Source organism: Rhinolophus hipposideros, assembly GCF_964194185.1.
Source record: "Rhinolophus hipposideros genome assembly, chromosome: 21".
In the NCBI taxonomy this organism is placed as follows: Eukaryota; Metazoa; Chordata; class Mammalia; order Chiroptera; family Rhinolophidae; genus Rhinolophus; species Rhinolophus hipposideros.
The window spans coordinates 49,983,647-50,054,966 of record NC_138067.1 but is presented as its reverse complement, the minus strand read 5'-3'; the positions used below and the strand labels follow the sequence as shown (position 1 = coordinate 50,054,966).

The window sequence follows — 71,320 nt, the reverse complement described above, 5'->3', positions numbered from 1 at the left end:
CTTCGACCACACTCTGGGTCGCCCACCCCTCCGCGGACCTTGTGCTGACTTACGTGGGACCCCAACATGCTGGCAACTATAGCTGCCGCTACCGTTCCTGGTGGCCCAAGCCCTTTGTGTCCGAGCTCAGCAACCCAGTGGAGCTCCAGGTGGCAGGTGAAGTTCCTCTTGGTTCTGAGGGCTGGGTTCCTCCCCCTGCTTTTGCCCATACTGACCTCCACTGGGAGTGCCCTTTCCTGCACCTATTCTCAGCACATTGGTTAGTATGCCCAGTCTCTGCCAGGTCCATGAAGAATTGCAGGCAGGGAAACACATGCATAGGACCCGAGGCAGAGTGGCTTGGTCAGCTGGAGCACCCAGGGAGGCCTGGATGTGGGGATTTTGGCTGGCAGCTGACTGAGCCACTTCCTTCCTGTGGGGCCTCAGCGAGGTCTGCCCTGATTGTGCACAGGACGCCTCCTTCCCCTACCATTTCTCTTTTGTTGAATTCGGCTAGGAGGTTGATGGAGCTGCAGACCCAGGCTGCGGAGGGTATCCTGGAGAAGTACTTCCTCATCTGGCTCTGATCCTTTTTGCTGCAGCCAGAGGCTGGACTCCCCCCTGGGGGCGGGAGGCAGGAAGGCTCTCCCTAATTCCTCCTAGGAACCAATAAATGTCATGAGAGACTTTAAAACGTTTCTTTTGCTGATGGCAGTCCTGCTACAGGGGCTGGATGCCCAGGGCTGAGGGAAGTGGGCTCGGATAGTGTCCTTGAAGGTGCATGGGCTCTGGTTTGAGTCCTGAGGGTAGAGGGGCTGAGGACTGGCTCCTGGGCCCACATTTTTGAAGACCCCCTTCTTCTGCCTTTTTCCATCAAGCGGCCTCCTGCTCCCCAGGCACTTATGCCTGGCCCCATCAGATAATGTGTAGGTAGCTTGATGCTCCAGACACACTCACCCCGCACTTTGACCAAATTGATCCCCACACCGGGAGGCAGTTCAGAGGCTGCATTTTGTAGTCTGTCCTCCTGGTCTGAGTGGCCAACAGGTGGTGGTGCTGGACTGTGTCTCCAGCCAAAGGCCAGATCTCCACCATCGAAGCTTGAAGCTGTGGGTGGGGTGAGACTCATTCCTGCTCTTCCCTGCTGTCCCTCATTTCTGAGTCCTCGTTGCCCCACAGACACCCTTCTGGACCATTGCCCATCCCCTTCCTGGAGCTTGGCCCGCCAGGTCTTGGCTAATCATATACAACTAATATGCTAACTACATATAACCAATTCTTGATAAGCTGTGTTTTTCAAGGAATTTGCCTGTTTCATCTCTGTGGTCTGATTTCCGTATTCCTGTAGTTTTTAAAACCTGCAGGGTGTATAGTGATGTCACATCTTTCATGCCTGATGTGTCCCTTCGACTCCACCCCTTCTCCCTTTCTGGCAATCTTTTCAAAAAACAAACTTGGCTTTGCTCATTTTTTTCCTGTCTTTTCTATTTTGTGGTTCTCTGCTTCTTTTTTACGTGCAAATTAATTTTTTTTTTGTTTTTACTTCAGGTGGAAAGTTATATCACTGATTTTGAGAGGCAGATATCAGTAACAGCTTAATATTAGGTTGTTAAAATAGATTTGTATTTGTTTAAATAATAGGAAATTCTTTGTGGATAAAAAAGGTCAAATGGTGGCATGAAATTGCCACTATTTGACCTTTTTTATGGAAGTGCCACTATTTGACCTTTTTTAAAAACACAAATAATTTCCTATGATTTAACCAAATACAAGCCTATTCTTTAAAAATCAACTTTATTAAGGTTTAATTTATACACAATAAGATACATACCTTTCAAGTGTTTAATGGAGTTTGCCACGTCTACACCCATGTAACCATGACCATAATCAAGATGTGTATATTGTGTGTGTGTACAAGTCTACGAGTTTAAATGCATACACTGTTAACGTCTGAAATTACTTCAGCTTCACGCCTACCTTGTATATCCTTCAACTTTTCCATGTCCCTGTTTTAGGTGTGTCTCTTCTGAAGAACACCAGAGGCGGGGGGTGGGAGAAATGGGTGAACTTTTTTTTTCAGTTTAAATAAACTGAATTAAAAAAAAAATCAAAGTCAAAATCAAAACCACAATAACTCTCCAGTAGATAGGAACTGACCCCAACAATAAACTTTGATAATAAAGACAAAAACAAACAAACAAGATAGATACCACTTCGCTTCCTCTAGGTTGTAGAACAAAAAAGACAAACAATAACAAGTGTTGGTGAGGATGTGGAGAAGCTGAACCCCACATACACTGCTGATGGGGATGTAAAACAGGGCAGCTGCTTTGGAAAATAGTTTGGCAATTCTTCAAAATGTTAAATGTAGAGTTATCATATGACCTAGCAATTCTCTCATAGGTACGTAGCCAAGAGCAATGAAAACCTACAGCCACAGAGAAACCTGTTTACTATCCTTCATACTGTGAACAGCAACACTATTCACAGTAGCCAAAAAGTGGAAACAACCCAAGTGTCCATCAATAGACAAACAGATAAGTAAAATGTGGTGTATCTATTCAGCCATGAAAAGGAATGAAGTACTGATATATGCTACAACATGGATGAACCTTGAAAATATGCTGAGTAAAATAAGCAAGTCACCAAAGGACACATATTGTATGACTCCACTTACAGTGAAGTGTCCAGAATAGATAAATCCATGGAGACAGGAAGTAGATTTGTGGTTGCCTAGGGCTGGGGGAAGGGGACAATGAGAGTGACTGCTAAGGGACAGAGGGCTTCTTTTCCCGATGATAAAAACTTTTTCAAATTGATTTAGAAAACAAAACAGGGCCAGCCCGGTGGCTCAGGTGGTTAGAGCTCCGTGCTCCTAACTCCGAAGGCTGCCGGTTCGATCCCACATGGGCCAGTGGGCTCTCAACCACAAGGTTGCTGGTTTGATTCCTCGAATTTCGCAAGGGATGGTGGGCTGTGCCCCCTGCAATGAACAATGGCAACTGGACCTAGAGCTGAGCTGCGCCCTCCACAACTAAGACTGAAAGGACAACTTGACTTGGAAAAAAGGCCTGGAAGTACACACTGTTCCCCAATAAAGTCCTACTCCCCTTCCCCAATAAAATCTTTAAAAAACAAAACAAACAAAAACATATGCCTGGATTTGAAAGAAGTCCCATTTGCTATGTTTGTCTTACTTGGTGTATTGAGTATAGTAATGCTTTTTGATACTGCTGAGGTATTTGGATGTGCTCCCAAATCTGAAAGCTTCCAGTTGCTGGCAGTGTAAACTTGGCCAGTCACTTACCTTCTCCTGCCCCTCATCCCTGCCTCTATAAAATGGGGACAGTCATCTTGCTCAGTGTTGTGTGGGGATTAATGGGATGTATGATATTGGGCAGACTGACCAGCACATGTAGGCCCTTCAAAAAGATTTTCCTTTGACCTTCTCCCGTCTTAGACAGACATGAACATGAATTTCACGACAAAGTGGGTGCTGGAGATACTCAGATTGTCAACGGGACTGGCAGTCAGCTCTTTGGTGACAGAGACTGGGAGAGTCGAGGCAGAGACAGGTAGAGACAGGTGTGCAAGTCAGAGGCAGGGCCAGGTCCTGGGTCAGCTGCTGCACAAAGCAGGTCACTGAGGTTCAGGGAAGTCACTTATCAGAGGCCCCTCTGCAGCCTGACTGTAGGCCCCCGTCTTTTCCACTCCCTGCAGCCTGCTGAACGCCTGTGGGATCATTTCACTGGGGATGTATGTCTCTCATCTCTGAGTTTTTCCCTGTGTCTGTCAACTTTCTCTCCATCTGTCAGTCTCAGTTGCAGTGTGTGGCAGTCTGCCTGTGTCTGGGTGTATGTGGGGCTCTCGGAGATACTGACACAAGATCTCTGTTTCCCTAAATCTCAGTCTTCCTGTTCTGAACCTGTCTCCTTGGTTGATCTTATGTATCTGTTTACTTGTGACACAGAGGGAACAAATCCTAGAGACAGTGCAGATGACCAGTACACAACAATATGGTGGGTCAAATGGTTCACACATGATGAGATCATCACAGAAACAGAAGAAAACAGATGGAAACCCTGAGAGTCAGGAACAAAAGCTGTGACATCTAGTGCCAGACGTAGACCCAGAAAGGGACAGGGACACAGAACTGTGAGAGAAGGCCAGAATGTGTTGACAAGAGGCTGGCAGTCCAAGTCCATGGCACCAGGGGACCACAGAAAAGGCAGACTCAATACAGCAGTATTTCACTGAGGCCACTGCGTGCCAGGCCCTCTGAATGCCAGCCCCCTGGGAGAATCGGACTGTTGTTACCTTGCCTCCCCACGGCTGGCGGGGAGGCAACCTGAAAACACATACAAGGACACCGCAGAGTGGAGCATGGCAACTGCCCGGGAGAGCACCAGTCACAAGACATTCATTCAACAGACGTGGGTCAGGGCCTGCTGTGTCCCCTATTAATAAGTTGTGGGTCTGTGCTGTAGGTACTGAGGATAAGACATGGCCCCTGCTGACGGAAGCTCTCAGCATCCTCGGAAAATAGACTCCGCCCTTGCGAGGAGCGAGTACAACATGGCAGGAGGTTCAGGACAGGTCAGAAGCAGGTGTTCTGGAAGTGAAGAGGGCAAGTTGAGGTTGGCTTGAGGAGGTGGGGGAGACATTGCTGGGGAAGATGATATCTGAAACATCTTGGAGGAGAGAGGACAGGAGGGTTCCAGGCACAGGTCAGAGGGCATGTAGGTGAGATAAAATAAGGCTTCTTCTGGAACCACAAGCAGTCCCAGGTGACAGGGGATGAGGCTGGGGCCAGGTCCTGCACGATCATGCAGGGTAGGTGAGGGAGTTTGAGGTTCATCCTACAGGGCAGTACTTGAAATCATTTTCACATCACTGCACTCACAGGAAGAGGACAGTATTCAGACACATATATGGGGGTAACTGGGGAGGTTGCTGGGGCCCAAAGCGACATATATTGGAAAACCTGTAACCCATTCAGGAAGCTTTGCTGTAGGTGATGCATTGGAGAGCTTCCCACCACGGAGGACACAATCAGATCCACGTGTAGAAACAGCCCCCACTGGAGGCTAGTGTGAGATAGAAGGTGGGGTAAGTGAGAGGGCAGGAAGGGGTCTGAAAGGAGGCCCCTGCTAAAATCCAGATGACAGGTGACAGGGGCTCACATAAGGTGATGATGGAGAAGGAAACAGATTAGAGATGAGTTTTGGGTAAAAACAACAGCACCGATAACTGGTGGGATATGGAAGGAGGGGGAGGCAGAAAGACTTGGCATCCCTTAAGTGTCAAGCAGGATCCTGGGTGAAGACAGGGACTGAGAGAGATGGAGCATTGAGAGGGGGCTCACTAGCTGGCCTTGGAGTTGGACGTAAATAGTGGACTGAAATAGTTGTGGGAAGGCATGGAGGTGGCGTGGGCATGCGTCCCTCCTGCCCGAAGCAGGAGAGGAATGGTCAACCAGAACAGCCCCGCTGAACGGGAGGCAGGAGCCCTGCGGAGAGCATCCTGGGTGGGTCCGGACAGAAGTTTCACCCCCACCACCCTGGCCCTGAGGACCAAGCCACAGCCTCAGCTCCGCTGTCCTCTGAGGCGGACTAGTGAGGGGGTGGGGGAAGGCAGCAGGACCCTTCCGAAAGCTTCTCCAGCTGGAGAACAGCTTTGCGTTCATCTGGGTCCCCAAATGCAGAGTTGCCCCCCGACAGCGCCAGAGTCTGCCCTTAAGAACTTTATCATTTTGGGGACTCACTGAATTCTTCTTGGCTCCTCGCTTCGCGGCTGAGCCCAGGTGCAGTGGGTCAGTGCAGCACTATGACGTGGACCCACAGGTGCACTGTGAGGGATGAGCTGTGGCTGAAGGCCTTCCCACAGTTGCCGCACTTGTAGGGCTTCTCCCCGGTGTGGACCCTCTGGTGCTCCGTGAGCGAGAAGCTCTGTGCAAAGGCCTTCGAACAACCGTGGCAGCAGTAGGGCCTCTCACCGAGTGGGATCTCTCAGTTGCCGGATCAGGGCTGAGCAGTCGCTGAAGGCTCTCCTGCAGTCCCCGCACTTGTAGCTTCTCCCCGGTGTGCACGCGCTGGTGCTGCGTCAGGTGGGTGACCCAGCTGAAGGCCTGGCCACAGCCCTTACACGCATGGGGCTTCGCCCCGGGGTGCACGACCTGGTGCTGCCCCAGGTGCGTGCTGCGGCGAAGGCTTTCCCGCACTGGCTGCAGGTGTAGGGCGTCTTCCGAGGGTGGCTCTTCCGGGGTGCCTCCCAGGCCCAGGCGCTCTGGACTGTGTCCCCACAGTCCCCGCGAGTGGTGGGTGCTCGCCCTGAGGGCATGCAGGGAAGCCCCAGCTCATCACCGGCCAGCACACCGGACTTCTCCTCACAAGGTGTTAACTCTTGCGAGGTGAAGTCTGGCCACACGGTGGGGTTGTCCTCCAAGGCACCAGACTCACAGCCCATCGGGTCCACGGGGGCGTCCTTGTGAGGCCCTGACCTGTTCCTGGAATCTGACGCTCGGGTGACGGACTTTGTCCCGACCTCCCCTGAGAGTCCTGCGTGCCTCTCTGTGCTGCCTTAGGGTTCATAGTCTTCACCAAAGGAACATCCTGGGGAAATGACCCCCACGAGGGTTTCAGTCGCCCCATCTGACTCTTCCGAATCACTCTGCTTGCAGATTGCCTCTGAGAGTTCAGCTCCTGGCTCCCATCCTGAAACAATTGGAACCACAGCGTCAATGCTCCTCCCACACCAGCCTCCCTCATTCCACCTGGGGCCTGGCCTCACTCATTTTTTTTTTTTTTTTAACCTTGTGGTTGAGAGCCCGCACTCCAACCAACTGAGCCATCTGGGAGCTCAGCGGCAGCTCAGCTCAAGGTGCCGGGTTCAATCTTAGTTGCAGGGGGTGCTGCCCACCATCCCTTGCGGGAGTCGAACCAGCAGCCTTGTGGTTGAGAGCCCACTGGCCCATGTGGAAATCGAACCGGCAGACTTCGGAGTTAGGAGCACGGAGCTCTAACCGCCTGAGCCACTGGGCTGGCCATGGCCTCACTCTTAAGGGGACATGGGGGCCACTCCTGACATATGTCCCCGTTTCCAAAGGGAAGTGTCTCATTTGGTGTCTTGGATGATAAAAGGCACTGGGCTGTCCTCTCATACCATCAATACTGATACTCCCCTTACAACTCCCAACTCTCCATTCTTTAAGGCTCCTGATCTTGGCTCAAGTGTCACAAAGAAAATCCTGAGGTTGCACTGATTTGAAAGAGAGCAAGAAAGAAATCCAAAAAGACATAGGCATCCCTATGTCCATTGCAGCATTATTTTCAATAGGCAAGATATAGAAGCAACCTAAGTGTCCATCGATAGACGATTGGGTAAACAAGATGTGATACATATATACAATAGACTATTACTCAGCCATAAAAAAGAATGACATCTTACCACTTGCAACAAAGCATCATGGATGGACCTGGAGGGTATTATGCTCGATGAAATAAGTGAGACAGCAAAAGACAAATATCATATGATCTCACTTATATGTGGAATCTAAAGAACAGAATAAATGAACAAACAAAATAAACTCATAGATACAGAGAACAAATTGATGGTTGCCAGATGGGCGGGGGGTTTGGGGGCTGGGTGACAAAGAGGAAGGGATTAAGATGTACGAATTGTCAGTTACAAAATAGTCACAGGATGTAAAGTACAGCATAGTGAATATAGTTAGTAATATTTTAATAACTATGGATGGCGCCAGGTGGATACTAAGCTGACTGGGGTAATCACTGCATAAATTATACAAATGTCTAATCACCATGTTGCACACCTGAAACTAATATTGTATGTTAACTGTAATTGAAAAATAATAAAAAACATGGGCCGGCCCAGTGGCTCAAGTGGTTGGAGCACCATGCTCCTAACGCGGAGGTAGCCGGTTCGATTCCCACATGGGCCATGGAGCTGTGTCTTATACAACTAGACTGAGAAATAATGGAAATAATGACTTGAACCATAGTGTGTGTGTGTGTGGGGGGGGGGAAGCAGAAGGGGAAAAAAAAAACGAAAAAAAAAACAGCAACAAAAAAAAGAGAGCGAAAGTGAGAGAGAGTGACAAGCCGAGTGTGCGAGGGGTGTGTCCTTGCCACCGCTGTGTGCATGCCCCTGAGGCCAGAGTGCCCCTCACACCCAGCTTGCCTCTGGGCCTGGATGGGTCTGGGGTTGCTCGGTAAATACTGGCTGGATGGAGGATGAGTCCAGATGCTGGTGAGTGAAATTTTCTAAAGCTACCCTGAAGCCCAAGTGGACAAGTGCTACTGTGGGTGAGTGGGGGAGGCACCGCCTGGCCTCCATGAGCCCTGGGAGGCCTAAGGTGCAGTCTTCATTCAGTGCTGTGATGGAAGAGCATGACAAAGGGCAGCTGGAGACTGGGTTGTGTACTCAGCAGGGACATGCCTGCACTGACCCACACTTGTTGGGTGCACAGGGCACTGTTTCCAGACAGACTCCAGGAAGGAGGGGGCACACAGAGCAACTATGGCTCAGGTCCACAGCTTGCCAGCTCCAGCACCTGGGGCAATCTGGCTCTCAGTTTCCCCATTTGTAATAGAAGGAGAATACACTGTTGGCCTCCCAGGGCTGCTGGCCGTCAATAAGCTCTTGTCAAGGATGGGCTCCAAGTACAGTGGGTAACTTCTGTTGCCTCATTTCAGCTTCGATCTGCCCTCAGATGGAGGTACTGCAATGATTGCATTTCAGATGGGGAAACTGAGGCCTAGGTGAGGGGAGGTCTTGAGGAGCTGGTACAAGATCATATAATTAGGGGCGAGCCCGATGGCTCAGGCTGTTAGAGCTCCATGCTCCTAACTCCGAAGGCTACGGTTCAATTCCTACAAGGGCCAGTGGGCTCTCAATCACAAGGTTGCCAGTTCGATTCCTCGAGTCCTGTAAGGGATGGTGGGCAGTGCCCCCTGCAACTAAAATTGAACCCGGCACCTTGAGCTGAGCTGCTGCTGAGCTCCCGGATGGCTCAGTTGGTTGGAGCACGTCCTCTCAACCACAAGGTTGCCAGTTTCGACTCCCGCAAGGGATGGTGGGCTGCGTCCCCTGCAACTAGCAATGGCAACTGGACCTGGAGCTGAGCTGCGCCCTCCACAACTAAGATTGAAAGGACAACAACTTGACTTGGAAAAAAGTCCTGGAAGTACACACTGTTCCCCAGTAAAAGTCCTGTTCCCCTTCCCCAATAAAATCTTTTTTTTTTTTAAAAAAAGATCATATAATTAGTTCTGAGAGGTTGAGAAACTAGATCGCACAGTCAACTAATGGCCAAGCTGGGACTGCCGCCCCAGAACCTCTTCCTTCTTGCTGCCCACAGACGTCCCCTTAGTTCCCCTAAGCTCCCCAGCCACATGCTAGGTCCTGCCTCACCCTTTCTTCCACTGTTCCAGAAACACATGCTCTTCTCAGAATGTACCCGTCCATGTCACGCCATGGGGCCTTTGTCCCCCCACTGCTCCCTCTGTCTGGACTGCTGGCTCTCTCGTCCCTTCATGATCGTTTTGCCATTTATCTGAAGATGTTCTTGACCCTGTGGGATGGGGCCACGCCCTCCTTCCTCTCGCTGTCCTTGTGACATCTGCCCAGGCACAGCCGATGGGGCCAGAAGGGGGCACCTGACCAACTTCTTCTGGAAATACCTGTTTCTCAGGGAACTGAACAAACTGCTAATAGATGTGGTCGCTGTGTGTTTTGTCTGTGCCAGGCTCCGTCTCACGTGCTACCTTGTTGACACCTCTCCAAGACATGGAGGTAAGTATTATGACTGCAATCACCATTTTACTGACTGGAAACTGAGGCACAAGAAAGTCACATGGTCAGGAAGAATCAGAGCAGCAGCTGGGTCTAGCAAGCCTCCGTGAGTCTTCTGAATCCAAACTCCATGTTTTTCCTGCCCATGACACACCTCCTGCTGGATGCCTTGCACATCCACTCCCCCCATCTGCTATCATCAGGCCGGCTGGGCTCTTCTGGGAGAAGCCTTCTGGTCCTGCTCTGGACTGTCCCAGGGATGGGTCCTCCCTGTGTTTCACAGGACCTGCCTGTGAGGGTCTCCAAGAGTGAAGGTGCCCACTCTGGTTGGGGGCAGGGGGCTCAGAGGGGGGACATGAGGGACACCTGGTGTTTCTGTCTGTCCCCCCAGTACCCCCCGCCATCCAGCCCCTCATCTGGTACCAGCAGCCTGGGCTTCCTTTGGGGAGCCACCCGTGCTCAGGACAGTTTGTGGAAGCTGGTCAGCCAAAGACAAGCACAACACCCCAACCAGTTCATCGAGCCTTGGCCTTTCTCTGTTCTCCCCCTGGGGTTTCTACATTGGTGACACATCAGCCTGGGGATACTGGGCTAGCTTAGTCTCCCTTGGGGAGAGAAGCGACTTAAGAATAACACTACTATAGGAAAACCCAACTGAGAAAGAGAATGAGAGTCCTGATGACGTCGATTGACTTCCGGATACAGTGTGAAGCCTCCCTGCTTCCCTTCAGTCACTCTGAGTGGGGTCCTGGGTCATTAGCCGTCAAAACAGAGCTGCTTAGCACAGTGTGAGAGCTGGGAGGTGCCAACATGAGAACAAGTCCGTGAGAGGACCCAGCGCGCCCCTGCCCTCACCATCCCCCTGCACTGCTCCCCTTACCTCTCCTGTCTGGTGTCTGGGTGAGCTCCGCCACCAGGACGGCAGCTTCCTCACCGCTTTGCGGGCGCTGGGCGCCCACCCAGGCCTGGATCTCCGGGGGCAGCGTGCCCAGAAACAGCTCCAGCACCAGCAGCTCCAGCATTTGCTCTTTGGAGCACACCTCGGGCCGCAGCCACTGGCGGCACAGCTCGTGCAGTTGGGCCAGAGCCTCGTGCGGACCCGCTGCCTCTTGATAGCAGAACCCCCGGAAGCGCAGGCGTGCAGTCTCGGTGCGGGCCGCGTTGTCAGGGCTATACTCCTGGACCGGGGAGAGGCCGGCCTCATCCTTCACCTTCACACGTAGGAAGCCGTCCTGTTCCCAGGGCAGCAGGCTCAGGGGAATGGCCGTAGAGGAGGAGCACTCCAGTGAGACAGAGCCTGGCTAGAGCCTCGGATCTGGGTCTGAAGGAGGATCAGAACTTGGTCATCGCGTGGAACCTGGCGCTTATGAGATGTGACTCACTCTCACAGAGATATGCCCTCAAAATAATCAGAACAGCGTGTGCTGCTGAGCACCTTTCTCAACGAGCAGGTAGCAACTCATCTGAAACTCACAACAAACCCTGGAGGTGGGAACTTCCTTTTCAATTTATGGATATGAAAACAGACACAGGAGGAAAACCTTGCATAAAGTTACCCAGATATTAAAGGGATGGGCGGTGGCTGAGTTGACAAAGCCAGGTAGGCTGTCCCCATGGCTGGTCTGCTGAAGGTGCACCCTCCCTCACGGAGCCCCGTCTCTCCTGTCACACACTCCCAGGGAGCCACATGGTCATTCCCTCGGTGTATTTGCTAATTATTTTGCACCTTCTGAGACAGGTAGTAGATAATTGACTTTCAGACTTTCTTTTCTTCTATACAGTTGACCCTTGAACAACACAGGTTTGAACTGTGTGGGTCCACTTACTCGTATATGTAGACATTTGTCAATAAATATGTGAAGTGTGGTATTGCATCTTCATTATCATTTAGTTCAAAATATTTTCGAATTTTTCTTGTGGTTTCTTCCTGACTGTGGGTTATTTAGAATTCTGCCGCTTCATTATCAAACAATTGGGGATCTTCTAGTTTTCTTTTTATTACTGATTTCCAGATCAAGTCTGTTGTACTCAGGAAATGTGCTTAGGTCAATTTCAATCCTTTGCAATGTACTGAGATTTGATTTGTGACCCACTATATGGTTAATTTTCATCAATGTTCCACATACACTTAAAAATAATGCAAAACCTCCTTAGATGAGTGGCAAAACATAAAATAGATAAACTGGACTTCATCAAAATTAAAAATTTGTGATTTGAAGGCTACCATAAAGAAAGTGAAATGGCAACCCACAGAATGGGAGAAATATTTCCAAATCATATATGTTATTTCTATTTTTCCTGCCAAATGTGATAAGGGAACTGTATCTAGAACAGCTCTATGATAAAAAGACAAATAATCCAATTAAAGAATGAGTAAAGGATTGACGATACATTTCTTCAAAGAAGATAAACAAATGGCCAACAAACTCATGAAAAGATGCTACCAGAGAAATGCAAATTAAAACCATAATGAGATGTCACTTTACACCTGCAAGGATGGCTAGCATCAAAAAGACAGATAACAAGTTGGCGCAGATGTGGAACCCTCATAATGGTGTTAGGTAGAAGTTAGAAAATGTAGGAGAAAGAGGAGGGGTGGGAGGGGGGGGTCTAGGGTGCCTACAGAAAAAGCTCCTAAGTAGCTTTGATTAACTGCCTCCAGCAAGTTTTTTTTTTTTTAAGATTTTATTGGGGAAGGGGAACAGGACTTTATTGGGGAACAGTGTGTACTTCCAGGCCTTTTTTTTTTCCCAAGTCAAGTTGTCCTTTCAATCTTAGTTGTGGAGGGTGCCGTTCAGCTTCAAGTTGTTGAACTTTAAGTCTTAATTGTGGAAGACGCAGCTCAGCTGCTACTAAGCACCTACTAAGTAGGTACTAAGGTTACCTACTAAGAAACCTACTAATCAATTTGCTGACCTTTGATTCTTCACTGCATTGGCAAGAAGAACCAAGACTCCCGTAACATTTTGGTGCCATGACTCGGATCCCACCTGTTAGGCCATACCCTGTTTCCCTGAAAATAAGACCTAGCCGGACAATCAGCTCTAATGCGTCTTTTGGAGCAAAAATTAATATAAGACCTGGTCTTATATTAAAATATATGAACTTATATAAATTTATATAGTAAAATAAGACGAGGTCTTATATTAATTTTTGTTCCAAAAGACGCATTAGAGCTGATTGTCCGGCTAGGTCTTATTTTCAGGGAAACACGGTATTTAGGCCAGGAGCAGAATCCTTATCTTCCAAGTCATCTTGTCTTGCTTTGTACTTTGCACCTGTCAGCTTGTATTTGCCTGAGGCCTGGAGAAGCTGCCTGGAATCTAGGAACCATCTTATCCTAAAAGCCATTTTGTCTTGCTTTGTACTTTGTACCTGCTGGCTTGTGTTTGTCTCCTAGGGGCTTATGATCAGCGGGTGGTCCAGACGGTGGCCTGGGGCCAGGGTGTGGAACTGAGGGCTTGGTCATGCCCCCAAACCCTTTGTTGCGAGAGAGACAACACAATAAAAAGCTCCTGAAGCATTGAAGGGGGAACAGCCTCGTTTACCCACTCCTGTAAATCGCCATACCCCTTTTTGCTCAGGGAGGTTAAGGTCTTTTCTAGCCTGACTTCCCACAGCTCAAACATGCCAAATAAATTTTAATAGACCAATTTTGGTCTCCCGTGACTCATTCCTCCGGCCATGCCTAACACCGCCTATCATCTCCAGCTCATTGGCATGTAGTGAGTATGGATCAGCAAGGTTTTCTTGTCTTTCCCACCTTCAGGGTTAAAAAGAGATGCCACATTGTAGGGGAGCGGTATTCAAACATGCTAGGTCTGTTTGGAGGCAGAAACAATGATACAATCTAAAATGATTGCTCAGGTTTCTACTGTGCCCCAAAGACAGAAGAGGCACTTCCTCCTTTCAGTCTAAGATCTTGGGTGTCCCTATGAGAGTGGGGGCCTCCCAGAGGTTTCTGGGGTCAATCCCTAAGACGCTCAAGGGCTTCACAGGGAACTCCTGTCACCATAATGTAAATCTGGATCACCTGGAGATGTGCAAAATAAAGGGTGGACAGCCAGGGGAGAAACCGAGGCACGTAGAGTTGGGGATAACCAAAGGTGTAACAACCTTTTGGAGCCCCACTCACAATTAGCAAACTTTTTTTTTTCTTTTCTCCTTCCCTCCTCCCCCCAACTCCGAGTCAAGCCATTGCTCTCAGTTTAGTTGTGGAGGACACAGCTCACTGGCCCATGTTGGTATTATGAGCACTGGGCTATACCCAGCTGAGCCAGTTGGTTGCCAGCCATTGGCCAACCGCTCACGGCAGCTCACAGCAGCCCAGCTCCAGGTCCAGTGTTGTTCTCAATCTAGCTGTAGAGGGCGCAGCTCACTGACCCACGTGGGAATCGAATCAGCGACCTTGGTGTTAGGAGTAGAGCGCTCCACCTGAGCCACCTGGCCACCCCAAACAGCACACTTTTGACCCACCACACGGATTTCTTAGTCTTTTCTGCCTCTAAACCTGGGCAAGAGAGAAATAAGTTTAAATGATCGGGCTGTTGTAAGCTTGCAGCATTTCCCTCCGCCTCAGGCACTGAATGCCCTTTGTAGAAGCTGCAAGGAGGGGCAATGTGCTATTTGGTGAATAACTTGCTCTCTCCCTCTGGATAAATAGCCAAATCTCAGGAGGCACAGGCGGGCTCACCCTAGAGCACACCCAAGCCCCTTCTTGGGCATGAACTTTTTATTTCCTCCTAAATTCTGAGGGTCCCAAGGAGACTTGCAGCCAGAGGAGCAGTGGGCAGCAGTTGCTCAGCCTGGGTTTACACCCTGATCCTGTCTCCATGGTCCCCCTTTTCTTTCTCTGACTTCCAGGTGAGTGAGCAACAGCCCAGTCTAGGCTCTCTTCTGTTACTTTCTCCACCCTAAATCTTTCCTTTGTTTCACTGTCCCCAGAGGCAATCACACTCACCCCTGCACCACATCCCAGATTTAGGTTTGGTTCTCTGGAGGAGGCAAGAGTTTAACCTTCAGCGGAGATTCTCAGCCTTTTCAGGCCTCTTTCAGCTATGCCTTGTGACGAGGAGGTCAAAAACGAACAAACAAACAAACAAACAAACAAACAAACAATTCCGTGCCTCAATTCAGCTTAGGCAAGCTACCTAACAATGGAAGATAAGCAGGTCAGAGCAAAAGTGCCGTGGGAAATTTTCTGCCACCCGCACATATCTTCCATTAAAAACATGTACCCAGTCAAGCTTACCCCAAAACTGGATATCCTGTTGCTGCAGCAAAGATAAGCAGAACATCCCCTTAAGGAAATCTTACCCCTGGGAACATCCCCTTAAGGAAAACTTACCCCTGGGAACATCCCCTTAAGGAAATCTACCCCTGAGAACATCCCCTTAGAAAAAAAAAACAGCACCCCTTTTTGTCTCCAAGACACATAAAAAGGGACGGGAAACAGTGCTCGGGGCTCTCACTCACTGCTGTGTCAGTGGAGGCTTGAGCCCAGATTCGGATCTGTAATAAAGGCCTTGTTAATTTGTCCAATTCGGCTCCGTGGTCATATCTTGGGGACTCGCTCCGTAACATGCCTGTTCGCTCAAATTTGCCTCACTCACAAATCTTCAATCCCTTTCCTGACTACTCTATTTATATCTCTACCATCCCCATGTCTATCTTGATACAGAGTAATTGCGGTGTTTGTTGTCAAGCAGAGTAGCAATCTAATCCCTTAAAGCCATGCTGTTTTTGGTCATTATTGCCCAATAGGGGGTAACACTAATACCAACAGACAGGAAGGAGGAGGAACAAAGGGAAAACTGCTTGTTTGAGGGCTTAAGTACTTCCTTCTGGGTGGAATAATCAAAATCTATCCTGGACTTTCTCCATTAGTCCTTTATAATTTCCCACTCCTGACAGAGCCTTTTTCGACTCTCAGAAGAATGCGGGAACTACCAGGACTCTTTCTCAACCCCTAGAAATTCAGTAAAGGAGTGGGACAGTCTTGCCTCTCAAGGGGCAGTCTTTTTTAATTTTATTTTAAAGGATCATTTTTTAAAAAATATCTTATTGGGGAATATTGGGGAACAGTATATTTCTCCAGGGCCCATCAGCTCCAAGTCTTTGTCCTTCAATCTAGTTATGGAGGGCACAGCTCAGTTCCAAGTTCAGTTGCCGTTTTCAATCTTTAATTGTAGGGGGCGCAGCCCACTATCCCATGTGGGAATCGAACCAGCAACCTTGTTGTTGAGAGCTCGCGCTCTAATCAACTGAGCCACCTGGCTGCCCCTCAAGAGGCAGTCTTGCCACTGCACATCCCCCAGGGTGACTTGCCTCGCCCCAGCATATGGTGTTTTCTCTTTTCTAGATGGGGAATCAAGAGTCCATTCCTGCTGGTGCCCCCTTGAGGTGTACCCTTTCTAACTGGTCGCAATTTGATCCTCAAAATTTTTAAAAAGGCCAACTAATCTTTTTTTTTGTAACGCAGCTTGGCCCCAGTACCAACTAGGGGAAGAGGAGGTTTGGCCCCTTAATGGGACCCTAAACTATAGCACAATTCTACAACTCAGTCTCTTTTGTAAACGTCTTGGAAAGTGGTCAGAGATTCCTTCTATATAAGTATTTTTCTATTTGAGGGGCCGTAGAGATTTATGTAAAAAGTATAAACTTAGCCTTACTAATGCGGCGCTTAATCATCCCCAAATGCTCACTGAACCACCCCTGGTCCCAGGGACCCGAGAGAAGGCCCTTTGAATGCCTTCTTCACTACCCCTGTACCCAGGGTCCCCAGTACAAATGCTGGCCTCTGCTTCTCCTGCCCCTAAAGCTGCTCTGACAACTAAGCTCTTGCCCCTGAGCAGGAGAATTCAGCCCCCAACTAATACACAGACCCATCTCCCTCATTGAGCTCAGGCAAATTAAAGCTGACCTTGGGAGCTATTTGGGCAATCAGACAAATATATAGATGCTTTCCAACACCTTACTTTAGCATAGGAACTGACCTGGAAAGATGTGATGATAGTTCTGGGACAAACTTTATCAGACATTGAACAGGAAAAAGTAATTAAGGAGGCCAGAAAATTTGCTAACAATTTATATCTGTCTGACAACAAATACCCTATAGAAGAAATAGGGTCCCACTCATGGAATCTAATGGGATCAGAAGAGCAAGTCCCCAAAGTGGGAGAGAAACCATTTCTTACTCCGTATTAAGGTGGGACTCAAGGCTGGCTGTCAAAAGGCCATTAATTATTCTAAGTGTCTGCCATTAGCCAGGGCCCAGATGAAACTCCTATTACCTTCTTGGAAAGGCTGAGGGAAGCTCTCATTAAACATACTAACCTAGATCTAGAGTTTTATAAGGAACAAGTAATATGAAAGGACAAATTTCTAACCCAATCTGCTTCTGACATTAGGAGAATGTTACAAAAGCTGCTCCAGGGACTTGGGGCTTTCTTGGACGAAATGCTGGTCACAGCCTATGTGGTCTTTTACAACCTCAACCAGGACAGGGAGGCCAGGGCTCAGAGAAGGAGAAACGGAGGAAGACCAGGCCCACTCACGTTTCAGCTGAGCTTGCGAGACATTCACAGTCACACCCTGCAGGCCCTGCATGACTTGCTCCAAAAGACACTAAGAGTCAGGTGTGCAGAGAGGCAGGGCATTGGACACAGGAGTGTCCTAAACGTAATAAGCCTCCCCAACACCCTGCTACAAATGCAGGAGTGAAGGCCATTGGCAGCCCTCTGTCCTTCGGGCCGAAGGGCCCCCTGGCGTGAGGCTGCGACTGCCTTGCAGATGGTAACTGTGGGGACAGAGCCAGGAGAGCAGTTTTCAGACTCTCGGCCTCACGTGGAAAGGCGCTGGCTCAGGTAGTAAATGGTCATCAACTGACTGGATGACCATCAGCTAGTCATCCGTGGCTAGTTGGCCATCCGTGGCTAGTGAGCCATTGGCCACTAATATAACTGCCGTGGCTACACTAGCAGGGAATGGGGGCGAGCAAGAAGATGGTAGCTGAGCTAGCAACTGCGGATTGCAATTAGCATGGCGGATTCCAGCTAGCAAGTGAGCTTGGTTGGTAGAAAGAAATGGACAGCAGGTTGCAGATAGCGTGGCTCCTGCTTCCTGTGTCTCCAACCCAGCTGCCAGCGAGACTATAGTGGTATGACGCCCCTATCTATGACTCCGTGGGTGTTCCTTTTTGGCCTCACTATATCCTGCGTTCTTATGTGGGGAGTGGGACCAGAGACCCCGCATGACACCCTGCATGACAGTAACTCAGGACTGAAGCTGCCCGTCCCAGCTGGCGCCACCACAAGAGGTCATCTTTACTGGACTGGAGCCTAGGGTATGCATGGATGTGGCAGGTAGGATAATAACCTTTTTATTGGATACTGGGGCCACCTACTCTGTCCTTATTGTCTTCTCTGGACCCTTATTGACCTTCTCTGGACAGTGCACCCAAGCTTGCACTGTCTTGGGTGTGGCGGGAAAGCCTACCACTAAGACTTTCACTCCTCCTTTGGGCTGTCTATGGGATGGATATTCTTTCATTCATTCCTTTTTTGTAGTCCCTGAATGCCCAACTCCTCTCCTTGGGAGGGAGCTTCTCCAATTGTTAGGAAGCAAAATACCACGTTTCCCTGAAAGTAAGACCTAGCCAGACCATCAGCTCTAATGTGTCTTTTGGAGCAAAAATTAAAATAAGACCCAGTATTATATTATTATATTATAAGTATATTACACTATACTATATTATATTATACTTGGTCTCATATTATATTAAAATAAGACCGGGTCTTGTATTAATTTTTGCTCCAAAAGACACATTAGAGCTGATGGTCTGGCTAGGTCTTATTTTCAGGGAAACATGGTAGTTATAGAAGAAAATCCTGTTCCAAATGTTAGTTATGTTAGTTATGCAAACTGAAGACCATCTGAATACTCTCACCCCTACATGGGAGAGTCAAATTGACCTAGTGTCTGGGACACCAGGATTCCTGGCTGGGCTGAAAACACTACCCTAGGCCTCATTAGTCTTAAGGATCCCTCACAGTTTCCCCACCAGAAGCAGTACCTTCTAAGGCCTGAGGCAAGGGCTGGGCCTCAGCCTGTAATTTCTAAGTTCCTTTACTGTGTTAGATCTAAAGGATGCGTTCTTTTGCATCCCGCTGGACATAAAGTCCATACATTTTGGACTAAACGTAGCAACTTATTAATTAAATGTATCTCTTCTAGAATAGAGGATATAAAGCTACAAATGATCATCGTGAACAACTATGGACCCCTGGGACCCCAAGCTCCAGACATCTATTATGGGCCGAGGATGATCACTTCCCTCCTCCTCCTCCGATCAATAGTTATCAAGCAGACAGAATGCAAAGACGTCTCAATGTCCGTTTATAGCAGGAAGTAGCCAGAGCGGTCATAGCCCCAAAGTCCCCAAAGATTTCGGTTCCTAATGCTTGAAGAGGTAAAATGTTAGGTAGATGTTAGAATATGTAGAAGGAGGAGAGGTGGGAGAGGATCCATGGTGCCTACAGAAAAAGCCCATAAATAGCTTTGATTAGCTACCTCCAGCCACGTATCAGTGTTGTCACACGGCAGCCTAGCCAACTGTCTCCCCCCCACCCTCGCCGTGTCTTTCCTTGAGGAAAGAAGGGTCTGTGAGATTGTGCCTTTCTGGGACTTTGTTTTATCTTAATGTTGTATACCTCATGTCTCTCTGCCTGGTCCCCAAAAGATGGTTTGCAGCCAATGACGAGTAAGATTCCCCATGGGGGGAACAACTCAAGCCAGGCGGAACCATGTGGGGACCCTCAATGACCTGCCTTGGCAGATCTGGGAAGGGGCCTTGCCTCCCCTCCCCCCTGCCTGGGAAAAGCCACTGCTGACTCTGCTTTCCCCTCTCACCTAATTGTGAGAGAAGTCATGAGAGCGATAATATCAGCTCTCCTCTCTAACCCTACAATTAAGTTTCAGCATAAGAGACCTGTCCCTAAGGAGGCACATACCATCATTGTTAAGACATCATGGGACTTTCTGTTTTGGCTGTTTACAGGCAAGCGTGATTGGTTTGAATCATCTTTCTGGTATGATGTATGAAATTCACAGATTGTGGAAAAGACAATGCTACTTTCTTGTATGATCAATAAAAGCCACCAGTTGGTCTGATTCTGGGCTCCAGTCTCTTGTCAGGCTGTGAGACCCCCTGGACTTCTGAGATTTAACTGCATTAAGTCTCTGTTTCTTTCTTTCTTAAAAACTTAATCCTACGCCGCCCATTCTCACTCCCTTACTACCCGTGTTGCACTGGACGTGACATATCAGTTTTTACAACAGATGAGCGAGAGGTGGTCTGGAGCAAGATAAGCATCTGAGTCAATAGAACTCTACTCATCTTAGGAGGTCACACCCTCCTGTGGAAGACCAGGCACTACCTTTTCCCACCAAATCAATATGTAACTCCCTCACCCCACCGACCAATATGTCCTCGGGACAAGGGGCCTAGGGCTCTCTGTCTCTGCCTATCTGTCTTCCTCTCTCTTCCTGTCTCTCCCACCTCAGCTATGCCTGTCTCTCCCACCTCAGCTACGCCTGTTGTTTTCCTTGAGAACGTATCACTAATACTGGGAGTCTATGCCTCTCTCTCTTCCACCTTGGCTAGGCCCATTCTCTTCCCTGAGAACATATCACTAATAAACCCTGCTTGCATACTAATTAGCTTATTGACCCTTGATTCTTCACTGCGTTGGCACAAAGAACCGAGACTCCTATAACAATGGGAATTAGAATTATAGGAAGGGACTATAAGATGGTGCAGCCACTGTGGAAAACAGTTTGGCAGTTACTCAAAAGGTTACACACAGAGTGTGTATGACCTAGTAATTCCACTCCTAGGAATACAATCAAGGGAAAAGAAACCATATGTCATGCAGGGTGTCATGCAGGGTGTGGGGACAAAGCCCCAAAAAACAGTTTCCAGGCTCTTGGCCTCACATAGAAAGGTGCTGGCTCGGGTAGTAAATGGCCATCAACTGTGATCAGATGGCCAGCAGCTGTGGCTAGTTGGCCGTCACCTGTAACCCGTAAGCCATTGGCCACTAATATAATGGCTGTGGCTACGCTAGCAAGAAAGAAATGGGGGCTAGCAAGAGCAGATTGCAGAGAGGCAGATGCCGCCGGTGAGATATAGTGATATGACTCCCCTACCTATGGCTCCATGGGTGTTCCTTTTTGGCCTTACTGTGTCCTGCGTTCTTGGGCGGGGAGTGGGAGCTGAGACCCTGCACGACAAATGGTGCAGCGAGCAGGGTCCCCTGTGTGACACGGGGTCTCTCGTCCCGCTCCCCACATAAGAACACAGGGCATGGTGAGGCAAAAAGGAACACCCATGGAGCCAGATAGGGGAGTCATACCACCATATTCTCGCTGGCAGCTGGGTTGGAGACACAGGAAGCAGGAGCCACACGATCCGCAACCTGCCGCCCACTGGTCTCTGCCAACCAACCTCACTTGCTAGCTGCAATCAGCCGTACTAACTGCAATCCGGGCTTGCTAGCTCAGCCACCATCTTCTTGCTAGCCCCCATTTGCTGCTAGAGTAGCCACTGCAGTTATATTAGTGGCCAATGGCTCACTGGTTACAGCTGACGGTGGACTAGCCACAGTTGATAGCTATCCAATCAGAGTTGATGGCCATTTACTACCTGAGTGAGCACCTTTTCACGTGAGGGCAGGAGCCTGGAAACTGCACTCCGGGCTCTTTCCCCACACCATATGTCCACACAAAAACTTGTACACAAATGTTCACAGCAGCATTAATCATAACAGCCGAAAAGCAGAAACAACCCAAATGTCCATCAACTAATAAATGGAAAAAATGCTGTATATACATATAATGGAATATTATTCACCATTAATAGCAATGAAGCACTGACTTATGCTAAAACATGGATGAACCTTGAAAACATGATGCTAAGTAAGGTGGGTTTCTCTTGGTTGTGGGGCTATGAAGTAGCTCCCCCTATCACCTTCTTCTACTTAAAAAATTACTTACATATATATTTAACATATCATAAAATTCACCTTTTCAGTGTATATTTACAAGGTTGTACAACTATCATCAAAATCTAATTCCAGAATATTTTTATCATCTCAAAAATGAAACCCCATACCCATTAGCAGTCACTCTCCATTTCTCTTCCTATTCTGGGCACTTTGTATAACTGGAATCACACAATATGTGACTTTTTGTGTCTGGATTTTTTTACTGAGCACAATGTTTTTCAGGGTCACTCACATTGTAGAATGTAACAGTACTTCATTCCTTTTCATGAACAAATACTATTTCATTCTGTGGATATACTACATTTTTTTTTATCTATCTGTCAGTTGATGGACATTTGAGTTGTTACTACTTTTTGGTTGTTATGAAAATTGCTATTAACATTCATGTACAAGTTTTTGTGTGGACAAATGTTTTCAATTCTCTTGGATATTAAATATCCAAGATATTGAACAGCTTGGATATTGAACAGCTAGGAGTAGAATTGCTAGGTGATTCGTTAACTCTATGCTTAACTTTTAAAGAAATTACCCAGGTGTTGTCCAATGTGGCTGCACTGTTTTACATTCCCACCAGCAATGGATAAGGATTCCAATTTATCCACACCCTTGTCAAAGTCTTTTAAATATTACTTTTCTCTCTTTCCACAGTAAAATTTTTTTTCTTTATAGTCAGGAACCCCTCCCCACCACCACCAAATGAAATGTAACCCCTCCTAGGAGACCCCAAAGAATGTTTGTGCTTTGGTCACAGGATCCCCCTTATTCATGGACTTGGCCTCTCCCTGCCGACTCACAACCCCCACAGATGTAAGTGTTTACAGTTCTTCTCTTTCTCTTCCCCTTCCAATGTCAGCCCTGATGCCCACTCTGCTTGGAGTCCCCACTCAGAGAAGCCACCCTGGACAGAGATACAGGGTGAGACCTGAGAAGGAGCCATGGCCTTGAGCACAGGGAAACAGGAATGTTAGTAAAATAAGACCCCAATCAGTGGCAGCTGGCATCCTCTGGCAAGGTTGTGTTCTAGCCACTAACTCCACTGGAAAGTTCACTTGTGCCTCTGGTCACCTTCCACTTGCCATTACCCTCATTCTTCTCAGCTTTTGTTCCTGTTATTCCCTTGTCCTAAAATCCCTCTCTGCACCTGACTAATTTCTCCTAGTCCTCCAGGTTCCACTTTAGCTGTCATCTTCTCCAAGAGCTGCCCCAGCGCCAGGAGCAGGCTAAGTGTCCTTCTAGTGCCCTGGGTCTCTCTCTCCAGACAGACCAGGCATGCTGGAGCCACAGTGCCCAGGACCCTACCTATAGCAAGTGCACAGGAAACAGGTGCTACACAAATGGAGGGGCCAAGAAAGACTGACATAGTCATCCACAGGTTTGGGGACTCAATGTACAGGGGAGGGGAAGAAGGAGTGGCAGTGATGACATTAACTGTAGTAACAGCTTCCCTCTTTACACCCTTGGAGCCCCATTCTGGAACATCCTTGACGACTATCTCCAAGACATATGTACACAGACATGCTTCAGCCCAGGCCCCCCCCAAATGTGCTGACCTCAAATGAGTTTGGGGTCCCCCATCCATGACTGCCTAACCCACTGGGGAGAGTGGTTCCTTCCTGTGTCACTCGTTCTTTGTACCTGACCCGATAACGGCACTTACCTCAAGAGGACTGCTGTGAGGTTACCCAAGGCGATCCATGACAAGTGTCCAGTACAAGTCTGGCTTACAGAAAACGTGCAGTAAACGCCCAATCTGACGACTCCACAGGCCCCTGCCAGACTTAAGGTGCCCGGGGGACATATTCATGCACCCAGGTGGTCACACAATTTCAGCTGCAGACAAGGCAAAGCACAAATTCTGTCAAATCACCCACATTTCAGTCCCACTGACAATCTCAGTCAATGCTCACACCCTATCTGAGGCAGTCAGTCATACCCCCAAATATACCCAGGCACATACAATTTCTCAGTCAATCAAATAAACAGGCCCTCACAGCATCTCCATCACAGTCATTATCTCTGTTATCATCTCAGCCAGATAGACTGTCACAGCGGAAATCACAGGTAGTCATCGCACCCACCCTCTCACTCACAATACCACACAACCCACCCACAAAATTTCAGACAACCACCATCTTTGTCAGCTGCACACCTGATAGGGTCAGTCAGACTCATCATACCCGTTGCTCACACACTCCCAACCTGTCAGTCAGAAACACACCTCTAAAATGTCTCAGATACATAAGCATTGTTAGGGTCCGGAGTTAAGCTAACCCCCCCTTAATTGGATAGAAGATATATGATAATGTAAGTTATATAGCGAGGTTTATTTTTAGCTAGCTGGAGTCTGAATATCTGCCCAACGCAGCGGGTTTCAACAAGGACCCCAAGCACTCAAAGCCAGGGGTTAATATAGCATTGTAAAGCTCTCAGTAATTTTCACACAGGCAAGATATTTACGTGACTGGGCTTTGTGTCTTGGTGCTGTGTCCTTGCCCATATCCTTGCTGTAAGATAAGCCTTCTCTCAACAGAACATGTTGACCTTGTGATGCAGGTGTTTGCGATTAGGTTGTTCTGGTCTAGGGGCTGTTCAGAAAATGTTTTTTGTTTTTATTTAACCCTTAAGACGGCAGTTCTGGTGCTAACCTACTCTTACATTTCCCCCCTTGTGTTGTTTATAATGAGGAATTATGCTTATATGTAGGCTGACTGTAGAGGTCTGCAGAGGCAGGCAATCTCTTATATTGACTTTGTAGGACTATGAGCTGGACAGTATTTACACGATTTTTTACAAAATTAATAAGCTTATTTAACATGTAGGGGCCAAAAGTTAAAATAAGCACAAGCAAGATAACTGGGCCAACTAGGGTAGAAACTAGGGTGGTGAGCCAAAGGGACCTATTAAACTAAGCTTTGAACTAAGTTTCCTGGGCTTCTCTTTCCCGTTTCTTCTTGGCTAACCCTTTTCTTACCTTTGTTATGGATTCCTTAACTACACTAGTGTGGTTAGCGTAAAAGTAGCACTCTTCTCCTAATGCAACATATAGTCCCCCTTGTTGGAGGAACAACAAATTAAGCCCCCTTCTATTCTGGAGTACTACCTCGGATAAGGAGGTGAGCGATTTTTCTAAATGACTAATAGAGGTTTCTATTCTTTCAATATCTTTATCTATGGCCGCCCTTAGGGTGGTTATTCTGGATTGTTGAGTGGCCAAGGAGGCGATGCCGGTCCTGGCCCCGGCTACTCCTAAGCTGAGCAGGGTAGCAATGGTTAGTGCAGTGATAAGCTCTCTCTTACTTATCTCGCTGGGGCCTCCAGTCTAATGTGAGTATATGTTTTCCTTGGGGTGGTAGAGTATGCAGGGCAGCACGGTTACTAGGACATAAAATTTATTAGAAGTATTAAAGACTGAGGTTGATAGACACGGGTTGAGGCCAGTCTTTGAACATATCTACTATCTATTAGACCTGGGGATAAACTACTTAGTGCTACTTACCTATCTAGGGGTGTTGTCTATGAAAGCATATAAACTTTGCCTAGCCTGGGGCATTTTCCTTAGACAGGTTCCCTTACTACTTACAAGTTGTAGAGTTAGGCCAATTTTACAATCCCTCTATGAATATTGGGAGGGGTTCTTATTGTTGGGTGAGGCAGGGGGCTCAGTGCCGGTGCTTCCCCGAGGTCGGGAGAGCTGTAGCTTTAGGGGGTTATTAGGGTGTTGCCGCACAGTCCACTCCCCAGCTTGCGTCTGTTCTAGCGGGTTGGCTCGGCGCACGTGAGAGTGATGGACCTAAGGCCCGAAGTCGTCAACCTTTAAGGCAGTGGGGGTAACCAGAAAAACCAGATAAGGACCTTTTCACCTTTCCTCCAAGGTCCTGGACCTGTGTCTTCTTACCTATATCCAATCCCCTGGAACGATGTTATGTTCCGGGTCCGGTGTTTCTTTGGTCTTATACAGGGAACGTACTAGGGGCTATATCTTATGCTGGACCTCCTGTAGGGCCCTTAAACTGGCTAGATAATTTGGGGCCACATTGGGGTTATGATTTGGTAGAGTACAAACAATAATGGGGGGTGGTGCCCTATACAGAATTTTAAAGGGTGTTAATCTATGTACATATGGTGAGTTCCGAACCCGGAAGATGGCATAGGGTAAGAGGGTTACCTAGTCCCCGCCAGTCTCGATGGCTAATTTAGACAAAGTCTCCTTTAGGGTCCGATTAATTTTCTCTACCTGCCCTGAGCTCTGGGCATTATATTTATAATGTAACTTCCAATTGGTCCCCATCGCTCGGGCCAGTCCCTGTAGGACCTTACTGATGAAAGCTGGGCCATTATTAAAACCTAAAACCTCGGGGACCCCATATCTGGGAATGATTTCCTCTAACAATGTCTTAGCAATAACTTGGGCCGTCTCCCGTTTCATGGGGAAGGCTTCCACCTATCCTGAAAATGTGTTAACTATTACTAGCAAGTACTTATACCCATACCTCCCAGGCTTTACCTTAGTAAAGTCTACCTCCCAGCTTCGTCCCGGTGCCCTCCCCCTTATTCTTGTACCTGCATGTAGGGGTCCCTTCCTACTGGGTTTTATAGCCTGGCACCCAATGCACTGATCCACGATCCCCTGGATCTGAGCTGTTTGTCGGGGGAACCGGAGGCAGGCAGACTAGAGAATCGTCAGCAACTTCCTCTTTCCTAGGTGGGTGGCTTGGTGCAGGTTAGAAAGGAGAAACAGTCCTAGTTTTGCCGGCAGTATCAATCTGCCCTCTGCATCCCGACGCTACCTATGCTGATCAGGCTCTGGGCAGTGGTGGTTCTGGATCTATCGTAGGTCCTCCGGAGTATAGTTAGGTCGCGGGGGAAGGCGTGGGAGCTCGGGAGTGGGCAGGGTGAGTGCCAAAGCTGATGAAGCTACCGCTGCTATCTTGGCAGCTTTATCTGCCCACCGGTTTCCTTCAGCCTCCGGGGTCTTCAGACTGGTGCCCAGGGACGTGGACAATTGCAACTGCCCGGGGCTTTTGCACAGCTGCCAGCAGTCTCTGTACCTCTGGGAGATTGCGCAGAACCTTTCCTTCCGCTGTAACAAAGCCTCTCTCCCGGTAGATAGTGCCGTGCACATGGACAGTGCCGAAAGCGTAGCGGCTATCGGTATAGACAGTTACTCGTCTCCCCTCGGCCTGTTCTAGCGCCTCCACTAGCGCGATTAGCTCGGCCTTCTGGGAGGAGGTCCCGGGGGGAAGCGGGGCGCTCCAAATGATGCTCCCGCTCTGGTCTACCACCGCCGCGCCCGCCCTCCGCACCCCATCTATATAAGGGCCCCGTAGGCTTGTTTAAAACTGAGTCTAAGTTAACTGCCAGGGGTTCCCGTATTGTCATTATGTTATTTGAAGGCAAAAAAATGTACTGGGCTCCTGTGTCCACTATGAATCCTACTGGCTCCCCCTCCACATATACAGTTACCTAAGACTCTGGGAGGGGATCCGAGTCCCGTCCCCACTAGTTACTGTCTATTCTCGCCCGCAGAACCGGAGCGTCCTGCCTGGTTTGGCCCTGGAGCTTGGGACACTCCCTTTTTTAATGTCCATATTTTTTGCAGTATGTACACTGTCCCCTATCCAGTCTGGGCCCTGGTCTCCGAGGTCGGGCTGGTCCGGCTGGACTCGGTCCCGGCCTAGCTGTGCGTTGTACGCCTGCTAGTAAAACCTTGGCTAACTCCCTCTGCTGTCTCCTGTTTGTTTGTTTTTTTTGATGCTCTCTGTCTTCTTTCCTGTAATTCCTGATCTTTTTTTCCTGATACGATCCTCCCTTTTTTCGGGAGTCTCTCGAGTGTTGAAGACTCTCTCCGCTACTTTTATTAAATCCCTAATGGTCATCTCTCCCAGTTCCTCCTGCTTATATAATTTCTTTCTAATATCTGGGGCAGCCTGGTTGATAAAGGACATAATTACAGCTGACTGATTCTCTTCTGCCAGGGGGTCCAATGGGGTGTACTGTCTAAAAGCATCATAGAGACGTTCTAAATATACGGCCGGGCTTTTATTTTCCCCTTGCATTACAGCTTTTACCTTAGCCAAATTGGTGAGGCGGAGTGCCACCGTTCAAAGACTTGCTACAAGGATCTGATGGTAGACTCGGAGAGGCTCCCTACCTTCGCGTCCCCAAAGTCCCAATCCGGTCTATTTAAGGGATAGCGCTCGTCGATTAGGTTTGGTAAGGTTGTAAGCCGCCCGTTGTTACCGTGAACATTCTTTTTGGCCTCGGTGAGGATCCGCTCGCGCTCCTTGGCTCCTCGGTGGTAAATAGGGTCTTAAGAAGCTGCTGGCAATTATCCCAAGTGGGGCTGTGTGTGTACATGACAGACTTAAACAAATTAGTTAGACCCTTCGGGTCCTTAGAGAAAGGGGGGTTTTGTGCCTTCCAGTTTTACAGATTACTGCTTGAAAAAGGCTAATACTGATAGGCTCGCTCCCTATTAGGACTAGTCCCTCCTTGTGCTCATTCGGGGAGGATCGGTGCCCCAGTGGAGGTGGAGGAAGACGGTTCCTCCTCCGGGGTCTCTTCCCGGTGTCTGCGGGGGCCTTAATCCCCTCGCTGGTCCCTGGGCTGGGAAGGGGGAACCGGGGGAGGGGAGGCGGTCGAGTGAGGAGATGCGGGACGGGCAGCGCCTCAGGCTGGAGCGGCGCCTGTGCGCGTAGGGAGGGGCAGTCTCTTTAAGATCTAGGTCTATTAGGGAGGGATATATGTTTGACCCTTCCTGCAGGATGGGTCTTTGGGTCGGCTTCTCCAGGGGTTTCCGGCCGGCCGTAGGCGCCGCCGGTTGGCGAGAGGGTCCAGAAACAGTTAGGACCTTAGGGGGATCCTCCGGCCTTTCGAGGATAAAGGGTTTCAGCCAGGAAGGTGGGTTTTCTACCAAAGCCTGCTATATTAAAATATAGGGGTATTGGTCCGGATGGCTCTGCAAGCCGGGCCGAGTAATAATATCTCGGACCTTTTTAATAATGTCTAGGGAAAAGGTCCCCTGGGAGGGCCAGCCCACATTAAAAGTGGGCCATTCTGCAGAGCAGAATGTGTCAAACTTAACTTTTTTACTTCCACGCTATAAGTACGAGCCTTGGCCGGATTTCAGGAAAGTGGTTTAGGAGCAGGGTCTTAGGTGTCACCTGAGCCTGTCCCATATTTATTATAAAGAGAAGCCAGGTAAAGACAAGAGATATAGTGCCAACAAATACACAAATTCGCACAGGACTTGTCAACACCCACCGGCCGGTCTACCACACCACATCTACTGGCGCCGTCTTATTCACACCAATTATACCAGGATCCTGCAGGGCCCGTCTGAACGGCGTCCACTGCGGACATCGTTGGGCCACCTTCTCGTAGGGGACGTCTCCCACGACTTCCAATAATGAAGACTCCAGGGTTGCACCCCATTCCTTCCTTTCCATGAGAATTCTCAATTGGGACCCGGCAGAGACCTGTTTCAGTCTCTCCGGCCGAGGACCTGTTTCAGTCCTTCCCTCTCGAAGGTGGCCAAACCTCCTACCGCGGTTCCTGCGTAAACCTCGGTATCGGGAGTCGTCTGTTCCCTTGAGGAGGGGTCTTGAATCCCGGACGAGCCCCCAAATGTTAGGGTCCGGAGTTAAGCCAACCCCCCCACCCCTCAATTGGACAGAAGACACACAATAATGCAAGTCACACAGCAAGGTTTATTTCCAGCTAGCTGGGGTCCGAGTATCTGCCCGACGCAGCCGGTTTCAACAAGGACCTCGAACACTCAAAGCCAGGGGTTAATATAGCATTGTAAAGCTCTCAGTAATTTTCCACACAGGCAAGATATTTACATGACTGGGCTTTGTGTCTTGGTCCTATATCCTTACCCATATCCTTACTATAAGATAAGCCTTCTCTCAACAGAACATCTTAACCTTGTAATGCAGGTATTTGCGATTAGGTTGTTCTAGTCTAGGGGCTGTTCAGAAAATAGTTTTTCTTTTTTTTTTTAACCCTTAAGACGACAGTTCTAGTACTAACCTACTCTTACAGCATGATCTTCAGGCACATTACACGACTGGTCGGTCAGTCCCACACCCTTTATCTAGCCAGATGGCCCCACATTCGATGAGTTAGTTTTAGACTCGGGCCGCCAGTTCGTCCCACACTCAGCCCGTCGGTCGGGGCACACGCCTCAGTTTCCGCCCGCGGGTGGGCCCGCACAGCTCGCTCAGGCCACTATAGGCACTCGAGGCTTCCAGGTTTGCGGTCTTCCTCTCCGCGGAAGTCCGGCAAGACCCAACCGGAACTCACCTCACTGGCGCAGCGGCCTGATACTTCCGGGAGCGAACGCAGGGGCACCCGACTAAAGAGCCGGCCTGCACGCCCACCTGATCGGACCACAACTCCCAGAATGCACCGCGTTGCCCACCCGGACTCTGAGCCCGTCTGGACTACAATTCCCAGGAAGGCTCATAATCGCGCCTCTCCCACGCCGCGGCATTCGGGGAGTTGTAGTGCAGATGGGGTACTGCCCATGGGCCAGGCCTCTGTGGGGCCATGAGTGGAGCGTTTTGCTGCGTGAGGGCATGGGGTGTGTGAGCAGTGTGGGTGATGGGGTGAGAGGTGTGGGTGCCTGTGTGAGTGGTGTGTGTGTGGCTCTGACTATGTACACAGGTGATTCCACGTGTCTATCATGTGTGGCTGTACATGACCTGGAGCCTGCGTGTGTCACTCTCTCACCACATGTGTGGGTATTTTTGTGTCTGTGTGTGAGACTTTTGTGTTAGTTACCATATGTGATAATCGTATAGCCGTACGTGGCTGTCACAATGTGTGATGGTATCTGTGAGACAGACATGGAGGTGATAGAAAGGGCCTTGAAACAGCATGTAGGTCCTGGGCTGTATTTACACTGTATGTTGCTACAGTGACTGTGATTGTGATCCTGGGTGTGATTGTGACACAGTGCATGTCTGTCTCCAAATTTCCCTTTTTATAAGGACACCGGTCACATTGGATTAGGGCCTACCCATATGTTCTCAGTTAATTATAATCACATCTTTAAAGGTCCTGTCTCTAAATAGTCACATTTTGAGATGTGACTATGTGTACTGGGGGTTAGGAAGTGACTGACCCCCAATAAATATAGCCAGACTCGGGGAAGCATCCTAGTTAACAATACTCTATGGTATCACCACTCACTGTTGGTGGGAGAATTAAGCCGTCTGTATGACTCCATTGGGAGAGAACAGCTGGAAACTCGTACCTAGTGTCTCTCCTAGGTTCCAGTTTATTCACTTTTTACCTTTGTGGTTACAATCTGTGTCCTTTCTCTGTAATAAACCATACGTGTGAGTATATCAGTTTTTGTTTTTTTTCAGTTCTGTGAGTCCTTCTAAGGGAGTCATCAAACCTGAGGGTGGTCTTGAGGACTTCCCTCCCACAGTCATTGTTTTGTATTTGATATCTCACTGGTTCACTTAGTCATTCCTTGTGTACTTTGGCCTTTCCATGTACCAGGTGATGGTGATACAGAAGTACCTGTGAATGTGTGGCTCCTGGTCCAGGGTGGGCTCTGAATGGGGACATGGACAATGACTGCACAGTGTATGTGCTGACATGGGGTGCAACCATGAAGAAAGGACTAGCTTCTGATTCAACCAGTGAAGAGTCGTCATGGAGCTGATGCTGAAGACAGGAAAGCAGCACAAGCTGGGTTGTTTAAGGAGCAGGAAAAGAGGTAGGTTTGGTAAACATAAGCTGCCCATGGGATGGTGGGAAATGAGCCTGAAAAAATGGGACATGGTGGATTAGTGCAGGGGCTTCAAGGCTGGATTTCATTCTGATGGCCACAGAGAACCCCTGAGCACAGTTGCATGGCAAAGTGAAAGGCTTACACCTATGATGGGACAAATGAATGGCTCCTGGCAAGCACTGAACCAATATCTGGCCTAACCAATGGCTGCCCAGCTCCTATTTTGCCTTTGCTTCAAGTCAGCCAAATGACTCAACCTGCTTCTTCCGGTGGGATCCCAATCACTTCATCATCTCCCACTTCAAGGGAACTTCATATTCTAGAACTGTCTCCTCAAAGGGAAACACCTCTGTGGGTATAGTACTTCTGCCACACTGTCCTTATCTGCTAATTCTAATATTTTCATCCTGAAAAGTGAGTGGCTTCTAGCTGAGGACCTCAGGCAAGTGGTTTAAGTTCTCAAAATTTCAGCTCCTTCGTCTATGAAGTGGGGATAAAAATACATGCATCCCAAGGCTGCTGAGGATGAAATGTGACATCGTGTGTAAAGGGCTTACAAAGTGCTAAACTCTGACACTAACGTCGCCGTCCCAACTGCTTTTAATGACCTTATCATGCTGAAGCTGAAGAATGACACACAAAGTTTTATTTAGCAAGAGCTGGACTTTTGACACACTATGTTTCAGCATATGAAGCTCACTTTTTGTGGATGAAAAACCAAACCAAACCATATAGCCCCAAACCATAGGTCCCAAATTAATACAAGGCACAAACAACTTAAAAAGCATCTTTTAAAAAGTTTTTTTTTTCTTTCTTTTAATAAATTTCATTTCTTTGCAAAAACTTTGAAATGAGCTCTATTTCAGGCCTACTGAGAGCAAGACAGGTCCCCCCTGTGGATCGCTCCTGCCATCTGGTGGGCATTCGTGGAAACCTGTATAATGGAGAAGAACCGCACGGGAGTGGACAGCGCTCTTCTTGAAGGTTACAGAGAAGCATCTACAGAAGATTCTGGATTCAAGGCCCACTCCCAGATTTCTCACCACACCAGATGACCCTGAAGAGAGAAATGTATGATGTTCAATGGGGGCTGTTCTGCACTGACCTACATGGGCCCTCCGCAGGACGCAGGACAACACACCAAGGACAGATGGGTCTCTGCAACATTTGGCATGGTCCCAGTTCATGGCCATGCAAGAACCAAACAGTTGCTGAGGGTTTTCTGAACACTCACTGTGTTCACAGGGTCTTTCCCCGGGGAATGAGTCCTCCAATACTAGACCAGAGATCTGCTCTGTCTGAAGGCTCTGCTGCACTCTGACACTCAAAGGGCCTCTCTTGTGTGGATCTTCTGATGCAGAGCCAGGGCCGCCGCCTCCGTGGAAGATGTTCCGACACGCGCCGCGTGGGAAGGGCTTGGCTCCAGGTGTGGATGTGCTGGTGCTGTCCAAGGTGTGTGCTGCCGCTGAAGGCCTTGCCATACACACTGAACCCAAAGGGCCACTCCCGTGTGTTCACCCTGGCGAGCGGCTGTATGTGTGCCTCAGTGCGGTGTAACACCTGAAGGTAAGCCTTGCTGCACTTATTGTACTTGTAGGGCTTCTCCCTGGTGTGCGTCTTCGGATGGAGGGCCAGGAAGGTGCTCTGCATGAAGGCTCTCCCATAGTCACCACACACGAAGGACTTCTCACTGGTGTGGAGGCGCTCGTGATGGGTGAGGAACTTGATTTGGCAGAAGGCCTTCCTGCACTGGCCACAGGCTTATGGCTGCTCGCCCTTATGCACACACCAGTGATTGGTGAGGGACAAGCTCTGGGGGAAGGCGTGCCCGCGCCCTTGGCACTCATATGGCTGCGCGCCTGTGTGGCAGCACTGATGGTTGGCCAGGGACGAGCTGAGGCTGAATGCCTTGCGGCACATACCACACTCTAGGGCCTGTCCCCCATGTGCTTCCTGTGGTGGACCAGCAATGCTGAGGGGTCGGCGAAGGCACGGCTGCATGCAGGTGAACAGCCGCTCCCCGTCCACTGTGCACTTGTGGGTGCTGCACAAAGTGGGAGCTCTGGCTGGATGTGCAGCCCCATTGGCTGCACGCGTATGGCCACACGCCTGTGTGCACCTGCCGGTGCTTGGCGAGGAACGAACTCTTCCGGAAGCCTTTGATGCAGTGGTTGCACGTGTAGGGTGTCTCAAGTGTGGATGCTCCGGTGCTTAACAAGAGATGAGTTTTTGCTGAAGGTGCAGCCGCGCTCCCTGCATGCGAACAGTTTCTGGTACGTATGCGTTCTCTGGTGCTGAACGAGGCCTGTGCTCTGCACAAAGGCCTTCCCACATTCCTGGCACTTGTGGGACTTCCCTCTGCTAGGAATCCCCTGACAGCTCAACGGGCATGTGTTTCTGCCAAAGGCATCGGCCCACCCCCCACACACCAGGGCGTCCTCCACAGGGTGAACTTGTGGGTGATTGAGGTCTGGAAGGGAGCCAAAGTCCTCGACACACATACCCTCTCCTTGGCTGGAGCGCCCCTGACCCAGGTCTGAAATGCACGTGAGGCCCTTTGTGGGAACATGGGTCCTGGGAGCCTGAGCTCAGTGATGCTCCATGAGGCACAGGTGCCCGGGGACTATCACACAAAGCTCCGCTCTGGGCTCCCCCGACCCCGGAGTGTCACTGCAGGTGAACATGTTTGTGCTGCCTGGCCTCCATGCTCTGTGACCTCTCAGGACCATGTGCTGGAAATTCTACCCTGTGAGTCCCGTCGTCTTTGGTCCCTGAGGTGGAGCCCCTTCATCTGGAGGTAGCCAGGCAGCTTGGCAGGCTCTGACTCTGAAAAATAAGCAAAGAAAATAGTAACAATCAGCTCAACCTGAATATGCACTGCCAATGTAGGAGCATGGACAGAACCCCGCAGTCAGACTGGGACAACAGAATGAGCTGCTGCTTAGGACATCGCTTTCAGAAGGGGCTCCTGCAGGGTGGCCGGTTAGCTCAGTTAGTTAGAGTGCAGTGCTCTTAACAACAAGGTTGCCGGTTCACTCCCCATATGGGCCAGTGTGAGCTGCGCCCTCCACAACTAGGTTGAAACAAGTACTTGACTTGGAGTTGATGGGTCCTGGAAAAACACACTTAAAATAAATAAAAGTTAAAAAAAAAAAAGAAAAAAGAAGGGGCTTCTGAGGAAGGGGATGAAGATTGAGGACAGAAGAGCGGCTGGGTTAGGGTCTGCAAGACCACCCCCAGGCTTGGACATGCACTAGGACTTAGGGGACTCGGCAGTCAGGTATTTGCAACTCTGACTGAATAGAGAAGAAGGACACAGAGCAAAATTAGAAAAGGGAAAGGTGCACGGGGTGAAGAAAGGCATGGGCCAAGGCCACTGAGAGCCCCCCCCACCTGTCAGCTGCCATTGGGATTGTTTCTCACTGGGACAGGGCCTGGCCAACAGAATGGAGAGACAGGTGCTCAAGCAAAAACGTGTCTGTGAATGTTCATAGCAGTACTATTCCACAACAGCCAAGATGTGGAAACAGCCCAACTGTCCATCAAAGGAAGAACGTAGAAACAAAATGTGGTCTATCAGTGCATGGAATATTATTCAGCCACAAAAAAGAATGAGGGACTGATATTTACTATAACATGGATGAACTTTGGAAAAACTATGTAAGTGAAAGAAACCAGACACAAAAGACCACATATTGTGCTACATGTATCTGTATGAGAAATGTATGAATTGGTGTGTACTTATATGAATATATTTATCTAAATTCCATTTGTATGAAAGGTTCAGGACAGGTAAATCCACAGAGACAGAAAGTAGATTAATGGTTGGCAGGGACTGGGGGAAGTGACTGCTTAATGAGTAGGGGTTTGCATTCTGGTTCCTGCATCTACTGACTCTTTCCCATTGGATGTACACTGCACCTCCTTGCCCCAGGAGGACGAATAAACTGATGTGAAGCATGCTGACTACAGTTATAATACTGTATTGTATATTTGATATATCCTAAGAGAGGTGCTCTTAAGTGTTCTTACCGTGAGAAAAAGCTGTAACTATGAGGTAATAAATAATTAGCTTGATTGTGGTGATCATTTCAATGTATACGTATATCAAAACACAGTGTTATGCACCTTAACTACAAGGTATGATAAAAAAAAAATACGGTGAATGCTGCTGCTGAGTGCCATCCAGGTGATGTTAATTGTGTTTTTTGACCTTGATGGAATTGTGCAAGCTGAGTTTGTACCCAGGAACACTATGGTGAACTCTGAATATTGTAAGGGCTTATTAGAGTGTTTAAGAAACTATGTGCATAGAAAATGGCCTGAGAAATGGGCAAATGGTTTCATCCTCCATCATGACAATGCTCAATGTCACACATCACTTATGGTATGGCAATCTCTGTCAAATAAAAACATTACAGTGTGTCCCCATCCTCCTTATTCACAGGATCTGGGCACTGAGCAACTTCTGGCTCTTCCCCAAAATCAAAATGACCATGAAAGGTAAATGTTTTGAATAGATTCAGAACATCGAGGCAGCCACAACAGCGTAACTGAAGACACTCACGAAAGAGGATTTCCAGAACTGCTTCAGAAAGTGGCAAGAACGATGGGATAAGTGTGTTCAAAGTGAGGGGGAGTATTTTTTGGGGGATTAATGGCAATGTGTCTTTTATTGTAATAATTAAAAAAAAATTTAGACATTCACCATATTGTTTTGTCAATTATACGTCAGTAAAGATGGGGGAAATTAAAAAAAAAAACCCAAATGGTTCTGGTGAGGAAGCTTTTACTTCACTCACTGGAACCTCTCTCCACAATCCAGGGGTCTTCCCAGTGCTCCAGTTTGGAGATCACATCTGGTTTGAAACCGGGAAGTCCTGCCCATGGTGAGAAAGGAGGAAAATGTACATGCTGTTGCCACAAGTCAGCCTGGCCCTGACAGGCCAAACAGTGCAGTGTGTGCCCTGAGGCATGGGAAAGATTCCCCCCCTGCTGATGCAGGTGGAGGATCCAGTCTCTGCACAGAGGGCACCCAGCTGGGGGACATGGGTCAAAGCAAGGACACATGGGTGTGAGTGACCAAAAATGAGGCAGGATATACATATGTGCACACAGACAAGTGACATGGATGAAGAAGAGACAGGGAGGCCTCACCCGGGAACACCAGCTTGTTGTACGTCCTGAGCATCACATCACAGTACAGGACCCTCTGCTTTGGGCACAGCAGCCCCCATTCCTCCTGTGTGAAGTCCATGGCCATGTCCTTAAATGTCACCAGCTTCTGAAACATCCCACATGCACTGGCTCAGCCATGGGTTGTGTCTGACCAGGGCTGGCCCTGTGGGGAATGGCAGGATGTTGCCATCAGGGGGCACACGCTCTGAATGACCCAATCCAAAATCTGACACTATTACCATCTTGATACAGGGCACTTGATACAGGGCATCTTGATAGATGGTCCCATCTGAATATGTGTGTCTAAATTCCTATGTTGAAGTCTTCACCCTCCTATGTGAAGGTATTTGGATGTGGGGCCTTTGGGAGGTGATTGGGGGTAGATGAGGTCATGAGGGTGGGGCCCCATGACAGGATAGTACCCTTATAATTAGAGGTAGATGGGGGTGGCCAGTGAGCTCAGTTGGTTAGAGTGCAGTGCTCTTAACAACAAAATTGCCAGTTTGATCTCCAAATGGGCCACTGTGAGCTGCGCCCTCCACAACTAGATTGAAACAACTACTTGACTTAGAGATGATAGGTCCAGGAAAAACACACTTAAAGTTTAAAAAAAAAAAACACCCAAAAAACGTTGGATTGTACTTGACTTAAAAAAAGGGGGGGGGCAGATGTCTCAGTTGGTTAGAGCGTGAGCTCTTAACAACAGGGTTGCTGGTTCGATTCCTGCCTCGGATGATGGGCTGTGCCCTCTGCAACTAAAGGTTGAAAACGACTGGACTTGGAGCTGATGAGCCCTGGAAAAAACACACTGTTCTCCAACATCCCTCCTCCCCCAGAAAAAGAGGTAGAGACCAAAGCTCTTCCTGACCCCCCCCCCCACACACACACATATGAGGACATGGTGAGAAGGACATCTGCAAGCCAGGAAGAGAGCTTTAATCAGAACCCAGTCCTGACCTTGGATTTCCAGGTCCAAAACTGTGGGAAATAAGTTTCTGGTGGTTAAGCCACACAGTCCGTGGTATTTTGCTAGAGCAGGCTGAGCAGATTAAGACATGGTGATTCCTCATCACTTTCCATGGTGTTCGGCTTTGTGGTCCCCAGAGGGACAGTCCCCCACAAAACCATCTGTCATCTGTGTCATCTTCATGCCCTTCAGGACTGGGCAGGGGAGGTTTGGAGGCTGGGATGGCATTTGGTGCCAGCCACATCTGCCCTGAGGCCAGGAAGTGTCCCCAACCTGGCCTTTACCCACAGTGGCATCCCCAGGCTCTGACAACAATCTCCTTGCCTGTGTGTGGGTCTCCTTGGGAACCCCATGCGAAGGGGCCTGTCAGTAGGCAGCATTTATTTCAGAGTAAGTACTAACCATTCTTAATACCCAAAGCCCCACCTGCAATCTGTCCCTGACTTATGATGTTTCAACTTTATGGTAGTGTGAAAAGTGATGCCCCTACGCCCATTCTGGTTTTCACTTTCAGCAGAGTATTCAATAAATTACGTGAGACAGTTAACACATTATTACCAAGGAGGCTTTGTGTGGGATGATTTTGCCTAGCTGCAGGCTAGTGTTGTGAACATGTTTAAGGCGGTCTGGGCTCACCTATGATGTTCAGTAGGTTAAGTGTCTTAAATGCATTTTCAACTTAAACGATATTTTCAACTTATGATGGGTTTATGGGAATGTAACCCCGTCGTTAAGTCAGTGAGTATCTGTACGCACTGCTCAGCACCAGCATTCACTTACTTGCCTGCTAATATGTCGCTGGTGTCTGTGTGTTCCAGGCCATGCTCTTTTTTCTGGACATTGGCTGATAAACAATGTGGCCACTAAGATTCCCTATGTTCTAGATCTGCCCAGGTGAGGGGTCACCACTGAGGTGCCCCAAATTAGTGGCAGGGTCACTAAGCCCCACCCTGGGGTGAAGAGAGGAGAAGGGAGAAGAGGAAGAGGAGGAGGAGGGGTGGCCAGGGTCGAGGAAGAGGCCCTGCCCCGACGTGCTCTCTGGGGACTGTGGCTCTAGTACCAAGGGGCAGAAGCACCACAGAAGCATGCCCGCTGAGACCACTGGCATTTTTGGAAACTCACATGGAAGGCATTTGCCGGGAACGTGGGTAGGGTCTTGGGCCTTGGGCTTGTCCTCATCAATGCTCCCCTCAGAAGGAACAGCTGAAGAAGGGGAGGGAACACTAGGGAAGTCTGACCTACTCTGAAGCCCCAGAGACTCCAGCCCCCAAATCCCCTCACCCAAATGCCCCCAGGGCCTGCTATCCCCAGGGCCTCTCCCCACACTCCTCCCAGTCCAGACCCTCCCAGACGTTTCCTCCTCCACTGCACTGCCCGCTGTGGGACTGCTTCCTCCAGCTCACCTTCCAGGGCTTGGTCGAAATAGTTCCCAACATTTACTACGAGCCAGGCGTGCTGTGGGTACCTTATATCAGCTTGCCTGATCCTCACTCCAGCCTTAAGAGTGAGGCAATGCTACCATACTCATTTTACAAGAAGGAAACTGAGGTACCGAGAGGGGAAGTTCCTCACCTGAGTCAAGCTTCTGTGGGGAAGCAACACCTCTCCTTCCCCAGGACCAGCCAAAATGGCAAGTCCTACGGGGAAGGAGGAGTCCATGTGAACAGATGGGGTGACCTGCATCGCCAGAATTAGTCTGGGGATATAGCACTCCACCTGGGTTCTGGTGCAGGGCCGCTGTGGATACGAGGTGACCCAGGGGAGGATGCACGCTTGAAGGACCTGTGGCTCCACTGCAGGCCACTAAACGACCATATCCCTGCTCCAGGCCTGGTTCTTCCAGGGTACAACAGGGACAGGCTCCCAGGAGGAAGGACGGCACTATGCCGTAAAAAGTCTTCTTGCGATGGAACACAACATAGAACACCTCATGGTGTTCTTTCTGCCACAGGGTTTCATACCCACTATTACCTCCCAGCTCCGGCTGGGCAAGGGGTCCCTGGGCTCAGGTCTCCACAGAAAGCGGCCCTCTGATTTGGCGTATGCAGGCTGGGCCTCTAAAACAGGCTTGATCTGCCCTTGAACCTAGGCTTAGTCCCTGTGCTGCAGGCACAAGACACCCCCAGGCTGCAAGCTTCCCAAGGGCTCCCTGTGCAATGCCCATCGAGTTCCCTACACAGGGACAATGAGGTACCATCATCACTCTCTGTGATACAAGTGAGGAAATGGAGGCACAGAGTTAAATCAAAGGTGGTAAAGCACATGACAGGTAGGCAGGGGTTTGAAGCCAAGCAGTAAGACTCGAATCTGTGCCCACAAATAGATACTTTTAAAATAGAAGTATAGGGCTGGCCCGGTGGCTCAGGCAGTTGGAGCTCTGTGCTCCTAATGCCAAAGGCTGCTGGTTCGATTCCCACATGGGCCAGTGGGCTCTCAACCACAAGGCTGCTGGTTCGACTCCCACAAGGGATGGTGGGCAGCACCCCCTGCAACTAAGATTGAACACGGCACCTTGAGCTGAGCTGCTGCTGAGCTCCCAAATGGCTCAGTTGGTTGGAGAGCGTCCTCTCAACCACAATGGTTGCCGGTTTGACTCCCGCAAGGGATGGTGGGTTGTGCCCCCTGCAACTAACAACAGCAATGGGACTTGGAGCTGAATTGCACTCTCCACAACTACGATTGAAAGGACAACAACTTGACTTGGAAAAAATCCTGGAAGTACACACTGTTCCCCAATAAAGTTCTGTTCCCCTTCCCCAATAAAATCTTTTTAAAAAATTAAATTAAATTAAAAATATGTAGAGGTATGGGGGCAGCCAGGTGGCTCGGTTGGTTAGAGCATGAGCTCATGAGCACTTGACAATCAGGTTGCCGTTTCAATTCCCACATGGGCTAGTGAGCTGTGCCCTCCTCAACTGGACTGAAGACAACGACTTGAACTGAGCTTCCACTGACCTGCCAATGGGGCAACTTGACTTGGAGCTGATGGGTCCTGGAAGAAACATACTGTTACCCAATAAAATATATAGATTCAAATAAATAAAAAATAAAATAGAGGTATGGATCTGGCCCAGAGGCTCAGGTGGTTGGAGCGCCGTGCTCGTAAAGCTGAAGTCACCAGTTCGATTCCCACATGGGCCAGTGAGCTGCGCCCTCTACAGCTAAGATTGTGAACAATGGCTCTCCCTGGAGCTGGGCTGCTGTGTGCAGCCGGAGATAGGTGGGCTGCTGTGTGCTGCCAGGAACAGCCGGTGGCCAGCGTGAGTGGCCGGCAGCTGGTGAGAGCTGCCATGAGCTGCTGTGAGCAGCCAACCGACAACCCATGACTGACTGCCTCAGCCAGGAGTGGGGGGGAACTCAAGGCTCATAACACGAACATGGACCAGGGAGCTGTGTCCTACACAACTAGATTGAGAAACAACGGCTTGAACCGGAGTGGAGGGGGGAAGGCGGAAGAAGGGGGAAAAAAAATAGAGGTATGAGTGTTCAGCTCAGTGAGTTTTGACCAATGAACACACCTGTGTGGCCAGCATTTTTATCAAGCTCTAGAACTTTCTGTGAGGATGGAAACATTCTTCAGCTGTGCTGATTTGGCAGCCATCAGTCCCACGTGGCTCCTGAGCAGTAGAAACACGGGTGGTGTGACCAGGAAAATGGATTTGTAATTTTATTAAGTTTAATTCACATTTCAATATCCACAGGGGTGCATGGCTACCATATTGGACAGCTCAGGGCTAGGACACTTCAGCACCGCGGACAGCTCCACTCAGGCAAGGCCCTCCCCAGCTGACGTGATTGCAGTTGGGGTTTCTGACCCAACACATAGTTGTGCTTATTCTTGAACGTCATACAAAGTGAATCCCATGCTGTGTAACACTGAGGTCTCAGCTCTATGCTATCAGGTTTATGGACAGCAGCGGTAGCAGACACTACTTGTCAGCATGCTTCTTCATAAGGACTGCTTGGACACAAAGTGAGATGCCAGGTGGAGGAGTGGTCTGAAAAGGGAAAATTGATAGTCCCAATTGTCCTGAATTCAGTTCCTGGCAAAGACCTGCAGGAGGGAAGGTCTGATGTGGGAGCGCCTTTTGTCCCTCCCCACAGGGGTAAGTGATGAGCAGATCCCTGGGGACCTGTTACACCCAGTGCCCACACCTTCCCCCCAGTTGCATTCCCAAGCTGGGAACAGTAAGCTTGGTGGATAAGTGGAGCCTGTCAGTTCTAGAATCAAATTCACCTTCGGCACGCTCTGCTGGGTGACCGTGGGCCTCTCAATTCCCCGAGGCTTTCGTTTTCTTTCTGTAAAATGGGGTAATAGTACCTCTTGTGGGATGTTGTTTGTTCATTCATTTAACAAGCACACCAGGGACTTAGCATTGCATTGTGCAACTTATAGTCTATGATGAATGGGAACAAATGTGAAGCCTTCAAATGTGCTAAAAAAAAGTGCGTGTCACCTGTTTTGGATCAGGTGGCCAGAGGATCTCTGAGGTGATAGCTAAACGTATACCCCATTGAGTGGCCAGCATGGCTGGGGAGGCGTGTGATGGGCAAAGGGAGAGCTGTAGGTGAGGCCTGGAAATAGGCAGAAATCGGGTAATGCAGGGCCTGAAAGGCATGGATTTGTTTCAAAACAGTGTGGATTTGTTTCAAATCAGGCATCAGCAAACTTGGCCTGACTGCCTGTTTTTGTATAAACTGTGATCTAAAAATAGTTTTTCTATTTTTAAGTGGTTGGTGGGGAGTACAGAATCAAAAGACTAATAATATATGAAATTCAGATTTCAGTATCCATCAATAAAGTTCTGGATTTTGTCTGGAAAAAAACATGTGAATGTGTTTTTTTTGTTGTTAGATAAGTAGCTACATGACTTCCTTAGTTTTGCCTCCTGACCTACAAAGCTGAAGACATTTGCTATCTGGTTCTTCACAGGGAGAGTTTGCTGACCCTGCTCTGATGGCCTGGGCAGCGAAGGAGGGTTGAATGGGAAGGGTGGCCTCACCGTTTAGGGTTTAAAGACCCCTCCAGTGCTATGTGGAGAGTGATGGAGGGGGCAAGGAGAGACAGGAGACCCATGAAAACGTTGTGGGCTGGATTAGGCCGTGGAGTGAATGTGGCAGGAGCAGGGCATGTTTTTGAGGGATATCTGGTTTCGGAAAATGTCCAGCCCTTTGACCATCACCCCACCATCCGCCTTACCTGATGCCTCAGGCTCCATTGCTTGCCACTCTGCTCTGTCTCCGGGCTGCTCACGTTAGCCCCTACAGGATAGGGGGCCTGTGGTCTTAGTCCCAGGCAGAGGTCCCAGGTTGCAGGTGACTGCTGCAGGGGTGGATTCCTGTTTCCAAGCCACTGCCTTCTCTTCTCTACTCCCACACAGCGGTGGCTCTCCAGGCTCCTGGCTCTGACCTTTGGGCCCAGGGCTGGGACTCTGGAAAATGAAGTACTGCTGGGTGTGGCCAGAGCCACACAGGTGGGCTCCTTTGGGCTAGACCAACAACTGCCTTACTCCCCCAAATTGAGAACACACGTCCACAGAAAAACCTGTATATGAATGTTCGCAGCAGTATTATTTAGGTAATTTAGCCATACAATGGAACATTATTCAGCCATACAATGGAACATTATTCCACCAGTTATAAAAACGAATGAAGTACTGACATATGGCACAACATGGACAGACTTTGAAAACATTATGCCTAATGAAAAAAAAGCCAGACACAAAAACTTCATACTTTATGATACCATTTACATGAAATGTCTAGAACAGACAGCAAGGAGATTAACGGTTGCCAGGCTGGGGGAGAGGGAATAGGGAGTGCTGGATAAAGGGTACAGGGCATACGCACACACCTGAGGTCACACCTGACACACGGGGGTGTCAGACATACAAAACACCTCCTCCCCACAGTCATGCATGCAGTGACACACTGGCCACATACACACAACTGGGTTTTCATCTGCACATCTTGGTCGAAACACCTTCCCCCTCCACCCCAGCGCAGGCGCAGGCACACGCGGTCCCTCCTCTCTCCCCGCCCTCACGTCCATGCCATCCCGGGTCCGTGCTTTCCTGCCGGACCTCCGTCTACTTGGTCACTCCCACCGCGCGCACTCGCGGCCCTCTCCGTCTCTCACAATCACACTGGCCGCCCCGTCGGGACCACGGACTTACCACAGCTGCCGCTTCCTCACAGAACCTCCCAGTACCGCTGCTCACGCGCCCCGGTGCCCGCGAATACCCGACGAAGGCACTTGTGGCCTGCACTTTCGCCAAGTAGCCCGCGATCCGTCCGGGACTTCATCTCCCAGAGAGCCCTGCGCGCTGCATGCCTGGAATCGGCCGGGCACAGAATGAATGGCCTTCTGGGAAATGAAGTCCAGGGCGCGGCGGCGCCAGGAAGGAAGTGTGGGAGCCTGTCGCTCTGCACTGGCGGCAAGTGGAACGAGACGTGTATATGGATACGCAGACTTTATGTATGTTTAAAACATACAACATTTGTACCTTTTTCACTTTGCATACATATGTGTACACACGCATAAAATAGGTATATAATTTGGGGATTTTTTTTTACCCCCTAATCCTTGTATATTCTCTAAATCCTTCAGCAAATGTCCCCCAAGAACAAGTACATGCTTGTATCCACCCAAGAAACGACGTTGAAACCACACCTTCCCTTGGTCTACAGTCCATATGTTAACTCCTTCCAATAACTTCCTACCTACCTTTTTGCTTTTCTTTTATTCAAGCCCAAACCAAATCCTCTTGTTCCACTTGAGTTGGCTTCATTCAATCCGGAACAGATTTTCAGCCTTTTCTTTCTTTCTTTTTAAAAATAATCTTGACATTTTTCATATATCCAGTTTTCCAAATTGTCCTCCAATTTAGATTTGTCTGATTGTTCCTGTATATAATTTAAAACAATCACCAGATTGTATATAGTCCTGTTTTTTTCTACTGACCCTGAACATTTCTCCATGAAACATTTTTTTGAAAATGATTCTGTTACATGGCTACATAGTTTCCCATTGTATGAATTTACCATAATTTATTTACGTTCTGTACCCAGTTACAATGTGTGCGGGGAGCAATTTCCTCCACACCAACAAGCAATTAATTCTGACGCCATCTACTTGGAGACAGCACCAGATTCCACAGGTTGAGGGCTGGGTCCAAGACTGCTCCCTGTGCTCCCACAGATGCTGGTTGAAAGTCCAGTCCTGTAACACAGATGGACTGGCTATCAATAAGAGGGTTCCCACAACCCCCTCCTTGGGTTTAATTTGCCAGAGTGCTAACAGACCTCAGGAAACCCACTGACTCACTAGATTAATGGTTTATTATAAAATGTTATATGGTAGTCCCCTCTTATCTGCGGTTTAGCAGTCCAATGTTTCAGTTACGTTTCAGTTACCCACAGTCAACTTCAGTCTGAAAATATTAAATGGAAAAATTACAGAAACAAAGAATTCGTAAGTTTTAAATTGTGCCCCGTTCTGAGCAGCTTGATGAAATCTTGCACCATCCCACTCCGTCCTGCCCAGGACATGAATTGTCCCTTTGTCCAGTGTATCCACCTCACTTCATCTCATAGGCATGTATCAACTCACATCAGCTCAAGAAGGATGAGTATAGTGTAATACACTTTGAGAGACCACATTCACATAATTTTTATTAGTGTATAATTGTTATAATTGCATGTTATTATTGTTAATCTCTTACTGTGCCTAATTTATAAATTAAACTTTATCATAGGTACATATGTATAGAAAAAACAGTATATATAGAGTTTGGTACTATCCGTAGTTTCAGGCACCTACTGGGTGTCTTGGAACATACCCCCTGTGATTAAGGGGAAATAACTGTAACTCAAGAATAGCCAGATAGAAGAGATGCACAGGGGAGGTATGGGGAAGGGTGCAGAGCTCCCATGCCCTCTCCAAGTATGCCATTATCCCAGCACTCCATGTGCTCACCCCCCAGAAACTCTCCAAAGCCTATCCTTAGGGTTTTTATGGAGGCTTCATTACATAGCCACGTCTGATTAAATCACTGGCAATTGACAATTGACTCAACTTTCAGCCCCGCTCGCCACCTAGAAGTCAGGGATGGGACTGAAAGTTCCAACCTTCACAGGGTTGGTTCTCCTGGTGACCAGCCCCCATCCTTAGAGTAAGTTCAAAAGTCACATCAATCACATACCAAGACACCCTTGGTATGCTTTCATCACATAGGAAATTCCACAGGTTTTACTCTGTGCCAGAAGCGGGCGGGCACAAAGACCAAATGTTTCTTATTATAAATCACAAAATTACCCTCCCCACCGTTAGATGGGAATTGAGCTACGATAAACGCATGCAATGAATGTTTCTGTACATTCATTCTTCTGTATATCCACGATGACTCCCTAAAAACCAACAATGGTTAGGCCCTTTGTGAGGCAAATTAACTTCCTTAATTAACGGTTGCCCTTGAGTACAATGTGGGAGATGAAAATGTCATACACAATTGGAAGGCCTGTGTCACCTGGTGAAGCAGAAGCCTGATGTATAGACTAACCTGGCGAGACCCTTCATTCCCATTACAGTCAGTTGATCACAAGGGGAGAGTTTAAAAAAAAACATATATATATATATATATATATATATATATATATATATATATATCCTGTCAGTCACCTACCTTTAGACCAGCACTGAACTTTCTGAGATGTTGATGGAAATATTCTACCTGTAACTACTGAGCAGTGGAAATGTGGCTAGTGTGACCCAGGAACTGCATTTTTATGTTAATTTTGGTTAATTTAAAATTACATCTAAATAGCTACACGTGGCTAGTGGCTAGCACATTGGACAGCGCATTCTGGAAGCCGGTCACCTTGGATCTCCTTACAATAGGCCTATGGGAGACGGCTTTTCACACTGAATTCAGGTGTTTTTCCTAATTACCTTGTGCACAAGTGACTTTGAGGATGTGTAAGGAGATACTGACAGTGGGAGACTTAGCTGTTGGCCACGATTTGTGTGTGCTCTGACTGATGTAGGGAATTTAATAAAATAACTTGGAAATTGATGTGCTACAACCAGCTTGCAAGAAACACCATGGAGTCAAAGCTATTTTTATACTCAACTTGTTTCGTTCACACGCACGGGCACGGGCATATACAGAACAAATGTGGCCAAGAGACAAGGTCCTATGGATGTTTTAGTAGGGGAGTAACAATGTAACAAATGATCAAACTTTGATTTTTGAAAGAGTTGAGATTTTTGTTAATTTTTTGAACTAGTGATACTTTGACATGTTTCAAAATTCCAAAAATATCAAAAGATATAGACTGAAAATTATTCATCCCTTTCCAGTTCTCCTCCCCAAGAGCAATTGGCTACTTTGCAGCTTTTCATAGACTGTGTGTGTGTGTGTGTGTGTGTGTGTATAAGCAAATATTTCCTCTTTACACAAGTGGGAAACATACTATACACACCGTTTACACCTTTCATTTGACACTGTATCTTGGAAGTCTTCCCCCATTAGTACATAAAGACAGTTTCCGTTTTCAAGTCTGTCGTTCTCCATTCCACACCATAAATCACTTAGCTAATTCCCCACTGTGGCCACTGAGGTTGGTGCCAAATTTTTAATTTTGAAATCAACACTGTAGTGAAAACCATGTATAGTCTGCACCTGTAGGATCCACTCCCAGCAACAGGTTTGCGGAGACAAAGCGTTTGTGTGTTTGTAAGTTAGATAGCAACTGATGAGCCACCCTCCACGGGGGCTGTGTCAATGCATACTCCCCCTGAAACTGTACAAAAATCTCCTCCCCCTTTTGGATAAAAGGCTGGTAAAATGCTGGGTGGAGGCCACATTGCCACAGTCCTCCTGAAAAGTAATTTAAAAAGCTATATGAAATTCACTGTCAGAGGAAAATGCTGAAAATATAGTAAGAAGCACGTGTTACAAGAGAACTAGAAGGGAGTCCAATTTTCTAAACGTAAGATAACTACGTATACATGTATTTTGTGAGTATAAGGTTTAGTGTTACACTATATGTATACACACATATTTTAAAGAAAAAATTACAAGGACAATTAAAATCTTAATGGAATGACCATCTCTGGATGATAGAAGTATGAAGAGTTAAATTTTAAATAAATCTTCATACTTCTGTGTATTCTTTTACTTTTGTGCATTTTCCAGGTTTTGCTACAAAGAATTTGCATTACTTTTATAAACTATCGAAACCATGTATTTTGTCTAGCTTATGGTAATATCACCTGGGGAGTTTCTTATCTGTTTACAAATATCTACAAGGAAATCAGTAAGAGCATTACGCCTAGAAAACATGACTCGGAATGAGAAATGGAAAATTGCCAAGATATTTGCTGCCTTGGGCAGGGAGGCGAGTGCCGAGTGACAAGCTGGTTCCCAGCTCACTCAGCGAGGCCACTGTGATCTCAGTCCATCCAGTGTCCACTCTGAAAACCATGGAAGCATGACTCTTCAGGAGCTGCCATTTTGGGGCACAGGTGGAGAGAACAGGGCAATCTCAGGCCAGCTTCCACAGCCATCTAGAACCATGAAGTCACAGCCAGGTCTCCGCTCCCCAGAGGGCACTAGTAGCTGGAGCATTCCTGAGTCCGCACCCCATACCACTGATGGGACAGTGAGAAGGAACAGTCAAAAGTGGGGCTTTGGCGGCTGGGCCACTTGGTAACATGTCGCTTCTCCTCTCAGGGCTGCCCGGCACCAGCGGTGGTGGTAGTGAAGACAGGATGAAGTGGGGAACGGACGTTTAGGTGGTAAGGCTTGTAGAGGTTGGCCCACAAAGAAGTAGATACAAGGGAGGCCAACAGGATACCTACCTTCTGGCTCCAGGGATGGGATGGTGGTGGCAACGTACCCCATGAAAGGGACCGAAGTAAAGGGGACTGGTTTGAGCTGCCCAGCAGCACACACTTCCTTTCAGCCTGAAGCTCAAAACTCAGCACCACAGGCCAAGATTTGGCAGCGAGAAGCACAAAGGCATGGGTGTAGATGAGGACATCTGGGGAGGGTATGGAGCACAAGATGGGTCTCCCGGGCACTGTCCTGGGGACTCCAACATTTAAGAGGTGAGGAGAGGACAAGAAGGCCCTCAAGAGGTAGACGGGATCCAGAAGAGGGCAGGACCCCAGAATACCAGGGGACTGAGCATTGCAAGGAGGAGGGCCCAGCCAGCAGGCTGGATAATCCAGGAGATGAAGCAATGGGGCCAAAAGACAGTGGCGCCTGATCAAGGCAATAGGAAGCCCTGGCAAAACTGGAGGAGAAAGGTGGCAAATGCTGCTGGTTGCCAACCCATTGCCCATTTCCCAAACCCCTTTCTCAAGGTACAGGTCTCTGACACGGAGGTTAGAAAAGCTAAATACTCACTCTCCAACCTCTTTGTTACTAGGGGTGGCCCTGTGACCCCATCTGGGCCAATGAGACATAAGTGGGCATTTGCTGGAGGCTTCTGGGGCAGCCTTTCTTTGAAACCTCATCAGAGATGAGTGTTGGCCTTCCCTTCCCTTCTTCCAGTCTTGATTTGGATGCAATGGCTGATGCCACAGCAGCCTCACTCCAACTGAGGGAAAGGTTCCAAGGGCTGCAGAAAACACTGCCTCTGAAGTAACAAAGGTGCTGCAGGGACAGCCTTCAAAGAAAACCTAATTTGTTTAAAGCCACTGTTAACTGGGTGTTGACTTCAAATTGTACCTCCACCTTCTGGTTGTGTAACCTTGGGATGTTTACTTTTGTCCTAGTTACTATGTACTTTTGTCCCATGCTCTACCTTCCTTACATATAGAATACTACTACCTCACAGAACCATCACTGAGGCCCTGTCTGTCTGTCTGTGTGAAAACACACCTTTTCTTAGCTATGCAAATGGAAAGGTTTCTGCCAAGAATGAAATGGAAGATGGTGTGGCCGAGGTGCAAGGACAGAGCTGTGAAAAATGAGGGCTGACAAGGGAGATACACGAAGACAACCCCAGAGGGAAGTTGGGTGCACAGAAACGCACCCGGGGCTTTGAGAGGGTCTTGGAGACAGAAACTGCAGATGAGCTGCAAAGCCAGCTCTGCTACCACAGAAACCCCATCATTGTGGCACTCACAGCATCCGAAAAACACAAAGGATACAAAAGGCTGTCACAGAGTTCTGACACTCAACCGTGATGCTTGGCGGTGAGTCCTGATGCTCAATCGTTCCAACAAAGCCATCAGAACTGCTGCTATATTTTTCCAGGATGCCATTTCTTCCATTCGACTCTATGTTCTGCCAACCCAACATTCGTTCTGTGGGATATTTTTAGGAAGCAATTTCTACAAGCTCAGCTATGCCATGATCAGTGTTCCTTCCTTCCAATTTTTGATCTTTATGGTGTATACCTGACTTCACTAGAATGCAACTGCAGTGGGAACAGGAAACAAAGGCCATGCTCTAAATAATGGTGCCTGTGATAGTAGTCCCATTGGGACAGGCATCTTGCTTATGCACATTTGTTTCATTTTAGGTGTGAAAGCAAGAAGCTTGAATCCTTGGTTTTTACATACCTTGGGCTATGGAGACACCAAGAATCACACTTAGACCACAGTGTTCTTTATGTCAAGAACAGCATGGACACAGTCCAGAAAGCTTTGCTTTCCTCAGGTGTAAAACTGGAGGAAAGCAATGAGATAATCAATGTGAAGTTTTGAACTGTGACATTAAAATGGTCATGTTAGCATGTCCTGCATCATATAAAAAGAAACAATTTTCTCAGATGTCTGGCTGTACTTGGCACTGGCAGCTGAGACATCCAGCAGAGACCCCACGCAAGATGGGGAGCTGACTCTGAGAGCAGTGGGAGTCACACAGTCCACAAGACCCTTCAACACAGCCCGGTGGCGTGATGCCAAATCAGAAGTCATTTCACCAGGCCAAAGCAAGGAGGGTCTGATGGGCAAGACTGAGATGAGGACAACATTTAGCTTACTCTGTTGGTTTTTTTTCTTCCCCAGAAAACAAAATATTAAGAGACTGAAAAAGAAAGAGACCTATGAAAAGTGTCAATCTTGTTTAGCTCAAACCAACGATTAGAACACACCAAGTAGAAAACAAAACAATTTATGAGGCAACCAGGAACATCTGAACACTGGACATTTGATGATATATTGAGGAATTACTGTTATTTCTACTTAGATATGAAAATGGTTATATGGTTTTGAGATTTTAAAAAATTAATAATTCGTCCTGCTTCATCATAAACTTTCTTAAGTGAAGTGAGCATTTGTTTTCTTTACTGCACTGCCAGGTGAGGAAGAATCTGGAGCACCCCCTGGGGACCGCTGCCTAGCACTGCACCCACCGCCGCTTCTGCCCTGTCACAGCAACAAGACCGGGAAGGCGGCACGTGATGGCTCAGTGTGGTTATGGATGCGGTTTTGTCCCCAGGGACCAACATGGTTATATCTATTTCTAAAAGTCCTTGCTTTTTAGAGATATACTCAGAAAAAGTGGATGAAATCACATGATTTCTGGGACCCATGTAAAAATAATCCTGTGGCAGGTAGGGGTACTAGTGAAAATATATTGTCCATGTTTTACAGGGTTCACAATAAAATGCTAAAATTTAGATTACTCAGAAAAATAAGCAGATTCTCTTCCTTTCTCCACATCAATTACGAATCCTGCAAAAAGGTTACCAAAACACATTGTGCATAAACTAGCTAATGATATCATTTGTTAAAACCAAACATATGGGATTGTTAGCATAGTACTGATCAAGCAATTCAGAGTTTAGACAACGTCGGCTGTGGTGCTGGGCATGGCGTCTACCCCAGAAACCATAGGATGGGGCCTTGTCTTTATTGAGGGGTCTGTCTTGGGCATAACAGAATGTTTAGCAACATCTCTGGCCTGTACCCATTAGAGGTCAGTGGCACCCCTCCCTCCCGCCAGTCATAACAACCAAAATGTCTCCAGACATCACCAAATGTCTTTTGTGGGACAAAACCAACTGACTGAGGCTTCTAGCAGCACTGGCTGTTTTAAGGCAACGGTTTTCAACAGAAGCTGTGATATGCCAGGAAATGTTATGGAATTTCATGGTGGTTTGTCATCTGATTTGGGCATGAGTATGGCTGATGTGGGTGAGTGCCAAGCGTGCTCTAATGACTGTGAAGTGCAGACTGGCCCCTGGGATGCCTGTGTATATGAAACAACCTGCCTGTAAGTATGAACTGAGACCCTAAGTCGCGTTCACATACAAACACACGTTAATTCCTACATGCTTAGAATTATATACATAATTTTCCACAAATGCAACGGCACTTTGTTTCATCCAAAACTTTTACAAGAGTGAGTCACCACTTTGGAAAATCAGATCCCATACAGGAATACTCCTCACATTTCTGTGGCCAACACCACACCCTGTATACCAGATGGCAAGCAACAGGCAGTGCCCAGGTCCCCAGCATTACGGACCAGTCATACGCAGAGATTCCACACCAACTCAGTACACGTCATCATAAATTACTTCTGTTTTAATTTTCTTTAGAAAATGGGGCCATATAGTGATTATTTTGACATTAAACACGTGTAGATTACATCACCTGTGAACTCCTTTCAGGGTCATAGAGAGAACAGTACAAAACATCTGTGTTTAAAGGGGGCACTGGGCTCGAGAGATCTGAGAACTACCAATCTCGGGAGTTTTGGGAAGCACCTTTCCTCAGGAAATCGGAAGTCACCTTGGGCATCTTTATCCCCACTCCCCCTTTCCATGACTACCCATGTGGACTTACCAAACTTTTGTACCTGTGGTTCAAAGTCATCTGTAGACATTCTCCCCTATGTGGAGTCTCTGATGTCAAATAATACAGAAGTGCCCACGGAAGGTTCTTCTACCCCAATAACGTGCACGGGGCTTTTCTCTTGCATGATTTCGTGGATGTCAAATAGGGCAAGTGCCCTGCTTGCAGGCTGTCCGGTCTTTGTCCCACCCCCAGGGCTCTCCCCTGGGCGCACGAGCTGATGGGAGCCCCGGCTACGGGGCTGCTCCCGCTGCCGGTTCCGGCCACGGGGCTCCTCCCTTGTGTGAGTTACCTGGTGCCGGATGAGGTGTGAGCTCTGAATGAAACACTTCCCACACTGACTGCATTTGAAGGGCCTGTCATTCCGATGAGCCCTGTCACTGGGATTCAAAGCTGGGTTGCAGCCCAGGGCGTCTGCCCACTCGTGCTGGGTCAGTGCGGCCGTCTGCTCAAAGACCAGCCTCTGGCGGCACTCGTAGGGCTGTTCCCCGGCGTGCTTGCGCTGGTGCTGGGCCAGGGAGGAGCTGTGCCTGAAGCCCTTGCCACAGTGGTTGCACTCGTAGGGCCGCTCCTCCGTGTGAGTCCTCAGGTGCAGGAACAGGCACGTGGTCCGTGAGAAGGCCTTCCCGCACACGCTGCAGGAGTATGGCCTCTCGCCCGTGTGTGTGCGCCTGTGCCGGCCCAGGGAGGAGTTCTGGTTGAACGCGCGCCCGCAGTCCTGGCACTCGTAGGGCTTCTCCCCGGTGTGAATCCTGCGGTGCACAGTGAGGTGCGTGCTGTGGCAGAAGCACTTGCCACACTCGGCGCATTTGTAGGGCTTGTGACCCGTGTGGATGCGCTCGTGTTGCACCAATGAGGAGTTCTGGCTGAAGGCCTTGCCGCACTCTCTGCACACGTAGGGCCGCTCACCCGTGTGGATGCGCCTGTGCACAGTGAGGTGCGCGTTGTGGCTGAAGGCCTTCCCGCAGTCCACGCACTTGTAGGGCTTCTCCCGCACTGGGCTCTGCATTGGCTCCACACCTGCAGCTGCCTGGCGGGACGCTGAGCTGCAGCCGCTGCTGTCACGTGGCCATTCTCCCGAGGCGCCTGTTTGCTGACCCCCTAAGCTGGAGTCACTTTCCGAATTTGTAACCTGTGAGTTGTGAGTCCAGAAATACCCTCTCCCAGAAACCTCCAAGAATGGGTTTGGGTCTGAATTCAGCACACGATTTTCCCCAAGTCTGAGACTTTCATGGCTTCCATCTTGAATTGGTGCTTCCTCAGGGCAACATTCCAATTGGTCCTTCTCAGGCGGCTTTACCTGGTCCTCATGGTTCCAGCCATCCCCCCGTGTGGCAGGATAGGGAGCATCCCTCAGGAAGGCCCCTCTCTCTGTGACAGGGGATGCCTCCCCCTCAGGAAGGCTCTGCTCTGTGAGTACTGCTTGGCCTTCAAGCCCAGGCTCCCAGCCTGAAAGAAAACCAAGGAGCTCTGAGGTGTTGGTGGAGAGGACATGGAAGGCGACAGGACCCCAACACCTTGGGTCTGCATCCTAACCACCTGCCTGGCCTCTAAGGAAATCCTGATTCAGCTTTTATGTTGATACTAAGTGCCCCATCTGCAAACACAGCCTCACTCATTCATTCATTCAACAAAAATTTCCTGAACACCTGCCATGAGTCAGGTATGGGCCTAGATCAGGGGCTGGCAAATAAAGCCCCCAAGTTATGGATGGTTTTCATGTTGCTAAAGACCCATAGGGGAAAAAAAAATACTATGTGACAGAGACAAGCAGAATTCTAAAGCTGTCCCATGGCAATCAGACAGTCATCAAGGCACTGCTGTGAAGGGGTTGGACATGAAGGTCACTAATCAGTGGACCTTAAACCTTAAAATAGGGAGATGATGCTGGATTACCTGGGTGGGCCCAAAGCAACCTCTGAACGTTTATAAGCAGAAGGAGGTAGAAGGACAGGCTGGCTGTGCAGGGGACATTGGTCAGGGGGTGCAGGTGCCTTCCCGAGTTGAGAACACCTCCTGGACGACAGTCTCAAGGACACAGGAACCTCAGTGCTAGGATGCACGGAGCTGAATTCTGCCAATGACCCGAGTGAGTCTGGACACCTGAACGCAGAGTCTTCCCAAGCCTCCCCATAAGCCTCCCAGGCCAATACCCTGATTTTGGCCTTGTGAGACCTGGAGCAGACAAACCAATCGAGTTTGATCGACAGATGTGTGAGACAATTAAGTGTGTATTGTTTAAGGTACTGTATTTGTAGTAATTTGTTACAGCAACGACAGAAAACAAACACAGAGACTGCACATGGCCTCCAAAGCCTAACATATTTCTTATCTGGCCCTACATGCTGGAGACAAAGCAGTGACCCTGACAGTTGAAAAGCCCTATCCTCAGGCACAGGGGAGGCAGATGCTGAATGCAGTGCAGAAGCAGTAGGCTGGGGAGAGATGAGCAACTCAAGTTTTCGAAAAACCAAGTGGAGTTGCCCTCTTGCCTCTAGTTAACTGTGGGGGAGCAGCCCTCAGTGCTGAACCCTCCAGAGTAAGGACTGCTCCTTAGGCAGGCATAGGCTCCCCACTCCTTACAGTGCAGAGAAGCGAAGCTGTGTTAGCTTCCTTTAGTGCTGTGACAACTCACCACAAACACAGCACCACTGGACAGGACTGGAACCTTGAAGCCCAGCTTTCTCTGGACTGTGCCCCATGCGCCTTCTCCCTTCACTGACTGTGCCCTGTAACCTTTTGCTGTAATCGCTGGATCTGAGGATGTTCTCAGGAACCCCGACACACCACCCTTTCCAAGCAGCGCACCTGCAGTCACCTCCTGGACTGCTCCCAATAGGGGTTCCCACTTGGCGTGTTCTCACCTGGACAGCAGCGCTGGGTGATTCCTCTGTCCACCACCCACAGCTCAGCTCCTTGCTCTAGCTGGGAGATGACTTCGGGTTTGGGAAGCTCAGGCCCTGGAAACAGGGAAAAACAAAGGATGTGGGGGTCTGCTCTAGAGAGTAGGAACCAGCCCAGTCTCCTACCCGGGGCTCCTGACCATCAGAACACATGGACACCTCACAACAAGGTGAAGGCTTTGCCATGGGACAGAAAAGGGCAGATACACCCCTGTTCGCATGTCCACAGGGAAGGAGGAAAAAAGATCCCCGATCCCCAGCCTGAGGTCAAGTTCTCATACCAGAAGCCCTAAGACCTATAACCCACGAAGAATTAGTTACTGCAGGAATCTGACCATCAGTTCTGGAAGTGGGCCTTACCCACAGACAGCAGGTGCCCAAAGGTCTCCAGCATCACATCGCGGTACAGGGTCCTCTGGGCAGGGCCTAGCTGCCCCCACTCCTCCTGGGTGAAGTCCACAGCCACGTCCCGGAAGGTCACTGGCTCCTGAAACTTTTCACATGCATTCGATCAGCTGGATTGTTCCCATCAGTGCTCTCAGGAAGAGGAGGAGGAATGAGAATGGAGAAGATGGGCAGGCCAGTGTCCTGAGAAAGTGCATGTTCTGGGCGACCTGAGTCAGGTCTCGTAGGGCACCACTGGGTTGCTGCATGTAGGTGTGGTTGGTATAGCGAGGACATGTGAGAGTATCCAGGCGAGATAAAAGCTAACCATAGCTGACCTACAACTGATCTCAGGTGAGGGTGCCAACAGAGACCCGTCTAAACTGCTGACTTGCACATCTGTGGGCTAAAGAAATGGTTAGTGTCTAAAGGCACTAGGTACTGTCCTAACAAACTAGGGCAGTTTGTTACTCAGCTACAATGAACTGATAAACTAATCCTCAGATTCCAAGCAAGGCTCCTTATCCTCCCTGAAAAGAGGAGTGTACAGTTAAGAGTCAGAAACTCACTTGCCTTCAGTGACCAAGCAGGCTTACAAGTAACTGAAGTGGGCCAGTGTAAGAGTCTACTGGTATTAACTGACACTGGAAGTGACAGATAATATGTGCTCTGTCTGATGGGGCACCTGGGACTCAGAACCAATTGATCGGGGGGAAATATAGGCCCCATGTGGTCAGAACTGCTAGTCTCTGGTGAGAAGCTGAAAATTAGGTTGTTTTTCAGTTAAAACTTTTAATTTTTATAAGTTGATACAATGTATTTAAAACATGTTCCATAAATGAAACCCTTTTGGAACATGGCTGTGTGTGGCCATGGTCAAAAGCTACATATTTCTGGAACAATCTTGGCTTTGCCACTTTCTCCTCAAGAAGCATGGAGCGGGTCCCCACCTCTGCCTCCCTGTTTCCTTGTCTCCTTGGGGGCTGTGATGGGGAATAAGTGGCTGTAAAGCACTTCCTACTGGACAACTGGATAGCTACATGCAAAATAAAGTTGGTCTCCAACCTCACACCATATATAAGTTAACTCAAAAAGGACCAAAGACATAAATGTTAGAGCTAAAACTTAGAAAAAAAGATAGGGATAAATCTTTATAACCTTGGAACGGGCAAAGGATTCTTAGGAAAACAAAAGCACGACTAACAAGATAAATAAATTGGATTTCATCAAAATTAAAAACTTTTGTGCAATGGACACTATCAAGAAAGTGAAAAGACACCCACATAATGGGAGATACTAATTGCAAATCACACATCTGATAAAAAGACTGGTATCAAGAAGATACAAAGAACTCTTACAACTCAATAATAAAGGCAATCTAAATAAAACAAAGGATCTAAACAGATATTTCTTAAAAGAAGATATGAAAGAAAATATACAAATAGCAAATAATCACAAGATGCTCAACCTCATTAGCCACCAGGGAAATGGAAATCAAATCATACGTCAAATATCTCAATTTTAAAAGGTATTTTCTCTAAAGAAAACACAAGTAGATTTTAAAAACATTAGGGTGGCATATGGCTCTGACAAAAATTGTGCAGGCAATTTGCAGAAGCTTGTGGCTGGGAACAGAGGACTCTGCTTCTGTCCCCGTACCCTCACTTCCCACTAAGAAGGTCCTCCAACCCTGACACATGCTCCCTGAGCCTCCTGTGCCCACCCACCATCACCTACTCTGCTTGGGTTGCAGTGACAGCCCAGGCACCGGGTCCCCTGACTACTGGTCTGTCCAGGTCACAAGGCCTCTCTATGGCATCACAAGAGTCCTTCATGTCTCCTCCTGGAATTCTAGCAGGAACCCACGCCTTGCTGTCTTGTGACTCGCTGCTGGTCTATCTCAGTCCCCTGCAGCCCTCCCCTTGCTCTGCTCTGTAGGGGCCTGGAGGGATGGGCTGTGTCAGATCCACTCACTCTCCCAGAGCTGATGCGACCACCCAGCATCAGCTAGTATCTCGTCACTGCCCCCCGCCCACCATGTCTTACACTAGGTATCTCTCTGGCTCCCACTCGTCAGGCTCCTTCTCACCTTTAGATACAGGTTGACCCCTTTCAGCTTGGCTATGGTTGGCTAAATAATGGCCCCCAAAGATATCTGGGTCCTAGTTCCAGGAACCTGTGAATGTTACCATAAATGGCAAAAGGGAGTTTGTGGACGTGACTAAGGATTTTAAGATGAGGTTCTAAATGCAATCACAAATGTCCTTCTCAGGGGAAGGCAGGTGGACATTTAATCAGAGAATGCAGATGACAATGTGACAACTAAAGCAAGATGCCATGCTGCTGGCTTTGAAGATGGACAAACGGCCAGGAGGCAAGGAATGCAAACACTATCCCTCAAAGCCCTCCACTTCTGCACCTTGCCTCCTGTGGTGGCCAGACTCCAAGATGCCCTCAATGATTCCAGTCTTGTGTAGTCTCCTCCTATACTGAGCAGGTTTGATTTATATAACTGATAGGATATTGTGGAAATGACAGAGTGTGAATACTGACTTCAGGTCACAAAAGGCATTGTGCCTTTTACCTTGCCCTCTCCTGGATCACTTGCTCTGTGAGAAGTGAGATGCCATGCTGTGAGAACAGCCAAGCAGCCCCACAGAGGCCCATGTGGGAAAGAACTGAGACCTCCTGCTGATTGTCATGTGAGTGAGCCATCTTGGAGATGGCTCTTCTAGACCCAGTCAAGTCTCATGTGACAGCAGCCCAGGCTGACATCTTGACTATAACCTCATGGACCCAGGCCAGAACCACCAGCTAAGTAATTCCAGGATTCATATCACCAGAAACTGTGAGATTATATTTATTATTATTTTGGACCACTATGTGTTTGGATTATTTGTTACACAGCAACAGATAACCAACAGACTTCCTCTTAAGCCTCTCTTACTTTTTTTTTTTTTTTTTTAAAGATTTTATTGGGGAAGGGAACAGGACTCTATTGGGGAACAGTGTGTACTTCCAGGACTTTTTCCAAGTCAAGTTGTTGTCCTTTCAGTCTTAGTTGTGGAGGGCGCAGCTCAGCTCCAGGTCCAGTTGCCGTTGTTAGTTGCAGGGGGCGCAGCCCACCATCCCTTGTGGGAGTCGAACCGGCAACCTTGTGGTTTAGAGCCCACAGGCCCAATTGGGAATTGCACCGGCAGCCTTCGGCGTTAGGAGCATGGAGTTCCACCGGCCTGAGCCACCGGGCCGGCCCAAGCCTCTCTTACTTCTGATAAAGATTCTCTCCTTGATCAAACTTTAGCCTGGCTTCTCTGAACCCTCTTTTCATCTAGGCCTTGACCTTTAGGGATCTGTGTCCATTTCTGCATCACCCAGTGTTATGAAAACTCCTGTCAAGTCGGTTTAGGCAGGATCCCTACCCTCCATATGTGATCACTCTCGATATCTTTGTCAAAGTTCTCATCCCCACAATCGTCTAGGCCTGCTTCAGCAAGAATCGCCCAATCCCCGCTATAAAAGCTCACTTTTCCTTGTTGTACTCAGAATTGAGCTCAGTTCTATACCGAAGTCTCTTTACTGCAATAGTTCCTAAATACAATCTTTATTTACTGCTCTAGCTACTGTGCAGCTGATTTTCTTTGACACTGCTCACTCCCTGCTCCAACATCCACAGCAAAAACAAACTAAAGGGTGGTTGCATTTCATGCAAATCTGTGACACACATCTGAAAACATGCAAATCTAAAATTATCAATTATCTCATTTTGCCAAATCTGAAATAATGCCGACACTTATGAACAACAACAAAATACAAAAAGTACTTAATTTCAAAGATGTTTCAGATATCATGAATTATTTTTGCCAACGTAGAGACAGCACTTTACGGAGAACAAAGGCGACGGCCACTTCGTCTAGGATTCAAAGCTGGAGCTCTGAATCAGGTGCCTTCCCAAATGGCCTTGCAAGCACTGACCGCCCTGCACTGCAGTTCCGGAACTGGTAGTCAATCCCAGCTGGTAGTACTGGGGGATCTGGTAGTCATTCCCAGCCCACTAACGGGGGTGCGTGGTGACTTTTCCTCACCCCAGAGGTTGTGCCCGTCCCCAGGCCAGAGGTTTCGCTTCTGTTGACTCCAGGCATCAAAGCATCTCTATTCGGTAATACCTGCCACCTCGGCGCTCTAGTACCCATCATCACGGCGGTTGGCCTTCGGGGAGAGGGGAAGGGCATTGGCGGGAGCTGGGCCAGCCGTGTCCTCCAGAACGACCCAAAGCTCCATCTCAGAACCGGGAGGCCAGAGTATCACTTGGGCATGCGCACTCCGGGACCAGATGGCCGGGGTTCGATTCCGAACCCACCCCTTACCCGCCATGCCAGTTAGCGTGCCCCGACCTGCGACTGTTTCCCCTTGTGTAAATGGAGAAAAGGCCCGTGCCCTGCTAACCACGCGCTGAGAAGGTTAAAGGTTCAATATCTGGGAGACGCTTAGCCCGGGGCTGCTGCCATCGTTATTATTGTTACCTGAAATCGTTCCGCGGGCGGTCCCGTAGCCATCTCCAATGGTGTGACGTCCTCCTCGGGATCCATCCTGAACCGACAGGTTAAGGATAGACGCCTGGGACGACCTAAAACCCGAGAGCCAGCCCCGCCACAGTACCACTCCAAACGCCACCCGTCGGACAATGGCGACCACGCCAGAGACGCTGTGACTACAACTCCCAGAAGGCCGAGCGGCGCGCGCAGCAGCGCCCGCCACTAGAGCCTCCGTTAGTTGAACCTTCGACCAATGGGAGCCTTCGCTCGTCTTTGGCCAATGGGGGCGATTCTGAGCGGGTGGTACCCACCGCCAGTGTGGACTGCGAGCCTCCGGAGGCTGCGGGCGAGGTAGACCTCAGTCTACAGAAGGGCCTCTGAATGGTGGGGAACGGGCCTCCCAGCCTATGGGGGTCCACAGCCCTCATCCCATAGCCGCCGCAGTATACATGCTGCGATGAGATTGGCTGGTATGAAGCCGGGCCTACTCTTCCTGCCAGGAAGTGCACAAGGGGAGGCCTGGAACTTCCCCATTTTGTCTTTGGGGTACCTACTGCCTTCTACTTTCTCCACCCACTTTCGTCCTCCTCCCCGCCAACACTCCTGTTCAAGCCTGTTGTTTCTCAGTCTAGTTGTGTAGTACACAGCTCCCTGGCCCACACTGATGTTATGAGCCTTGCACATCCCCCCTGAGCTGAGGTATTCCGTCCTTGGTCAGCCGTTCACAGCAACTCACTGCAGTTCGCCCTGGCTGCCGGCCACTCTTGATTGCTGCTGGCAGTTCGTGTCAGCACACTGTAGTCTATGCAAACGGTAGCACTCAGCAGCCCACGCAACCTCTGGCTGCTCATGGCAGCCCAGCTCCAGGGAGAGCTGTTGTTCATAATCTTAGCTGTAGAGGGTGCAGCTCACTGGCTCATGTGGGAATCGAACCAGTGACCTTGGTGTTAGGAGCACGACTTTGACGTTAGGGCCACCTAGGCCAGTGGGCTGGTCCCTGCCTGGTAATTTAAACATTATTTCTACTAGAGGGGTAAAAGAAGTCAAATACAAGTGGACAAAAGCAGACTACCCTGTATGCCTGTGTCTCCAAATTTCCTCTTTTTATAAGGACACCAGTCATATGGGAGCCCAGCTCACCCTAGTGACCTCATTTTAATTTAATTACCTCTACAGATACCTTATCTCAAAATAAGGTCACATTCTGAGGTATAGGGTTAAGACGTAAATATATGAATTTTCAGAGTACATAATTCACGCCCTAACACACAATAAGTTTATTTATTTTTATTTTTTAAAAAAGATTTTACTGGGGAAGGGGAACAGTACACACTTTATTGGGGAACAGTGTGTACTTCCAGGACTTTTTTTTTCCCCAAGTCAAGTTGTCCTTTCAGTCTTAGTTGTGGAGGGCACAGCCCAGCTCCAGGTCCAGTTGCCATTGCTAGTCGCAGGGGGTGCAGCCCACCATCACTTGTGGACTTGAGGAATCAAACTGGCAACCGTGTGGTTGAGAGCCCACGCTCCAACCAACTGAGCCATCTGGGAGGCAGCTCAGTTTAAGGTGCCATGTTCAATCTTAGTTGCAGGGCGCGGAGCGCACCATCCCTTGCGGGACTCCAGGAGTTGAACCCGCAACCTTGTTGTAGAGCCCACTGGCCCATGTGGGAATTGAACCGGCAGCCTTCGGAGTTAGGAGCATGGAGCTCCAACCGCCTGAGCCACCGGGCTGGCCCAATAAGTTTATTTTTAAAACTTAAATTAATAAAATACTATTTTTAAATGTTTTAATTCCTAATATGCAATACTGATAGTAAGAACCCACAACTATTTGGGGGGGTCCTCAATTATTTTAAAGATGTCGATGAAAAACATCCAGCCTAGAAAAAGCTTATAAGAGTTTATTTGAGCCAAGTTGACGACAATTGCCGGGAAGCAAAAATCTCAACAGATTGAAAAAATGCTCCGCAAAATGGCAGTTTGCAGCTTATTTTATACCGTGTTTCCCTGAAAATAAGACCTAACCTGAAAATAAGCCCTAGCATGATTTTTCAAGATGATATCCCCTGAACAGAAGTCCTAATGTGTCTTTTGGAGCAAAAATTAATGTAAAACCCAGTCTTATTTTGGGGGAAACACAGTATGTAGACTTAAAGGAGAAGCGTTACATGAAATCCATTGATGGTGGATTGAGGGGGTGGGAGAAAGCAAAGTGGAATGCGCTGACGGGAGCAGGGAATCTCTGGGATTGGATAAAAGTAAATTGGAGAGACAGGTACTTCTTTCACATAGGTGGGTACAGGATAGTTAATAGTTCACTTTTTACAGCACATAGGGATGGTAATCAGGGGACAAAAATAATGAGAGATTCTGTAGTTTGCTGCTCTGGTCCCGAAAAAGGGATTACTGACATTCCAAGGGCATGTTATCCTAGATGCAAAAATACAATAGACAGGCTCACTTAAGGTAAAGATTGACTTTTGTCAAGGAACCCACAGGCTAAAGATGTGACCTCCTGCCATGGCCCATCCTAGTTAGGAATTTTTACGTTCATGCCCTCCTATGTGGTTATTTTCGATGTCCTGACCTTGTCAAGTTTAACCTGAGGCCCCTTTATGATCCACAAAGACTAAAGAGGTCTTAAAACCAAAAAGCTTGAAACACTCGTCTATGGTATAGACTTTGTGGAAGGAAAAGGGGCCACATGTTAAATCTGACAAGCTCAGGAGACTGAAAATAACCACATAGGATGGTGTGAACATAAAAATTCCCATCTAAAGTGGGCCATGGCAGGAAGTCACATCCTTGGTCTGTAGCTTCCGTAACAAAGGTCAGTCTACCTTAAGTGAGCCTGTCTGTTGTCTTTTTGCATCTAAGATAACATACTCTTTGGAATGTCAGAGTAACCCCTTTTACAGGACCCCCCCAGAGGGCACACCCCACCACACCAGAGCAGGAAACTACAAAATCTCTCATTGTTATCTTGTTCCCCAAATACCATCTCTATGTGCTGTAAAATGTTATTAACTATCCTGTACCCACCAATGGAAAAGAAGTGTGTGTGTCTCCATTTTGCTTTTTATCCAATCCCAGAGATTTTCCTGCTTTGCTTTCTCCCATCCCCTTAATCTACAACCAATGGATTTCATGTAACCTTCCTCCTTTGATTCTAATATATAAGTTACAAAACGGCCATTTTCCGGAGCATTTTCTCAATCTGTTTAGACTTTGCTTCCTGGCAACTGTCGTCAGTTTGGCTCAAATAAACTCTTATAAGTTTTCTCTTAGATTGGATTTTTTTTGTCGACAGTTTTTTCATTTTCTTAATTATTAAATTTTTTGGATTAATGTTGGTTAATAACATCATGTAAATTTCAGGGGTACAACTTTATAATATAACATCCGTGTTTTCTATTGTGTTCTCACCACCCAAAGTCTAGTCTCCTTCCATTATACTGGAAAGGGGCTAATCCCCAGAATGGGGACTCAAACTCTGGGTGAAAAGTGTTCTTGGCTTTATATAATAAAGAATTCAAATGTGAGTTGATAGAGTTTAAGTGAAAATAAGTTTACTAAGTAGAGAGTAAGAAAAGGCCAGCCCACAGATGGAGTGGTGGTCTCTAATAGCTATTGGAAGACAGACACCCCCTCGGCCCACCAGGCTGAAACAAGGCTCGGTTGGGACCCCCACAAAACAGGCCTTGCAATGTTCCTGGCCTCGCCTGTCGCTGCTATAGAGCTTAACAATTGATCAATACCTTCCCTGTGGTTTGAGTTTGGAATGTCCCATCCCAGGTCCTGAGTTTAGAATGTCCCCTGTCCCAGTCTCCTGCTTTAGATAATTACCCTGAAACTCATGCTTGCTTACTGATCACAATACCCCCCCCCACTTACTGATCACAATATTTATGGCCTAGCATTATTTCCAGGTTACTGTCATCACTGCTCCTGAGTTGATGACCATGAAGGGGAGCCACATCGCCAGAGGGAAGGCTTCATGCAGACCCCTGGAACCATCACATAGCCTCTGGAGGAAGGTCCAGATTTTCCTTTAAATACCCCCAGCTGGACTGAGAATGTTAAGGAAGTTTTTGAAGGTGTTAAACTGCTGCCTTCTCAGACCACTGGTGCTCATGTCACCAAAGAGTGGGCCCTCCTTGGCACGGTGTCCAGGTTCTTGGCATCTCGAGCAAAGAATTGAATGAGACATGGAAATAAAGTGGTGAAAGAGTAGTTTATTAGAAGAGATAGTACACTCCAAAGTAATAGGAGCAGACCAGAGCAGCAGAGAATGGACGAAGGGCCCAAGGTGGCATTATTATTAGAAAAAGTACACTCCAAAGAGTTTTGAGCAGGCCAAGCAAAAGAAGAGGCTCAAAAGGCCCAAGGCCCAAGGCTCAAGGCTCAAGGTGGCATTTTTAGGAGAAAAAGTACACTCCAAAGGGTTTGGAATGGGCCCCAAGCAAAGGCAAGGCTCAAGAGGTGCTGACTGGCGAGGACTTGGAGTTTTTATCCCTTTTTACTCTAGAATGGGCTGTTTCTTTCCAGGAGTGGGTGTAGCAGCAAGGGGCTACATTTTATGTGGCCACAGAATTTGGGTGTCGAATATGCATTCACCATGCACACTGAGACAGAGTTGAGGCAGCAAAACACTATATATTGAGTGAGACAATAAGTAAGATAGACAGAATAAAGCAAAGTAAGACTGTCATGTGGCATCTCATGCAGGGTCTCAGCTCCCACTCCCTGCATCAGAACGCACGATATGGTGAGGCCAAAAAGGAACACCAACAGAGCCATAGATAGGGGAGTCATACCACTATATTCTCGCTGGTGGCTGGATTGGAGACACAGGAAGCAGGAGCCACACGATCCACAGCCTGCCATCCACTTCTCTGCCAACCTCACTTGCTAACTTCAATCCGCTGTGCTAACTGCAATCTGGCTTGCTAGCTCAGCCACGGCAGTTATATCAGTGGCTAATGGCTAACCGGTAACATCTACTACCTGAGCCAGCACCTTTCCACGTGAGACCGAGAGCCTGGAAACTGCTCTATGGGACTCTGTCCCCACAAAGACAAAGAGCAACAGCGAGTTCTCACCACCAGAAGAGTGTCTCCAAGGCACTGGGGAGCCGAGACACTTTCTTGGCTTCAGGTGTGTCCAGCGAGTGTTCCCGTCGGAGAGTTCTGACTATGGCTCCCCTGGGGAATTAATTTTATAGGTTTTTTTCCAATAGATTACCAGTCTGGAAAGAATGCTAGGCCATAACGATTACAATCAGCAAGCATGGGGGACAATGAATCACAAGTTTCAGGGTAGAAGGCAGGGGACATGATTCCAGCAGTTTCACAATGTACATGAGATTATATGGCCACAGGGCAACCTACATGATCCTATTCATGTGTTCCACCAGCGGGTCAGCTATTGTTCAACCAGGAAGGCAGGTGAGGCCTTCCTGAGTTTACTCCTGCTGACTGGGGAGTCAATGTCCGGGTGCCACCTGGACAGAGCGTTCCCTTGATGCAACAAGACACACCAAGTAGAGGGCACAAAGGGGCACCTAACTCACATTTTATTTATTTTACAATGGGATCTCTTTTTTTTATTATTGGGGAAGGGGAGCAGGACTTTATTGAGGAACAGTGTGTACTTCCAGGACTTTTTCCAAGTCAAGTTGTTGTCCTTTCAGTCTTAGTTGTGGAGGGTGCAGCTCAGCTCCAGGTCCAGTTGCCGTTACTAGTTGCAGGGGGCACAGCCCACCATCCCTTGCGGGAGTCGAAACTGGTAACCTTGTGGTTGAGAGGACGCGCTCCAACCAACTGAGCCATCTGGGAGCTCAGCGGCAGCTCAGCTCAAGGTGCTGTGTTCAATCTGAGTTGCAGGGTGTGGATCCCACCATCCCTTGCCAGACTCGAGGAATCGAACTGGCGACCTTGTGGTTGAGAGCCTACTGGCCCAGGTGGGAAGCGAACTGGCAACCTTTGGAGTTAGGAGCATGGAGCTCCAACTGCCTGATCCATCAGGCCAGCCCCAGTAGGATCTCTTGATTGACACCTGTGATTGACAAGAGGCTATGTCGTGCAGGGGACCCTGCTCGCTGAGCCATTTGTTGTGCAGGGTCTCCGCTCCCGCTCCCCACATAAGAACGCAGGACACGGTAAGGCCAAACAGGAACACCCATGGAGCCATAAGTAGGGGAGTCAAACCAATATATTCTCGCTGGCGACTGGGCTGGAGACACAGGAAGCAGGATCTACATAATCTGCCTAACAGCAGTCCGCGCTTGCCAGCCACCACCTTCTTGCTAGCCCCCATTCTTTTTCTGCTAGCGTAGCGACAGCCGTTATATTAGTGGCCAATGGCTTACGGGTTACAGCTGATGGCCAACTAGCCACAGCTGCTGGCCATCTGATCACAGTTGATGGCCATTTACTACCCGAGCCAGCACCTTTCTATGTGAGGCCGAGAGCCTGGAAACTGCTTTTTGGGGCTCTGTCCCCACAGGCTATTACCTCATCTTTTTAGACTGCGCATGTTCCTTCCCAGAATTCAGTCTGTTATAATTTTAAAGAACTTCTGGGCACATGCATGATATTATAATGTGGTATATAATGAGGCCCAGGTGAAATGAAGGTCGTTGTGGCCTTTACTGTGCAGGTGTGAGTGACTTGTCTAATCTCATTCGGTATTTTGTATCCATTTGTTTCCTCATAAGGATAGATAATTAAAGTAAAAAGGGGAAGTTTTGGATAGAGAGGGGAGGTCTTTGGGCGGTTGCGTTCTGTGGGTTGTATTGGACATGTAAGAATGCAGAGACCGGATGCCTATCTCTAACTGCCTGCCTTGTTTTCCCCTTGAGAAACGTGATCCCCATAAAATCTCTATGGGTAGTTGAGGAACAGGGGTCTTTTCTTCTGTATCTGCTTCCTGCTGGGCAGGGGCATAGAGTTGTCTCTGCCTATTGGGGGATTCACGGAACTCTCACCCCATCTGATCTCAGATGAGAGGAAGGGGTCTCAAGATCCATCTGGAAAAACATGTTGGCTTCTTTGGTTGCGACTGGCAATCTTGCTGGGGTGTTCTCTGTATCCCCAAGGCTCCTGAATGAGAAAAAATAGGTTTTAATTAATCCATTAGCTCTATAGAGCCTGTGGCCATTTAACCAGTCATTCGGGTGTGATTAATTGTCCAGGAGTTAAGCCAGCAATGGGTAGGAAAGAACATTAGACTTCAATGATGACAATTAACAAGTATGAATCACAAGTTTTAGGGTAAATGCCTAAAGCAAGGGTAGGAGGGGAAGGAAACTTTCTCTAGGAAAGAAAATTTAAAGTTTTTCAGTGTGTGTGGGCTACTCATTGGCCCATATCACTCTGATAATAAATGCTTATTCTATGACCCAACTCCTGTGTCGGTCTATTGGCTGAGCGGCAGAGGCAGCATGAGCCCTGAATTCGTTTGGCCTCTGGTTTCAGTTTCTGGCAACCATGAAGGGATAGCCTCTGGACCCCCCTGGTAAGTCTTTCGGTTTGTAGAGGGTCTTGGGGGTTGTCTGGGCAGTTTTATGGGCACAAGACCGACCTCTGGAAGCAGCTGTCGAGTGATTTTGCTCACTGAGGTGGGGTTTTGCCAGGGCCCACCCATCATGGGTGCTTTTTCTGCTCAGTTGGGATAGAATAAGCGTTTGCTCTGTTTCCTGCCTCTAATTAGTAGTTCAGAAAGCAGGGTCGCCCCGGTGTGCACAGCTGGAGGATTTTGCACTCACCATCCGGGGCTCCTGTTTGAGGGCCATTGGGGGGGGTCATACTGACTCATTGGCCCCAATAGGTGAGATTGCAATGTTCAGGGAGGCTTAATATCCCCACCAGTAAGGGGCTTTAGTTGCAAGCTTGTTTTGGTCTTGGAAAAGCACTTGTGGTCGGCACAGTAAAAGCCACCATGCTTTGTTGTCATGCAGCTGCCTGCCTGTCTGTCCCTTCGTGCCTAACCCTAAAAAGAAAGAAGAGTCTGTGAGACTGATCCTTTCAGGAACTTTGCATCATCTTTGTGCTTACACCTCATGTCTCTCTGTTTGGCCCCCAAAGGATGGCTGGTTAGCCAATGACGGGTAAGATTCCTCAAGAGAGAAATGACCTAAGACAGTCACAGTCGTGTGGGGACCACCAGGAAAACTCACCAGGGGTTGATAGAGGTGGGCACAGCCCCTCACCTTCGCCCGTCTAAGGATAGCGTCTGCCTATGTGGCTGTATTCCTTCCCACAACCTGCTTCAGAAATGATTCTAGATGTGATAACATCAGTTCTCCATCTCAGTGAGTTTTCAACATAAAGGTTTTGTCCCCTGAGGAGGTACAAACAATAATTATTTATACATCACGGGACTTTTGGCAGGCAAGGGTGATTGGTTTGAACCAGTTTCCTGTACGGTGTCTGAGACTCACAGACCATAGGAAAACAATGCTACTTCCTTGTATGTGCATCAATAAAAGCCACCAGGTGGCCCGATTCGGGGCTCTCGGTCCTTTGAGGCTGTGAGACCCTTGGCCCGTTTCAAAACTTTCTTGATTTCTGTTTATTTCTTAACCCTTTGCTGCCCCTTCTCGTTCTCTCATTGCCCGTGTTGCCCTGGACACAACAACGCTTGGTCTGGCCTTTGGGCATTGGGTGGTCTTAGGGACACATTTGGTTTCTGGTATTTGCCCACTGGCCAATTGTCTGATGGTCGACGGACCATGTATATGGAGTAAGACAATGCTGCATCCCAATTTGGTGCCTGGCCAGGTTTAGTTTTGGTGTTCAGATCCCAATCTAGTTTTTCTGGTTTTATCTGTCCGATTCAGGGAATACTTGGATCTGTGTGTGTGTGTGTGTGTGTGAAGGGCAGCTGTATTTGTTTCAGCTCAAAATGGGATCTAAGGTTTCAATCCTGGTTGGGAGCCCATTGGGCAAAGTATTAGGACATTGGCAAAACTCTGGTCATAAACCATTGACCAAGAAGAAATTAATGTTCTATTGCAATACTGCTTGGTCAATGTATATATTAGATTCTGGAGAGCACTGGCCATTCAGTGGTTCGTTGAATTATTATACTATATTGCAACTGGAATTGTTCTTTCAGAGGTCTGGGAAATGGGATAAAATACCTTATGTACAGATGTTTATGAGTTTCCATAATTTAGAAACTAGCAAAGAGGGAAACAAGCTGATGGTTCAGAGGCAGACTGCCTGTGGGGACAGAGCCCCAGAGAGCAGTTTTCAGGCTCTCGGCCTCACATAGAAAGGTTCTGGCTCGGGTAGTAGATGGCCATCAGCTGTGGCTAGTTGGCCATCGGCTGTTACCAGTTAGCCATTAGCCACTGATACAACTGCCGTGGCTAAGCTAGCAAGGTGGTATAGTGGCGTGGCGTGGTGGAGTCTGGATTACGGATTACAGAAAGGAGGACTGCAGTTAGCAAGTGAGGTTGGTTGGCAGAGACAAGTTTACGGCAGGTTGCGGATCATGTAGCTCCTGCTTCCTGTGTCTCCAACTCAGCTGCCAGCGAGACTATAGTGGTATGACTCCCCTACCTATGGCTCCGTGGGTGTTCCTTTTTGGCCTCACCATGTCCTGTGTTCTTATGTGGGAAGCAGGACTGGAGACCCTGCATGACACCCTGCATGACACATGGCGCAGCGAGCAGGGTATGGTGCCGGCCTAAACTTTCTGAAGGGTGGTGGAGCAGTTTGTGCATGTGAAAGCTCAGCTTCGGGAGGCCCGTCAGGAGCGGCACAGGGAAGGGGAGGCGCGGTCTGCCTGAGAGACTCAAACCTCCAGATGATACACCTCCCTCTTGGCCATGGAAGGTGTTGCCTTCCTTTTGCCTTTCTTTTGGTAATCTGCTGCTGCTGTAGGCTCTGAGGATTATGGATATCTTACGCCGAGGCCACCACCCACTAGGACACCTGGCATGGCGAGCAGGATTCCGACCAGGTACGAATGGAGTCTGACTCTGGGCAGGAGGACAGGTGAACACACAATGTGTCGCGCCCGGTGGCCACTGTTCTCAGGAGTTGGACCCCCAAGGAGGGGTGGGAGGACATGGACGGCTCTCCGGCCAGCGTGGAGAGGGCCCTGCAGGCTCTGGCTGAGCAGTTGCTGGAGGAGGGGAAGGCTACAGCCGGCCGCGTGGGCTGGATGTTCCTCACGGCCTTGAGTCTCAATGGGGAAAATGCGCTTAATGAAATGGCCCAGGGGCTGGACCAGGTGTCCCAGTTGGAGGTGCTGGAAGCTTGGGTCCGCCTGCTAGAAGAGGGGCCCCACAGTGGAGATTCTGAGGCAGAGGTGGAGGAAGCGAGTGGAGACAACGTAGCTCCCAGCTCCCAAGCCCAGCCAATCTTCAAAGCAAAGGGTAACACCTGAGCAACCTTTGGGTCCCGGGGGTGTTGCTGCAGGCAACCCAACTGTGACTGAGTTCACAACCTACACCCCTTACACTCCCACTGAGTTGCAGGAGCTGGGGAGGTGGTACAGACAGCGCCCTGGAGAGCCAGTCTCAGCTTGGCTACTACGTTTATGGGATAAGGGAGCAGACAACATTCTCTGCTCCCCAGGCGAGATGGAAAAGCTAGCCTTTGTGACAGTGCATCTGTCCCTGCAACAAAGGTTACAGAACTGCCATAGCTTGGCCCACAACCAGGGCAACCACTCTCTAATGGAGTGGCTCACTGCTGCAGTACGCACAGTATGGGGACAGGCTGGTGAGCTGCCAGACACTGTGAGTCAATGGCAGTCATATACGGAACTTACTCAAATCATCTGTGAAATGGGTATGAGACGTGCTATTTTCAACCCTAATATGCGGGGGCTGGATGACGAGCTTTTTACAGCCAGCATGAGAGATCTGATTTTGACCACTCTAGGTGATGTTGTCGGCAAAGGAAGTTAAGAC

General features: G+C 48.5%; 2 protein-coding genes and 1 long non-coding RNA gene across 4 annotated transcripts in view; 1 reads left to right on the top strand and 2 right to left on the bottom strand.

Moving 5' to 3' along the window:
• Positions 1 to 669, top strand: part of A1BG (alpha-1-B glycoprotein) — a 6,681-nt gene extending 6,012 nt beyond the window's left edge. For both annotated transcript variants that reach the window (XM_081031888.1, XM_081031887.1), the window contains 2 exons: positions 1 to 156; positions 497 to 669. The exon at positions 1 to 156 is cut by the window's left edge and continues 132 nt beyond it. In XM_081031888.1, coding sequence (XP_080888014.1) covers positions 1 to 156; positions 497 to 504 — 164 coding nt within the window. In that variant the 3' untranslated portion in view covers positions 505 to 669. The remainder of the gene's footprint in view (positions 157 to 496) is intronic.
• Positions 670 to 41,458: 40,789 nt separating this feature from the next.
• On the bottom strand, positions 41,459 to 44,318 carry LOC308489526. Its single transcript, XR_013992106.1, has 3 exons — positions 43,930 to 44,318; positions 42,954 to 43,185; positions 41,459 to 42,052 (listed from the first exon to the last, which is right to left on the bottom strand). It is a non-coding gene; the product is annotated as an uncharacterized lncRNA (long non-coding RNA).
• A 7,963-nt stretch (positions 44,319 to 52,281) lies between these two features.
• Positions 52,282 to 60,555, bottom strand: ZNF8 (zinc finger protein 8). The gene is made up of 4 exons (XM_081030798.1): positions 60,379 to 60,555; positions 55,835 to 55,967; positions 55,436 to 55,531; positions 52,282 to 54,020 (listed from the first exon to the last, which is right to left on the bottom strand). Exons 1-4 carry the CDS (start codon positions 60,442 to 60,444, stop codon positions 52,609 to 52,611), a joined length of 1,707 nt encoding a protein of 568 aa, XP_080886924.1. The 5' UTR covers positions 60,445 to 60,555; the 3' UTR covers positions 52,282 to 52,608.
• Between the last annotated feature and the right edge of the window lie 10,765 nt (positions 60,556 to 71,320).

What these genes read in the sequence shown, in the direction of transcription:
- ZNF8 (XM_081030798.1), bottom strand. Translation starts at nt 60,444, where the DNA reads ATGGATCCCGAGGAGGACGTCACACCATTGGAGATGGCTACGGGACCG. An exon ending in TGGGCACCTGCTGTCTGTGG is followed by an intron (nt 55,532 to 55,834) that starts GTAAGGCCCACT and finishes CCCTGTTTCCAG; the next exon opens with GGCCTGAGCTTCCCAAACCC. An exon ending in CACCCAGCGCTGCTGTCCAG is followed by an intron (nt 54,021 to 55,435) that starts GTGAGAACACGC and finishes GTTTTCTTTCAG; the next exon opens with GCTGGGAGCCTGGGCTTGAA.